This window comes from Furipterus horrens, unplaced genomic scaffold, assembly GCF_987537825.1.
Source record: "Furipterus horrens unplaced genomic scaffold, mFurHor1.1.pri manual_scaffold_5, whole genome shotgun sequence".
Classification (NCBI taxonomy): Eukaryota; Metazoa; Chordata; class Mammalia; order Chiroptera; family Furipteridae; genus Furipterus; species Furipterus horrens.
Window position 1 is genome coordinate 152667989 of NW_028327175.1, and position 72089 is coordinate 152740077.

The following is a 72089-nucleotide window of genomic DNA, read 5'->3' on the forward strand; positions in this document are numbered from 1 at the left end:
TCTTGTGCTTGTGAGTCTGCTGGGATATGAAGAACAATTCCTTTTGATAATGGTGAAATGTAACACACAATCAAAATACTCATTAAAAAGAAATTAATGGTCATGAGGATATAAAATACAACATAAGGAATATAGTCAGTGGTATTGTAATAACTATGTATGGTGTCAGATGGGTACTAGACTTACAGAGGTGATCACTTTGTAAGGTATATAAGTGTCTAATCACTATATTGTACATCTAAAACTAATATAATATTGGATGTCAACTGTAATACAAATAAAATTAAAAATGAGAAATGGATGGGAAAAAATTAAAAGTAAATGAGCTAGATATGTGTCAAAGTGGATTGAGATAAAACATAGTATTGAGTGAAAAAAGCAAGTTGTAGAACAATTTGTTAGCATAGCACCATTTCTATAAAAATCTTAAAAGCACACAAAATAAGATATTACCAGTTAGGATTTTGTTTGGCTGTATTTGAAGAACTGTAACAACAATGGCTTAACCAAGTAGGGCTTTATAATTTTGTTCTGAGTGCAACCGAAGGTGATCCAAATGAAAGTGTCTCCAAGATGCCATCTGTCAGGTCCCACAAAGGGAAGGAGTGGACATTCATTTATACCCTTGACCACGTCTGATGGTCAAGAAGGGCACAGGGGTACATAACATATGTAAATATGTTAATTAGTCTACATTTTCTGGGAGACCCCAAAATTTATTTTCAGTTGGGCTCAAATTGCAAACTAGGGTCCCCTCCCTCAAGGCTCATGGCTCATTCTATCTTCTTTTCTTTAGTCCTCAGGATTGTAAGACAACAGCGTGGGCATCACACATTGCATCCATGCTTCAGATCCAAAGAGAGGGACCATAAAAGATGAGTCTCAATATATCCCTTTTTACCAAGAAAACAATGGTTTTCCTAGCAGCCCCACCTTTTAAACTTCTGTTTATAGCTCCTTGACCAAAACTAGATCACATCCTTTCTACCCACCCCTGTACTCTTTAGCTGCAACAGAGCCTGGGGAGGGGGGAATGAATGGACTTCCTGGGCCTCTGCTTCCTCAAAAGGATCAGTGTTCAGACAGAATGCAAAAAGGGAATAACAGCAATTAGGTGGGCAATTAGAATTTTTTGCCTCAACTATGACATAATGTTTAAAGATACGTAGTAAGATAAAAACACTGGAAGAATATATCCCAAATTTATTAAAGTGTGTGCCTCTGGGAAGGAAAAAAGAGGAATACAATTGAGTAGGTGTGCAAAGAAGATTTTCATTTCATCCCTGTTTTATTCATATATTTAATATTAAAATATCTGAAGCAAATGGAATAAAATATTATAGTTTTTTGATCTGGGTGTTAAATGAATAAGCCTTATATTCTGTTCTTTTCTGTATAATTCTTAAAAATTAAGGACAATTTTATAACTTTTATTAACCTTCAACATGCTGGGGTAGTGGTAAATATTTTTTGCCTTGAGAGAAAGAGAGATGTGGAAGTATTTTCCGAAACAAAGAAAGGAGAGACTGAGATGAAAATTCCATGGAGCTGCCCTGGCTGGTATGGCTTAGTGGATTGAGTGCCGGCCTGCAGACCAAAAAGTTGAGGGTTCAATTCCCAATCAGGGCACATGTCTGGGTTGCAAGCCAGATCCCCATTTGGGAGTGCATGAGAGGCAACCACACATTGATGTTTCTCCCTCCCCTTCTCCCTCCTTTCCTCTCTCTCTAAAAATAAATAAATAAACTATTTTAAAAAAGAAAAGGAAAGAAAATTCCATGGAGCTACATTCCTGCTAGCCACTAAACTGGACAATTCTTGGAAGCTCCAACTTCCAAACTCATACTGCATATACTCTAGCCCAGGTGCCTCCTTTTGAAACAATTAAGCTAGGATTTAAACAGAACCATGGGGAAAAAAATTTTAAGTATTCATGATTCATCTTGTTCTCACTGAAAGTCAGCATGAAAGCTTGCACGTACAATGTTTCCAAATAGCGGACTGTCCTAACATTTTTTTTCACAAGAGATAGGTCATGCGGGATACTCATACAAGAGGTGCTTTTATGAAAGTCACTTTATCCACCCAACCACCAAAAAAAAAAAAAAAAGTAATGAATTATTTTCCAAAGCTGATGGTTTCAGAGCATTCATTTTCATGAAAGTCAAAGTCACCCCACTCAGTAATGAATTCCTTTTGGATGTGATTCAGACTTTCCAAGGTTACCAATTCAGGTTTTACAGAAAAAAATTTTATCAGTCTGACAAGAGCTATCCATGGGAATTTGAGGGACAAAAAGTTAAGGAAGCAGAAGCCAAGATTTGGTGACTGGGCATTTAACAAGCACTTGAAGAACTTATTTTCATGCCAAAAAAAAGAAGCCAGTTTAGAATAGGTTTTAATTTATGCAAATGAAGAAGTCAGAAAGAAGAGAAGGGAAGGCTTACTGTTTCAGTTTCACTTTCACTTGCTGCAGACTTGTCCCCAGTGACCTCAAGGGCTTGTATGAAAGAGGAGTAGATGGGAAGGGAAGGGAAAGGAGAAGTCTGTGTCAGGGAAACTCAAAATGTCTTCTGTAAGAGACCCCATGTTTTTCCTGTCACTGTGTCTTTCATTATCTTAATTGTCTTAGAAAATGTGGGTTTCAGTGTGGGAAGGACGAAAAATGAGTTTTATTTTTCCCAGCCCCATTGAATATAGAAAAAAAGAGAATCAAAAGAAAACACTCTGACATAATGAATCCCAGTACCGCAGAAACCAAAGCAACCGCATTCTTTGAACAGACACGCACAGTGCACATCTCTCTCTGGGAAGAGGCTTTCGGATGACTCTAATATTCCTTAAAGGTGGAAGCTGTTGGCAGCAAAGCAGTTCAGGCACAACAAAATAGAGTGGTAATTTAATTCCATCTCGATTATGCTGGTAGATGTTGTCATCTTATGAAAGTGGCTTTGGACCCACTTTCCCGGACAGCAGAACCATTTTGCCAGTCAAAGCTAAGTTGGGAAATTTTCTGACCAATGGAAAAGGGAGATGTCTTCAGATTTTTAAGTTGGTTTGTGCTCACTGCTGTTCGCTGATGGAACAGTCGTTTCATAATAAATTCCTGCTTGGGGATCTTAACCTTTGGTCTTGAACCTCTGTTTTGACCCAAAGGCATGAGTGTTCATTTCCTCATTGGACTGAAGAGAAAAAAATACTTGCCTTCAGAGCGGTTGTGAGGATGGAAACAAACAGCTGATGTGAAGTTGTATAAACTCTAAAATGTTGGGCAGGTAAAAATTATTTTAAAGATATTATAGATGTTATATGTCATTAGCAGAAAACCAAACATGTTTAACTTTTTTGTATTTTATGTTTTGTTTGTATTTTGCTCTTATAACAGGTCATTTTGGTCTCAAATTTGCCACTCACTGGAGTACAGCTAGGACAACCTGTCCCTTCTCTTCTCCCAGTTTTTATTCCTCAGCTTTCAAAGAGGTAAGATCTAACATCCCTACAAGCTTAGGTGTAACAAAGGTATGTGACTCAAAGTACAAATAAAGAACAGAATCTATCCTGAGTAAAACCCTGTGTGGGTAACATCTGAAAGGAAGTCAACAGCACGATACTAAGTGAAAGAGCATTTTTGAGGCACACAAAGCTAAAAAATAGAAATTATAATTGTTTATCCTGGCTTCTCCAAGAAGTTGGAAAAATGAGGTCTATATTCTTTGGAAGATTCTGATTGAAAAGAGGGTTTTTATTAAGTTTTAGGAAAGCCATAAGGCAAGGATGAACTCTGTGATAGCTTCTCAGATATTTCCTGAACATTATTCCTTTCAAGGGACTGGAGCTTTGATGAATGTGGCTGTCATCCCCAGAGATGCCATATTCTGTATAATAAATGGATCAGTGCCTGGATGTTTAGTCTTCTATGGAAGAACACAGAACACAAAGATTTGAGGGTAAGCTTATTTTACTTGGTGCCAAATTTACATCTGTGCAGGTAGGTGTGCAATTTAATTTTAAAGCACAAATCACCAGTGCTCAGTCTGCGAAGAAGCATGTATGTGCAGCAGAACCAGAGATGTCTGTGAGCTAAGTCAGCTCTGACTCAACAGTCTCTAAAGGAGAAGCAACGGCAGAGCCAGAAATACCAGCCATTGCCACTCATGCTGCTGACTCTCAAGCCAGCATAAACTGGGCTAGATGAATTTTTTTGTCACGACTGATTCAGCAGCGTGCAGTTTAATGGGCTGCTTCCCCAAAGCGAAGTGCTGGACATCTGCTCTCAAAAATGACTGGCATGGTCCCCAAACTAGCATTTTCTCTAAGACTTTTATGCCATGTATTGCTTGAATGCAATTTTAAACTTTTTGAAAAGCATTTGCAAAGAGTTAATGATAGAGATTATAATCTTCAAGTGTAGACAAAATATGTCTTTCTTCCAAGATGATTTTGCTCTCATCAAGATTTCTACAATGTGACAACACCAAGTATTCTTCCCTTCAGCCCAGTGAATCTGTAAAAATAAAGCTCAATGCCCCCTCACAAGTGACTACTGAGCCCCTTCTACCCTGGACATCTGCTAGGAATACACTTTCGATTATTCTGAAGGTCCATGCAGTGCTTTTAAGTCTTCCATGGCGCTTTCATATGAATAATGTCCCACCATGTTAAGCATAGAAGAATGGCTGGGTTCAGGCAGAAGCCTCTCCAGAATAGCTGCATCCTTTGAAAAGAAGGCAGCAGAGTATAGCCAAAATCATTACAGGTGCAAGATGAGCTCTTGCAATGTTTGAAGGATCTTACAGTGGCCAGCCCACAGTGATCAAGAGCCACCAACCTACAAAACATGTTTCAGAAAACAAACAACTTTCATTCCTTTCAAATCAGCCCTCTCAGATCTCCTTTCTTGTTTGCATCCCTCTCGTATTTCAAAGTTCACATTGGGAGCAAGGCTGGGGATACCAGGTTCTACACAAAACTCATAAAGAACCAAAACGAGCCCTTCACTGGCATGAAGATGGGTGGTGGGGACCAAAGTACATGAAGGTTATAGTAGCATTATTAAAAAAAAAAACAAAACATGGATATAAACTTTTTCAAAAACAAGGGCAATGTCTTATTCATCTGTGTAGACCTCCCATAGTTAGCATCGGCTTGTACCTAGAGGGCATTAAAAGAAATTTATTGGTGCCACTGATCACTCATAGAACAAAAAATAGTTCTACATGTTCCATGAGAGTCTCTATGGGACACAGAAAGATGAATAAAATAAGGCTGCAATTCCAGAGTTTATCACATCACCATTTGATCCAAACCTCAAGTTCACAAAAGGCCTAAAACACAAACATGTTTCATTTCTCTACATGAGGTTATACATATCTTCACAGAGGTTACACTGACAAGTTTGGGAGCTGAAGTTGTTCATTAAATAAATTTAAGCCAAATTTTTGTAACCCTTTTGTTGTTTTTATTCTTAAATATTTAATTAGTACATTATCCTATTTATGTGCATTATACTTATGTATCATCTATTGATCTATCATCTATTTTTCTATATGAAATGAAAGATTCATAAAAGAATGGCCTCCAACGTATCCAAAATTAACATTGTAGTAAGATGAACTTTAATGTGATTTTTACTTTCTTCATTTTACTGTCCTTTATGTTTGAAATCTTACACTGAACACATATGACATATGATCAAAGAAAAGCAACAAAATTATATTCATTATGCAAAACAAGAAATAGGATTCAGCAAACGTGTGAATGAGGAGAGTCAATCAAAATGCTTGAGCCAAATGACTGAAAGGGTGGTGGTTCTATTAATGGAACATACATTGAGGGTTCAGGAAAAGGAACTGAATTGGGAGAGGACATATTTCGAATCCAATTGTGGACATGTTGAACTGGACGTGCCAGAAGAGCATCTACTTGGAAATGTGGGAAGGCAGCTTGGGGAAAAGCTGGTATGGGGCCATTGATGAGAGTGAAATTGCAAAGGGAGAGACTAGTCCAAATGGACAAAATAAAACCTGTACAATCACAGAGTGAAGGAAGTAATCAGACCCCTAGCTACAGAAGGAATTTATTGCCATGTGAGTGGAGGAGGCCACAGAAGAAAGGCATTTTACGGCACCAAAGGCCAAGTATCAATGGGGTATGGCTGGGAAAGCCTGTGGCATTTGGTGATTAGGTCTTCTACATTCACACCAAGGAGTAGGTAGGCATTTTGTTCTCAAGAACAGCTAACATTAGGATAAGCTTAAGAAATAATAATAGATGAATGAAGCAGAATATATATGGTATGAATTTAGTTTTGTAAAAGAATTGTAGATATAAGTAAGCACAGAAAATATAATGCACTCAACAGTAGTTTTGAAGCAGCTAACCCCTGGGGACACAGATGAATAAGACAGATACCCTTGACTTCTATATTATAGGTAGGATAGATAGTATATACATAAGCAAACCTATAAAGAAAATGTTGACTAGTGATAAATGGTAGGAATAAAATAAAGACTGAGGTGAGGGAGATTATTGGGGCAGGGCAGGGGGGTGGTGGGACAGGAGTGGTGATCTCTCTGAGGACATTGCATTTAAGCTGGAACCCCTATGAATAGATTAATCCAGCTCTCAGAAAATGGGAGTTGAAGCTGGAGCTATCTCAGGAAGAAGCATCAGCAAGAACCAAGTCCTCAGGACAGAGAGAAGCTTGGTGAATTCTGGGAACAGACAAAATTTCAGTCTGTCTGGAGCTGTGTAGTTATTATAAGATATGGCTCATGCCCTCACACAGATCACAAGCTTGGCAGAGACAGGCACATGAACAAATTATTACATATATTATGATAAATCCTGAGACAGAGAGAAGTACAAAGTGTTATGAATACACAGTAAAGAAGAGTCAGTTCTGGAAGCAGGTAGATATGATCTTTGAGCGAAGCCTTCTGAAGCTTTTGTGGGCATTTTTGTCAATGTTGGTGACTGCCGAGTGGGAAATATTTCTAGAAGGGAGAGTCTTTGTAAGGATCAGGGGAAGGCATCATTAAGGTGATGTAAATAGAAACTGTTAGGTTAGTAAATATGGGAGAAACTGCTTAGTTCAGCTAGACCTGAGAAGAGGGGAAATCTCACGGGGACCCTTGACCTGTTGCTTATGCTGCAGACCCTAGTTCAAGACCATGGTATGTGACAGATTCCATAGTTCTATATCCTCATTGTCTTACCTGGTGTCCTTATCAGCATTGCTTCTTCGAAGGAGACCCTAGAAATCAGGGACCTAGGACCAGAGAATGTCTCTGCTCTCAGATGGTGTCCATGCTCACTCTGCTGGGGTTCCCATAGGGTACAGAACAATCTCCTCCTCCCCTAGCCATCAACTTTGGATGGGGAAACGGACCACCCATGAGAGGTGGGTGATAAATAAACAGGGAATCAGTAACAGAGTGGTGGCGATGGAGGCTATCACTGAAAAAAGAAATAGTAATGTGCACAAACACATAGCAATATGAAGAATACATAATGACAAGTTTAGGGGAGCATGAGTAGTATGTTATGTTGGCAGCTGTGTCTATGTATGTCCGTGCTGTGATTGGAAACAAAGTTGAAAAGCCAGGTTAGGGGCAGCTTGTGAAAGGTGCTAAAAGATTTCATTGCGACTTTATGCTTGATCTTGTTGGCACTAAAGCATCATCAATGTGTTTTAAATAAAAGAGGTCAATTGTGTGTTTCAGAGCAGCTCTGAATGCAGTTTGAAATAATACATGGTTGGGGGCAAATAAACAGGAATTATCTTCTGGAGGGCAAGTCCATTGTAGTTCAGGCTTCCCCCACTAGGGGAGTGTTCTAGGAACCCATCTGTATCAGTGTACCAGCTGGTGTTGTTGTGAGAGGCTGTGTTTGGCTTCAGTGAATTTTTTTGAAGACTCTTTCAATGTGTTTGCCAATTTCATGATGGGTGATTTACAAGTGCACCTGCCCACACTACATTGAGTGTTCAGCAGTTTATTTTATTTTTTTACCAAAAACAGTATGATGCCTGTGCCCCACCTTGTCTATTCACCTGATCTCACCCTGAGTAACTTTTTTTGTTTGTTCTCTGGATGAAAAAAAATCCTCAAAGGGAAATGTTTTCCCAATATGGAAGCGATGAAACAAAACAAAACAAAAAATGTCAGAGGCATTAAAAGGCATCAAAATTGATGAGTTCCAAAACTGTTTTGAGCAATGAAGAAAATATCTTAATAGGTGTATTGCATCAAATGGAGAGTACTTTGAAGGTGACTGAAGTTTAAACATGTATGAATAAATACACAATTTTTAATAACTAAATTATTGTTTTTGGGTCCCCTCTTATACTACAGAGTATTAAACAAGGAGGTTGGATGACCAGTTGGGAAAGGACAGCAGTCACTGAGGCAGGAAAGAATGAGACACTATATTAGGATAGTAGCAGTTGAATTTAAGTAGGACAGATAAGAAAGAAGAGCCAAGGGTCATTCTTAGCATGGGTGCCTGAGCGGCTGGAGATGCTGCTAAGCATTATATGGAGCACAGTGTGTGATAAGATATGTATTCTATGTATATTGAGTGTATGATGCTTGTAGAATATCCAGGAAGGGGGGGGGGTGCAAATTCAGGCATGGAGTCAAAGGAAGGTTGAAGTTAGATGCCAATAAAAACCACTAGTTATAGGAGTTTGTTCAAACCAAGAGAACTGATGAAATAATTACAGCTTTTGACCCAGCTGTTAGCTGTCACTCTGGTCATATGGGAACCTGTGAGTAATAAGAAGAACATTCTTTGCCAGAAGTAGAAACAACCCCCAAGATCCCAGAACCACCGCCATCTGAATTCTCCAGCTATGTGCTTGGCAGAAGCTGAACAACAGCATCCACAGAGAAAACATATTTTGTCTTGTAGATCCAATTTTCCGTGCCCAAAATTTTTAGTTTGGATATAAAAACTATATGGTATCTGACATATGGTTGATTTAGGAATTTTTGTTTTCCTCATTAATTTGATCAGATTTGTATATGATCCGTTTGATCACTTATCACAATCAATTTGCAAAGTTAGTAAATATTTAACCAAAATCTAAAAAGCTTACATCCACACAAGTTAGACATGTTATGAATATGAACTTGGAAACAGATGCACTGATTCTTTCTGAAGTTTTCTCTTTCAGGGTTACTTCCATTCTTCATCTCTCTGGGGGAAATCAGCTTGACCATAATTCAATGTGAAATTCTTCTATGTTTTGTTTTGGTGGCTCCACAAGTGTCAAAGAGGGTAAAAGGGTCAGTGGTCATTGTAAAGTAGCTCCATGGTACTCATCAATATCCAACGATGTGTTTGGGACAGTTGGTTTTTTCTGTTGTCTTAAAGATCTAGTCATTATTTCATTTCCTTAGGTTTGATGCTTTATAGGGCAAGCAGTATTTGACATGGGTTAAACCTTTGATTTATGTAATGCATTTAAAAATCATCCTTAGTTATAATGGCAAACTTTTTCTTTGGTGAAAGTGATTGAAGTGTTTTTGTTTTATTTGCAAAATGATATCAGAGTAACTGTACATGGTAGTAGGCTCTGTAAGTTGGTGACGTTTCTTTTTATTAATAATTGTTTTTAAAATTATAAAAATAACACATACTTAAATCTCTTAAACTATAGCCCCGACCCATGTGGCTCAGTTGGTTGGGAGTCATCCTGCAAAGCGAAAGGTTGCAGTTTCACTTCCCAGTCAGGGCACATGCCTGGGTTTTGGGTTTGGTTCCCAGTGGGGGAGGGTGCAAGAGGCAACCAGTCGATGTTTCTCTCTCACATTGATGTTTCTCTCCCTCTCTTTCTCTATCCTTTTCCCCTCTCTCTCAAAATAGGCAAAATCTTAAAAAAACAAACTTTTAATGTATAAAAAGCATAAAGGCAAGATGAAAAAAGAAAAGGTAGGAATGTTCCATGATCATTGGAAACTTGGGCATCACTTCATACACTTAATAGCCATTTGTAAAGGTATGGATAACATTTATAAAAAGAATGACATGCTAACCTCATGGTTTGTACTCTTTTACTTAAAAAAAAAAATCTGTGATTGTTCCTTGTTAGCACTTATGGCTCTACTTTATTATTTTTAAAAGCTACATGGTAATATGTAGTATGAATGTTTCAAAATTTAATAATGACACTATTGATGTTACTACAGAAAGTACTATTGGTGGATACCATACTGCTCTGAATTGACTTATGAATACATTTTTGCAGACTTTTATCTCTAGAATTCATTCTTAAAAGTTGAGTTGCTGGCTCCATGATAAATGAATTTTTAATTCTGATTGATATTGTCAAGTTGTCTTCCAAAGAAGTTGTAACAATTTGCATCCTCACCAGCAATGAATAAGAATGCCTGCTTCCTTTGAGCCCCTCTAATACATTATTCTAAAATATTTCTGTATCTTTACCAATCTGATGATTCAAATGTGGCTTAGTTTGCATTTGAGAAGTGGCATTTCATTGTGGTTTGATTTACTTTTCCATAACTATTTCTTTTTCAGTGAATCATATACTTATATATTTTTCTCATTATCCCAATTGGTGTTTTTATTTTTCAATTTATTTTCTAATTTTATCATTAAGAAAAGTAATATATTGTTACATTTGTTGCAAAAAAAAAAAAAAAAAACTACCCAATTTGTTTAATCTTTGACTTTACTTATGGTATTTTTATGATGTTATACATTTAATTTTACAGCTTGAAATTTATGACTTGCCTATGATCTCTAGTTTTGTATTTTGCTTAGAAAACATTCTCAACATTGCAAATATAAAAACAAAGCTTTCTATGTTTTTTAATTTTAATACTTAATTCTTTGATCCATATGAAAATGTTTTGGACATAAGGATTGTGGAAAGGGTCCAGATTGATATTTTAAAAACCTTAAACCACTTATAATACTCTATCACTCACTCGTGGTTTATCATGTATCAAAATCCTGATGCAATTTAGTCTATTTCTTGACCTTATTCTCCTCTATTTTTCTGCCTGACAAAATCAAATTGTCTTGGTTTGTAGTTCTATAATATATTTAAATATATAGAAAGCTCTCTCATTTTCCCCTCCATTTAGTATTTTCCAAGTATTCTTTCATGCTTCTTTTGTCATAAAATGTTTAAAATCAGCTTGAGTAGTAATTAAAAATTAAAATCATATTGGTATCATTATAGAAATTGTTTTAAATTTACACATCAATTCAGGAGAAACTGATACATTTAAAGATATTGTGTTTTTACCATGTCCCATCAGAATATATCTTTCCATTTGTTAAATTATTCACTGATGGTCCTCAAAATCATTTAAAAATTTTTTTCACATGGATCATGTATATTTATTGTTTATTTCTATGTATTTTTCAATCCTAGTTCATGTTATATAGAACTCTGTTCTTCAGATATGTATTCTGTGTGATGTTTGTTTACATATAGAAAAGCCATTGGTTTTTTTTTTTTCAGGATTTTAGATTATTTTTAATAGTTTCTTTGGTTTTTATGTACTTTCAAGACTCAATTTTTAACCAAAAAAAAATTGGTTCCTCCTTTCTAATTTCTATACCTCTTATTTCTCTTGCATGAGTGCACAGAAAATTTAAAAAATAAGTAATATATTCATGATACCTTTGACTATTCAGAAATTTTAATCCTTTAGATAGCAAAAGCCGTCAATCTCTGCTTTCACAGCTTCTGAGTTTCATGTCTTGCTTTGAAAGATCTCTCCCATTCCACAAATGCTAAAGACACATTCTATATTTTCTTCTAATATTTTATAGTTTTCAGTTTTACATTTATATCTTTAATCCATCTGGAATTTATTTCTATATATTGCATGAGATAAAAATCTAACTTTATATTTTCCAGATGGTTCGCAAAATTTCCCAACATCATTTATAAAATTGGTCAGTCTTTCCTCACTAGTTTGAAATGCCACTTTAGTCATACTCTAAATAGATCAGTATTTTTTAAACCAGAGCTGAAAACTAAATAAAATGAATTACAGTAGAGAACAAAGACAAGAAATTCGAGCAAAAAATAGACATAGAGATAAAGCTGTAAACCATTTAATGTATGTATAACAAAATACACAGGTCATTCATAGCAAAATATTATAAATATGGATAATTCAGAGAAAGCATTCTTATAAAATAGTCAGAGGCTGGACACCCATGAAATATAAGGCTATACCAGTTGATTATTCAAACATTGTTTAGAGTTACTTCCATCATATGGAAAGTTATTTGAAACGTCAGAGCTATAAACATCCTCCAGCTGTAGTTTAATTCCAAATCAGATGTTTCTGAGAGTGGATCAGAATGTCCACTAAATAAAAAAACAAAGTCTCTGACATTAGAAAAAGAGTAAAAATCTCTTCTTATAATTCGATTTTTTGGTTTTCCACTTACCTCTCCGAGACTGCAATATTTCAGTATCTCACTTTCCTGGCACTAGAATAGAGTGAATGTGGACAGAAACTTGGCCTTTTGCAAGTCTTTCTTTTAACAGGAGAGTTGATTAAGAGTTATTGAGATTAAATGCCAAACGTAGTAAAAGTCAGTGTTGAACTCTGAAACCTGGGTGGAAATCCTAGAGCATGCACACCTACAATGCATACTTTCCAGGGCTTTGAAAAATTGCTTTTAAGTTAGCAATTAATATTATAATAGTGAATCCTAGTATCTCTTAGCCTTTCTGCTCTTACAAGTCCTGATGTGCTGCTACATGTTAGTGGAACTGTAACAGAGCCAACTGATACATTTGCGTAGCAATCTTCATTTGGGAGAATTAAAAGAATGTTATTGCCAATGTGAATTTTTATTTTTATGTTATCTGTTTCAGCTTAAATAAAAATTAACAACATCACCAAAGACAGAGACAGTTTAGTAATCTTGCAATGTCAAGTCATGTTCTCTGAGACTAATCTAGGAAGGGTAAAGAAAACCCACAAAATGACACAGCATCATTAAACTGTGTACACTGTCTTTTTTCACAAGTGAACTATGTTTTGTGAGAGGACATTTGATTGAGCTTTAATCAAGCAATTAAAACACAACAGCAATAACAAATAAGCTACTTTCTTCGGTGGCAGGGAACTGGCATGTGTCTGTAGATGGAGGTACAGAGGTATGGCCCGCATTACATTATACAGATGATGTGAGTCACTTATCTTATTACAAATTAAGTGGACACAGTCCCAGGACATCAACATATGGAAGATAACTGCTCTTCTAGCCACATTAGAGCAAACATTTGGATGTTTTCAAACGTTACCATGTTTAGCATTCTCCAAAAAAAAAAAAAAAAAAGATAATAAATTTTTAACTTTTCATGACGGTGCTAGGGATACAAGGTGGACTTAAGTTTTATTTTTAAATAAACTAGATGAATAAATTTTCTTTCTATAATAAAAACAGTAATTTCAAAAAGGTTGGGTTAGGCAGTAGGTTAACAAATGATGCCCTTAGTAGATTTTCCTGGAAAATGGTGGCGCAGCATGTTTTTGTTCTTCTCACCGTTAACTGCTGAGATGGCCGTGGGTGCTGTCTGCCTTCTTGATGCTCTAAGCAAACCTAGGCTCTGGACTTTATATTTCCCAGGCCTTCTGAGGAGGGCTAATTACAAAATACTTCAGTTAAGCACGAGAAACTCATTCATAAAGCCAAGCCAAGTCTTATATTTGAAAGCATTTAAAAATACCCTTCCACAGACCATATTACTTTATACTGATCTATTTTTAGAGGACCACTGTTTGCTTTGGTGGAAAAAAAATTAAAACATGAAAAGTATGCCATGTGCAAATCTGCAATAATAAGTAGCATATACATGTTGTGGAGGAAAACATTCACCATAAAATAATCAACATAAAAACAGCCTCTCCTGAGGCATTTTTATAAATAGCAGTTATTATTTTGCTTTCAGTTGTGAAGCATTAAAAGTTGTCAAGTTTCTTCCTTTATATAGATATGATTTCCTGATCTTTCATAAAATTATTATGGAAAATTATAAATGTATCCCATTAGTTTCATGTGTAATTTTACAATCATATTGTTAAAATTAGAAACACGTGGAAGAAAAGAAAGGAAGAGAAACATATCAGGCACTGAAGAACCCATTAGTTGGAAATGATTAATTTCTTTCTATAAAAACAGAAATGGCCTATAAAACTTCTAATCAAATGTTTTGAACAGATATCATGTCACAAGGATTTATAGATAAAATTTTCCCGATTGTCACTAAGTCACACCTAATTTAAGGTTATCTCACACCTTATCTTTAATGTTTCTTTGAGTTCCTGAGCATAATAACAGGGGTAACTATGATTTGAGACCCAAAAGAATAGTTTTGGAACTGTTTGCCCCATACAATTACTCTGATATAGCCAGGTAAATTTTCACACTATATCTTTAAAAGCAAAAATGATAAGAGGAAAAAAAAAGGTTCTGAATCACCTCCATCTGGAAAGTACAGCAGCATTTAAAGAAAATGGGTGATTATCTTAATATTGGAAAAATGCACTCAGTGCAGAAAAGAAAGGCAAATTTCCTGATTTCCACAATGCTGTGCCATACAAATTTTGACCCCCCCCTCACTAATCAAGGGCCGTGTGTAGGGTTGATGCAAGCCTCCATCACCCTATCTTCCCGGAGACCAAAGGCCCTCCCCAGTAGGGGCAGCTCAGAGGGGCTGCAGTGGTAACACTTAAGGGCCTAGAACCCTGTTATTCACTGCTTCAGTGCTTCCTTGCATCAACCCACATAATTCGACTTGGCTATACAGAAAACGGTGAAGAGCAGTTCAGGGAAATACTAACAAATACCGCAAATCACACTCAGAGTGGAAACTGTGACTTTACTAGCATTACCAGTATTTCCTGCCTTGCAACGAGTAGATCTGTAACTAAAACGGCTTGCTGTGAATTTTGCGGTGCCCAAGCCAAAAGCAATAAAATTTCTGTAAGAGCATATGCGCCATGACAGAATACCACATCAGCCCAGAAAAATGATTTTCTAGGGAGGTCTGTGCAGCAATGAAGAGGACTCTCAATGCTATGGAAGCTGGGCAGAGATTTTCACTGTTGCTAGCCCACACAGAGGTAATTTTAAAGGCACATTTCCCTTTATTCTGCATTCACTGAATGTACTTTTTTATTTTTTTAATGTCAGAGGGACATTGCAGAAAAGATCAAATGAGATAGTCTGACAATGGAGCCAAAGTTCAAAGCTTCTCTTTTTTCAGGTAACAGCTGGGACAGTTTGCACAAAATCTCTTGGGGGCATGTCATTGTAACCCTGTCCATAGCTTTTCAAACAGTTCAGGACAAACAAATTACTTAGTCATTGAAAAACTATAACATCTGATACCATCACACAAGTTGTAGCCATAACCACTAATCAAAGTTCTTTCATTCAGTTAAAAAAATTAAACGAAAACTTCTCAGCTTTGGTTGGATAACCTAAAAATAAAAGGCCTTTCAACGCGAAAGGCAACAAACATTTCTTTGAGATCCATAAAAATAGCTACTCAGAACGCACTGATTCCGGTGGAAGCCCAAACAGTGCTCTGATGAGGCGACGAAGGCAAAGGGTATTTATGAGAAAGGGAAGGGGAACAGTTACATCGACAGAAGGAAGGCATGTCTATAGGTGCAGATAATATAACGTATTGATGCTGATTCTAGACAATGGTTTTAATTTTTGGTTGGGCAGCCATCAGCCCGGTCGGTCGTCGGAACACCTACTTTCTTGTTATCCTTGCAGACAGTTGCTTCAGGCCCAGTCCAAAGGTTGTTTTGTTTTGTGGTTTTAACATTCCAGAGTGTGAGGCACAGGACACGCCAGGCAGCTCCTCTGGGGTGGCAGCTCCGGCTCCATTTTAAGGTGGCTCCATTGATACTATTTTGACACGTTTAAGATCACTTTTTATGTCGTTCTTTGGAAAATGTTTATAAGCAAGGTTTTTTTAAAAAAAGAAGAGGGAGATTCCGTCTGTAAGAACTGGAAAGTCAAATATTTCCGTCGCACGCCACTGTCAATAAATAACTACGGAGTGGAGTAAGAGTCGTCCGAGGTGACTGGCGAGGCCCGCAAAGGCATAGCCACGCCCTCCTTGGGACCTCTCTCCCAGTCCCCAGCTGTGACCCGACTCTCCGCAGGTTCAACCGAGCCACTGGGCTCTCCTCGCAGGACTTGCGGCTGGCCTCGCAAGGAGGCACGGACATCCAAGGCCAACACAACCAAGCGGTAGAGGTGTAACATCACCACAAGGGAATTCTTCACAGCGAAGAACACCAGCATCTGGTTGATCACTTTGAAATAGGACATCAGTATGAGACGCACGATAAGGAAGGGACCGTCTTGTATGAAGAGAGTGATTCCAATGTTCCACAGATCGGCGCTGTGTTGGCAAAATAACATGCTGGGGAACCCCCTCGCTCTCAAAGAGGAGGGGCTCACGCCATGCTGTACTGAAAACACAAGACAGACCCATTAATGTCTGTCTCTGAGATGTCAAGAAGTAAGAATGAAATGGGAAGAAGCCTTCAACAGTCCGGAGGCAGCACAGCAGGGTGCTCCAGGTCATAAGTCTGGGTGCCTGCCTGCCTCTCCTTGGCTTCCTCCTTCTCTAGCAGGAAGATGCTGGGCAAGTTACTTAATCTGCCTGGGCCTCAGTTTCCTTCTTTGAAAAATGAGAAACAATGGTGTGTGAGGAGAGGGGCCCCTATTCACTGATTAATTTGTTTCTATTAGAATAACACCCTTGGCTCCTTTCTCCTTTCTCACATTATCTTCCCCCTGGGATAATGAATGACTTTCCTGACTGCCAAGTTTGGAAAAGAAACAGAGTACTGTATACAGGACCCAGATCCTTCTGGATCCTCTCTTTGAGATTTACCTATTTACTGGTTGACTCACTTGATCTTATGTGTACATCATGTTGCGAAAATCCAAGCACTTTTATTCAAGTTCAAACTTAATTCACATTAAACGTATTTTTCTGATGGTGGTAAAAAAAAAAGAAACCCAAATAAATGTCATTGCTATTTTATTTTGTCTAATTCCTAATGGTTTTGTTTCACAGCTTACAAGAAAAACTGGATATAATTACTGATTTTCCAGTTGAACAAAAGGAGGTCCAATCAACACATGAACCTTTTTATTTTAATTTCTAAAATGTGTATTTAATTTGGGGTCAAGGGCAGAAAATAATCCTTTCATAATAATGACGCCTTCCATTTGGAGTTTTCAAACAAAGAATGCCTTGTCTACTAAAGCCAGCAAATATTATGAAGCTGCTTTGATATGAACATAATGCACTTCGCCGGAAAATACAATAGTAATTTAGTCAGAAGTAACATTTGGTCTTTGTTTTTCAAACAGCTGCATAACATTATCACCCCTGAAAGTTTACACAATTTCTTTCTTAAATAAAAATTTTCTCAGCAAGGCTATAAACCACAAGATTTGGGAGGGTGATGACCAACAGAATAAATGACAAAAGGAGAACCAACATAAGATCAATAGCCTTTCCAAATAAGTTGGGGTCAGGAAAAGGCTTCTAGGGACCTCCTAAGAGTGTTGTCCCACAGCTACAGTGTTGGTGCCTAATAATCTGTCAGAAGACACCAGCTGATCAATAGGTATAGCATATCTTCCAGGGCACATTATGAAAAATCTCTCTCTCTCCTCTCTCTCTCTCTCTCTGTGTTACTGGTATACATTTGTCTGTAATTATTAACTAGTAATCAGGTTCTTTTCATCTATTCTGGTGACAATTTTGTTTCAGAAAAGTAGATGCTAAAGTCTAAAATGGCCCCTGAAACTTCTGGGCCTATCAAAGTGAGCCAAAAAAATATACAAACAAACAAATAAATAAATATCCATGACCTAAGGTAATTTTAATCCTGAGGCTATCAGGTAAGGCACCATACAAAATAAGACAGACTTAAGGGAAATGTAACTATTAAATCCTAGAATTTCTTCAAAGTAAAGTGGGGTCCAGAGAAATTCCCAAATCAATATTTCAGTGTTCCTAAAGTTATGGGAAAACGCCAGATCAATGCTATCCAATAGAACGTGCAAGGTAAAACTGTTCTGTATCTGCGCTAATACAGTAGCCATATGTGACAATTGAGTACTTGAAATGTGGCTAGTGTGATTGAGGAATTGTACTTTTAATTTTATTTAATTTTAATTAAGTTTAATTTTTAAATAGCCACACTTGACTAGTGGATACCATTAGGCAATGTAGCTCTTGATCATCACTAGTATGAAATACCTGGAAAACAATTTACTTCTTGCAAAGTCTTAGGGGTTTGTATCTTTATTAAAAGAAGACCAATGGGATTTCTAGATCCACTACTGAGGAAAATTTTAATTTTCCACATGGCCCTGAAACTGCTTTTACTCCCTATGATATTTCAATGCATAGGTCTGACAAAGGCATGAAAATGATCCCCTAAAAATATCAAGAGATAACATTTGTATCCCAGCCACTGCGCTAAGCCCTTTATAAACCATATCTTCCTCAGTCATCACTAGAACCCTCGATCCTAGGTCCTGTGGTTATCATTTCCATTTCATGGATGGGGAACGGACACACAGATGTGTTAACTAATTTGCAGGAGGTTTTACAAACCTTAAGTGATGGGACCGCTCTGTAAAGTGAAGGTCAAGCTGTGCTCTCAGGCTCTCAGGCTCTCAGACTTGCCACGGGCCAGAGTGAATCTCAGATAGCTTTCCTAAATGTTAACATACTTTGTGTCTAAACTGAACTGGAACTACCACTGAGATAACAAAATATAAAAATGATAATTCTCTCAAATGCCTCCTTAGCTGTATTATCATTTACAATCAAGAGCTGTAATTTTCTGTTTCTTTGGGAAAATATCAAAAGACTTACCTGCCAGGTCAAGTGGAAACTGCAGCAGGCCCCAGGTCCATATAGAAAGGATGGCACAGACTAGGACAGGGTTATTCCTAGAATGCAGACAGAACTTTAAATGAACAATAAAAAATATGGTCTGATGCAGAAAAGTCTGTTCTCTTTCTTCTCATATTTGTGTAAGCCCTAAAAAACCTCTTGAGGTTTATTATATCATATATCTTATTTTATAAAATAGACATATTTTTCTTATAGCTTGGTGATTTAAGAAATCTATGCATAATTATAATGAAATCATTTTTTAAAAAGGGACAACCCCCCAAAAAAAATGAAAAAATCAGAGAGGTTGGGTTCAACCACCACATATGCCAACATCTGTGTGAATTATGGCAAAGCTTCTTAGGTCCATATTGCTGTTCTTAGCTTTGCAAAATTATGCCAACATTAGAGGAGACAATGATAGGGAAAATGTCAGATATTGACCTGGAAATTCAGAGGACTGATTTCAAGAAATTTTGAGGATAAAAGTGAAAGTTGTCCTAAGATCCCAAGACTCTAACTTAAAAATACATTTCAAAAGAGCTAGGTGATGTCCAACAATTAAAAAGTTCAGCACACAGATGAAAGCTATCCTCAGTTGGAAAACAAGTGGGAAGATAAATCCAATAATCAGAGATTGATGCCAGACTTTAGGATGTAAGTTAAGGAAAGTGACTCTTTTATTCAACTCTGCCTCCTCAGTGCCTAGAACAGTGCCTGGCCAATAATAGACTCTCACCAAATATCTGTGGAAGGAATTTTGAATGTACAAAAGAAGGGCCCATACATAGCAAATATACAAATGTCCTAGACATCAAAGAATGGTCTTGAAGACTAAATTCATAAAGAACAGAGGTTACAGAAAATGCAAAACATATTTCAGAGGTATCAAAGTCACATTTTTTCCACAAAAATACAAATGAAGTTATCAATTTCAGGTTAGTGGTATAATAACAGATTTTGTTGCCAACTTCCCTGTCAAGAGGGATTTTCAGATTGGAGAGGGATAAAAAAGCATCAGGGAAGAGTAATTGAAACCAAACTAAATGAGGTGATTATAAGGAATACCTTGAAATACTTCAGGTATTGAGGCTCCCAAAAATTTGATTTCAAAACTCTGAAAGAGCTTGTAAATGAGATTTCTAAGCTGTCATTATCTGTCTTGGCAGTTTAAAGTAGAGACAAAGTTGGTGACCAAAAAAATAAATAAATAAAGTCCTAACTTTCAAAATGAAACAGAAGTATATCTTAAACTAAAAAAAGGCACATTTAGTATTAATTCCTAGCTAGATTATATGTGATTATTTAAAAGATTCTGGGAGCTCTTAGAGGTGCCAGTAATAACTAGGAATCAGCACAGGTTCCCTGAGAACAATTGCACTCAACTATGATTATTCTCTCTCTCTCCCTCTCTCTCTGTTTCTGTCTCTCTCTCCTGTTCTCTCTCTCTCTCTCCACTTCTTAATCTCTCTCTCTCTGGTTATCTTTCTCTCCCCATCTCTCTCTCTCTCAGAATTATGATTAGAAGGCAGATAATGATATAAAAATTAATAATAGACATTGTGATTTTAACTAGGCTTATGAAAAAGCCTCTCATGGTGTTCTTATTAACAAAATTCAGAAATGTTCTGAGTGTGAGTAGAGTTAGGTGGATTCTTAACTGCGTCAGTGACTTATCAAAGCAAAGGTAGCTCGCTAATGGATTGCTGCAGTCTCTGCCTTTGATGCTGTTCTACTGCCTACTTTATCAATGACTTGGTTGCTGACATTGATGGAAGGTTTCTCACAGGCACATATGACACAGAGGTTGGATGGGAAAACAAAATCCTGGAAGATACAATCAGGATCCCAAAAGACCTTGACAGGGTATAACTGGATGATCTAGAATAGAATAGATGTAGCATTTCACAGCAGCAACCATAAAAAGGTTCAGAGATTTTTCCTTACTATTATTTAATTATGAGTCTACATTGTGATATGATTTCTGATTTTCCAAAATGAAATGCAATTGTAAGTCACTTCACAAGAAGTATGAAGTCTCAAATTTTAAGTGGAAATGCCTAGGGAACAGTCTATAACTTTTCCCTCTTTGCAATGTCAATGTCTATCTATAGTAGACCTTCAACAAGTGCCAGAACTTTTATATAATTTTACTTAGTGTGTCTGAACCATGTCTGGCCCATTTTCCATGTGTTTAATTCTATGATCACACTTCATCCTCATACCAACTCTACAAAGTACATACATTTATTATCCTTACTTGACTGGTGGGGAAACTGAGACATAGAGAACTGAAGAAACTCATTCAGGTGGTTATAAGTGTTGGGAGCAAAAATCAAAACTAAATAGCTGATTTCAGCATCCACCCTTTTAACCATTGCACTATACTATTTCCATGAAGGAAATGGAAAGCTTTAGCTCTGCTCTATTCTATAATGTTCAGATTATATCTGAAATATTATGTGTTGTGTTTTGTTTTAGGAGGAACATCTAAAAAGTTTTTAGTGCAAAGGAAAGAGACTAGGGTGGTGAGAGAACTCAGAGCCATATTATATGTGGTGTAGTTCAAAAAACTGGAAACTAAAGAAGATTGTTTTAAAATCTTATTTTATACTTATTTAAAAAGCTATCATGTGGGAAATGAATTAAACTTATTTCTTGTGACTTCAGGGGCCAATTTAGGTTCAAAGGATTTTATTTGCACCTATAAGAATCATAATTTTATCACAACAGAGGAAAGTACTTTCTAATAATATTAACTTAAAATAACATGTCCCTGGGGTTAGTATATTCTCTATTAGTGAAAAATTTCTAAGAAAACTTGACAAAAATTTGTTGAGAAAATTTTGGAGAGGATGTTGCAATAGATGTAAAATAGATTTTTTAATAGGTGGTCACTTTTGAAGTCCTTCTAATTCAAAACTTCAATAATTCTACCAAAAACTCATGTATAATTTGTCTTCAAGGCAGCAGAAAGTGGTGATAAAGTATAAGCTTTGGTACTAAGTTGCTCAAGTTTCAATACTAGCTCTAATCCTCACCAGAGAAATGTGGGCCTTCAATCCCAGACTGATCATTAACCAGCTATGTGAATACGAACAACTAATTTAATATCTATATGCTTTAGTGTACCCATCTCCCATGTGAGGATAACAATATAATAGATATCATATTTTATATGGTAATTTTCTTAAGTATGTTGTTTAAATATAGTTAAATATGTAAAGCTCCTAGAACAGCACTCCATACGACTAAGTATGGTAGATCACTACAAGTTGGTTTTTACTTTTATTTCCATTTGAGCTTGAGTCTTTCTCAACTTCTCTTGCCTGTCACTGTTCGGTTTATAAAATGATGGTAATGGTAATATTTACCTCATAGTGTTATTATAAAGACTAAATTTATCATGGCTAAAACCCTTAAAACAGCGCTTAGAACACACCAAGTGATAAATAACTATTATCTAGCCATAGTAGTTGTACTATTTTTATTATAATGTGAATATACTTCTTAAACTCTTTTGTGTTTAAATTTCATCATTATACAATATAGAAATAAATAATACACTAACCTTAACCCTAAGTAAGCCAAATTCTAACCCTGTGATAATGAATGTCTTTTGCATATGCAAGTATTATCTGAGCACACACAAAATACAGAAGTGTGTGTGTTGAGAAACTTATTAGTCAAGTTGTCAAAAATAACTTTGGAAAGGATGGCCAGAAAAATTTTGAAGCAAATTTGTATTATTAAGTCATACAGTAAATGTTACTCAGGAAGGTTAAAGGTTGGCATGTAAATAAATTACAGAATTTAAATGGCAAACATTCAAAAAAACTGTGAAGGAATTTTGGAGTGAATTTGTCCAATGTTGTCTGCATTGTGTAACTGTCTCCCTCAATTGTCTTGCCCCATTTTCTCATGTGTAATCTGTCTCCATAAATGTCAACTGAGGAGCATGTAAGCAGACAATGAACTCTATTCATAAAGAGAATCACTTCTATACTTGGAAAACTGAGAGGATAAAAGACCGGAATTTGGTAGATCAGTACACCAAAGCTACTGAGTGAAAAATAAAAATAAAGTCATACATTGGTAATTGCTTACCTATTTTTTAGAAGTGTAAATATTCCTGTAGATAAGAGATAATCCGTGAATAGAATTCATCTATTTTTTTTTTTTTTTAAAGCATCAAACAAGCCTCTTTAGAGGGGAGGGGGAAGGGAATAAAGGAGAGAGAGAGAAAAGAAAGAAAATAAAATATTAATTTAGCCTGGAAAAGTGGTTCACCAAGAAAAAAGAACTAAATAAAAAGAAAACAGCATAAACTGAAGAAAATCCTCCTTTGTGTGGTCAAATAAAGCAACAGTAATGCTAATGGGAAACAATTTTTTTCTTTTTAATAAATGATCTGTGTTCAAAAAAGACTGCATGGAGTGAGCTCCAAATGTGTAAATAACCACTTAACTCCTCCTGGCAATGATAGAGAAATTCAGACTTGTTAAAATGTTGGAGGATGGCTGTAGCAGAATGAAAAAGTCAGCAAATCCTCTCCCCAGCAAACATACATAAAATTGGACAAATCATATATATATATATATATAAAAGCAATCAAACAAACAGACAAAATACTTCATGTCTCCAGAAACCAACCAAAGCAAATAACCTGAGTAACATTTATACATGAAAATCTGGTGGGACTTCAGTTAATACCAGTGGGCATCTGAGGCACTCTTGCCCATGAGATGTTCCCATGTCCCTCCAGCTTGGCTATGTCAAGGACAAATTGCACCAGACAAAGGTAATTAGGCGGAGAAGATTTTATTCAAGACTGTAGCAATAGTGGAGAGAGACTGAATTCATCCCTACTGAAACAAAACACAGCAGAGATTTTAAGCACTTGGTGAGCCAGTGGAAAAATACTAGAGGAAATTAGAGAGGGAAAAGTGGTGTAAGACCTGTACATTAAAAATTACAAAGCACTGCTGAGATAAATTAAGGAATATTTGAATAAAATATGAGATAGTTCATGTTCACAGATTGAAAGACAATATTAAGATGTCATTTCTTCACAAATTGATGCTGAGATTTAATACAATTCTTATCAAAACTCACACAAGATTTTTCTGTAGAAAATGACAAGCTGATTATAAAACTTGTATGGAAATACAAAGGACCTAGAATAGCCAAAACAGTTTGTAAAAAAACAATGTTAGAGGACTTATAATATTCAGTTTCAAAAATCAACATAAAACTCCAGTAATCACAATAATGTGGTACTGCCATGAAAATAGACATACAGAGCAATGGAACCCAAAAGAATGTCCAGAAAACAAAAACCCTCTTACATATGTGGTCAATTGATTTTTGACAGAGATGACAAGGCAATTTAATAGGGAATGGATAGTCTTTTAAACAAATGGTGCCAAGACAATTGGTCCCAGCTGAGATAAAAAATAGTACTGGAACAATGCCCAAAACAAAACAAGACAAAACATTAACTTAGACTCTTACCTCATACTACACACAAAAAATTAAGTCAAAATATCACAGCAGAGAATATTTCTAATTTTAGGTGAGGAAAATATTTATTAGATATGACACTTAAAGTACTACATAAAATAAAAAATTGATATATGGGACTATATCAAAAAATTTTATAAATTGTCATTCAAATGACAGTAAAGAATAAAAAACAATCTGTATACTGGGGGAAAACATTTAAATTCATATATGTTATAAAAGATTTATATCCAGACTATAAAAAGAATTCCTACAACTCAATAATAAATAATCAATCCAATGAAAAGTGGGCAAAAATTTGAACAGCCACTTCACCAAGAAAGAGATATAGTTAACGAGTGTATGGAATGATGCTCAACAGCAGTAGTCATCAGGAAAATGCAAATTAAAACCACAGTATGATACTACTATGAACCCATTAGAATGATGAGCATCAAAGACTGAAAGAAAAGTGTTGGTGAGGATGTTGGAAAAATGGAACTCTCATTGTTGCTGGGAATATAAAAAGGTACAGACACTTTGGAAAAGATCGGCATTTTCTTAAAAATTAATCATGTACTCAAATAAAACCGAGTCATTCTATTTCTACTTATCTACCCAATAGAAATGAAAACAGCTCTATCCAGAGGCTTGTAAGTAGATGTTCAAAGCAATATCTTTCTTAACAGCAAAAACATAACAATACACATGTATATCAACTATGAAGTTGGTAAGCAAAATGTGGTATATGCATGGAATACTATTCAGGAATTTCAAAGAAGCTAACTACTGACAGATGCAACAGTGTCAATGAACCCCAAAACATTATGCTGTGAGAAAGCTAGACACAAAAGACTATGTATTTCATGATTCCATTTACATGAAATTTCTAGAAAAAGACAGAAAGCATATTGATGGTTGCCTACGATTGGTAGTGGGAGTGAGAATTCACTGCAAACAGCCATAAGGAATTTGGATTCTGGTGATGGTTATACAAATCTATAAATTTACTAAATATCATTGAATGATAGAATTACAATAGATGGATTTTATGGTGTGTAAAGTCAAGCTGTTAAGAAAAATTTGCAATATGTAAATTTATAAGAATAAGGCAGATTAACTTCATGTGGGCATAGTGAAGGAATTTGATTTTGGTTAAAAAAAAAATGGGTTTGTGCTTTAAGCGAGAATGCAGGAAAGAGGTAGATATTTTTGGAATGTACACATCACTGCAGGCTTTTTTCTAATCAGCCTGATTTATGAAATAAAATAAAAAGAAAAGAAATTGTTGTGATAATATAGGTAACGCTAACTAGGCTATAATGAAGTAACCCCCTTTGTATTACATGTAAGCATCCTTCCCGTGTATATTAAATTTATTCTGTGTGATTGCGTTTTTGAGACCTAAGGGGAAAGATACACTATGGTGGGAGAGGGTTCAATCTCTCGTTTGAAGAAAGGGACACCTGCAGTCTCAATCTGTGCTATATAGATGGACCCTGAGTGGAAAACAGAATTTGGGAGGTAAGTTTTAGGAGAGCAAAAATACTCTAGGCTCTTTCTGGGCCTTGATTTTGGAGTCTCTGAGCAGTAATGGAAACATGCAGGAATGGAGTGGGAATACAGAAGGTCACGGACACAGTGCAGTTACAGTAAAAGTATAATGCCTTCAATCTGAGGCCATGAAACCTAAAAAGAAATTTAAAAACAAAAACCATGGCATAATTTATTTGAGCCCATTCTCAGCCTATGAAACAAGCTTAAAATGAGAAAAAGATTTACAAAATATTGAGATGAATTTGTAGGTGGTAGAAGAATTTGCTGAACTGAAATTGCCAGGGTTGGGTTAGGACTGTGAGCCCTTCCGCTCATCACTTGCTCACCGTTCGCTCCCCAACCTTTGACCAATACGTTGCCTGGTACATACTAAATAATCAATAGTGGGTGGATAAATGAATCTCATGACATTTGTATCCCTCCCGAACACCCCATTTCCTACCAAATGCCCTTCCCATACCCTATGATATTTAGCATGTATGTGTTTATTTCTATATAGATGTAGTTAATTGTCTTTATATTCTCATGTCTCTGTCACTGTGCCTGCAGTTATTTACTGTTTTTGTGTGCTTGGTAAGGACTTCTTTATGTTTTTCTTGGAATTGCTTTGCAGTGTGAGGGTCCTAAAGTATCTGAAAATTTGTCATATGTAAATCACTGATCAAATGGAAGGTATTAAAGCTACACAACTAATACCAACATTTTGAGGATAATGGATCAACTTAGATTGGATTCTTTTTAAAATTCTATGTCCACTTAATGAGATATAAGAAAAATAACTATAAGTGAGACAGAGAATGATCATGTAAAGGTAACTTATAGATATACTTTGTGCTATGATTGGGATATTAAGTTTACTCAGTAAGTTAGTATATTTTGCTCAGCTTTATGGTTTTTTGTTTGAGAAACACAGCACAAAGTAAACTGTAGCATTAAAAGCCAGCCTCATTGCAATTTATTTTTATAGCATAGTGCAAAACAACCCAAGCTGAAAGTACATTCAGGCACTGAGATTTAAATCCCTAATGGTAAGAAATAAGTTCCATGAACAGATGTGATCATAGATTCTGAGTGTATTTGCTTGTGGCAAAAATAAAAGTACCAACTCAATAAGTTTTAATTTATAGGCATCTACTCCAGAAAGCCTTGGGCACTTGGAACAAAACTGACTAAAAATAAAATTTAGTAAAATAAAACCTAATATTCCCCATTCACCATTTGCACCAGGGAATATAAATTTTCCAACTGGGTAGGGGAGAGATTTTGCCAAGTTTCTTCTAGATGCTTTCTTGGAATTGTAGCTGTGTTATGCTCAGGAAGAGAATCTTATGACTGACTGCATTCCTGGACACTTCAGAGTGTGAAAGAGGAGCCAGTGATGGTCATCCACCTCCAGAAGACTTTTTGGTAACAATGGCCAAACCTAACCTGGGGTCCTGCAGACATGCAGAGCTTTTCTGGTTTTGCTCATAGGAAACAGGACTTGACCCTTTTCTCTAGCAGAAACCTTCTTTTAAAAAAAAAAAAATTTTTTTTTGTTTATTTATGTATGTATGTATTTATTTATTTAGAGAGGGGACAGCAGAAGGAGAGGGAGAGGAACATCATTGTGTGGTTGCCTCTTGCCCCCAACTGGGGACCTGACGTGCAACCTGGTCATGTGCCCTGCCTGGGAATCGAACAAGCGACACTTGGTTTGCAGGCCAATGCTCAATCCACTGAGTCACAGCAGCCAGGGCCTAGCAGAAACCTTCTTTTTGTATTTAAATCTGTATCTATGTATCTATACCCATATCTCTATATATCTATATCTATATCTATATCTATATCTATATCTGTATCTACATCTATATCCATATCTATATCTGTCTATCTCTACTGGGCTGGTACTCAATATATATCTGAACAGCAACAAATTCGATGATTCTACAATTGGGCATATAATATACAAGAAATCCTTATTCATGCAGTATATAAATGATGAACAAAGAGACAGGTGTGTAGCTCTGACCTTGAAAAGAGGTATTTTCATTTCAAGGCCTTTCATTGCTTACCTGACATTTTTTTCTTTCAATGTCTCACTTGTGAATTCCAGTATGTCAGCAGCTGTCCCCACAAACAAAAGCAGAAGTTCAGAGAGTTGATCCCGAGTGATTGTGCCTCCAATAGGTAGAAGCCATCTTCCAATTATTAGCATTACCAAAAGTGTCTGATGGAGTGCCAAAGTCCACTCTTTCTCACATATTTCAGATAAGTTATGTATAAAAACTGTGGCCTGTTTAACAGAAATATCATACAGACAAAATAGATTATGAATTACCAACTTGGAGAAAGATACCTTCTTCACCATGGCTTTCAATCAGGAGTTAGCTTTTGTGGAAGGTTATTTTCAGAGGATGATTCTTCACTTACTAAAGAAAGCAAAACTCCTTTCAACTGAATGCTGAAAAACTAAAAACTGTGGTCCTTAAAATGATCAGCCTTTTAACTAGAAGTAAGTTAAACTTTACACTTGCTAGTGGGATTCTTCTGTATGATATCTAAAAAGCCAGTGTTATGACATTTTAAAGATCATTTTTTCATTTTATTATTCTCTGAAACAAAGTATAACACATAAAAAATTGTTAAATCCCCTGTTAAAATTTAGAAAAAAATTCCTATATCTTTTTTCAGTGATTTTAAGTCTGAATTTACAAATCTGGGAATATCTTAGCATGGTACAAATCTTTTCTCTTATTGCTTTAAAATATGACTGTATCAAATGAGAAAATATATTATGTTTATTCATTACCTAAATGTAAATAAAGAGAATAACTATAAAGTATTATTTTTATTCTGAATATTTAACATATTATTCAAACATTCATAAGCCAGCAACCATATTTCATTCTGCCCTTATTCTTGACTCTAAGAAAAATTTACATCCCATCATATATCCTGGATAAACTCTCTTGCCCTCTGAACTTCTAAATAAGTTTTGAGGTATATCATTGACCCTATAGGTTATGATCTAGAGGAGATAATTCTCAAATGAATTGCATAGTGATTACAACTGATTTATGCAAGTAATTTAAATTGGTTTGGGCAAATCTATTTATCCCTTTAGATCACTTGCTGATGTCAAATGCAAAGGTAGAGAGAGGATAAAAGACAAGTCAGGATGCTAACCTGATTGGAACCATGATGACGATCAATAATATTTCATTTACATACTTCTTTATATTTCCTTCATGGGATTTCACATACATCTTATTTAATTTTTATGAGGAGCATGCTAGCAGGGGATATATTACTATTTTCGATTATCAAATAAAAAACTGATACAGACACATTAAGTGATTTGTTCAAAATGATATTGGTAAGCTGTGATTGGAACTTAAATCAGAACTCAATGCTAGTTTTGTTATACCTTATAGAATCAGTAACCTATCTTATTGTTGAAAATATGATTCAGTGGTAGGGGCCTTGGCCTTGAGTCTTTCCCATATTTATTTCCTAGTAGGCCATGGTTAGTTTGCCAAATATTAGGCATGTGAAGAACAAAAAAGTGATTTGATTTTGGCTAGGAACCTTTCTTATTTTATTAATACGAACACCTAAAATACATATAGGGCAGATCCCAATCTTATCATGATATCATTCCTTAACAAATTCATGTATTTCTCTTTATACATACATTGTCTGACCTAAGTATTAAAGGTTCCTTAATGCTGCAAATTAAATATAATATTGAAATATATCTATATATGCCTATTATGCATATTAACTCTGTTTAATAAATATAAGGATACAATTATTTTGCAAATTCCTGAGTCAAACAACTGACACATTTCCTCAGGAAAGAATAAGCTGAAAGGTGTAGAGTGTAGAGCACATTATCCTTATCAAGTGAAAAGATTTGCTGGATCCTTTAACATACTGTGGGCAAAGTTCTCACCATCTCAATGAGATTATCCTCTCCATGGGTCTGTTCGCTTGACATCAGAGTTTGATTGACATCTTCTTTGCTGCTGGTATTACGTGACATTCCTTCAGACAGGCTACTGCAAGACTAAGAATTTTGTTAAAAAGCAATTTGTCAAAAAAAAAAAAAAAAAAAAACCCACAATACATAGAATTTAAAGTGGCTTCAATGTATCTAAGAAATTATGAATAGATATGTAGAGTTTAAGCAGTATGCATAAACATCTCCAAAACTCAGATTATAAGCTTGCAATAGAAAACCAATTTTCAATTAATTTGGAGAGAGTCAATTATACATGTCTTATTTTCCACCTGCCTATGAAGATGTAGACTCTGACTTCATTGTGGAGAGCTGTAGAATTTATAGACTGATGATTGGGATTCCGTTTTCGAACACGGAAACAATTGTAAAAGAAGCCAACAACCAGGGACAGCATGGAAACCTGTATGATCCTGATCAAAGCAGTCGCTCTGAGAGTGTGTTTCTTGTCCAGAAGCCTCTTTATCTAAAATACCATTTTGCTTAAGTAGATGATCCAATTATTTTCAATCTTGCCTGTTAAGTACTGTAACAACCAAAGAATTAACACATTCACCCACCAAAATACATATTTAGTGCCAGTTTAGGTTTATAGAAAATTTGATAATAGACCTAAAATAAATGACATTTTCCCCTTCTTGTTCCTTCATTTTGCATGTAAATTTCTGCAAGTGAACTGTGCATCAGTTTTATCCAGCCAGATGTTGAGGCAGACTACAAAAAAGTAAATAAGAGAGGAACAGGGTGGCACTTGAAGATGTAGCTGTACTAATGATTAATTCTCAAACAAGTAAAAAACTAATAATAACAAGGTTGAAGATGTCTTTATACATCTGCAGGGCTAACATGCTTTTGAGTCACACACCGCTACCCATCCATGATCACACATGGATTTTAAGAACTATTTTTTAGAAAATGCCAAAGCTGTAATAAGTGTATTTTTCTTAGTTATTCTGGTTACTTTGTCGATCATTCTATGAGCTATTTTAAAAGTAGAAAAGAAAGTCTGTCAAGAAGCTATTTTTTTCTACCCTCCATCAGAAGTGTGTTAGGGGTGAAATGACAAGAATAATTAAGAAAACTGGCCATGTGCCATAACTCTAAAAGCAAAAAGCAGTTGTTTGCACACTTTTTTTTTGCTGGCGGGGGGCTCTAAGGAAAAGATAATAAAATAAATAAATAAATATCTGAACTAAGTAATACATTTTCATTGCGGAGTAACTTTGTGACTATAGCCAGGAACTAAATGGTCAATAGGAAACAAACTTTGACCATTTCATTTGTAGGCATGAAAGCAGATTATATATTAAAAGTGTGATCTTGATATGTTTTTTATATTCTTATCACTAAAAATCCAAAGGCAACTTCTTATTTTAAATAAAAATAATCTGTACTGCAGTATAAGATAACTTGGTAGCAAATAGCTCTGTCATCCATACTATGTTGTGATAACCTGAGTCCTTCTTCACTCTTGAAATTCTATTTATAATACATTGATGAGACTTCCTTTAAGTGGCAGCTGCAGCTGCCTTAGGACTGCAAAGAGCAATTGGTTTGATCCTTAAACCTAATCTGACTTTATTGTTTTTATGGTAATATGGTTTACATTCAGCATCCTGTAGGTGAGTTCATGTAGATAACCTGGTTGCCAACAAGCCACTTTTTTATGGGCTATGTCTTTAAAATTCTTATGAACTTCAAAAACATTCCTTTGAGTCAAACTAGACTGACACCATCAAGTTTCCATTTCTTTAACTGTACCACTTCATAAATAAACCTAGGAGTTAAGGTCACAATTGTTGTCATAATCATTTTCCTTCTATTCGTGCAGACTGTGCCAGACTCAGGAATGAAGGTACATAATTGATCATCTAGGAGAAATGTTGGCATAAAATAGGTCAGCATGTTTTCCTAATGCCAAGTCATAGGTTAGACCATTTAGGATTTAGAGTATATGGAAAAGTGAAAGGAAATTAAATTACTCTTTCCCATCATGAAAAATTTAGATGATTTTGACGCTAATCCTCTAAAACATAGAACACATAATTGAGAAAGGCAGTGCGGCTAACAGAGTAGGGGCAAGATGTAGGTTCTAAGTCCCTGGAAGCTGTTGGTTAGCTGTGTGGCCTTGAGAAAATAACTTAATCTTTTTGAGTCTTGGAGTCCTATTCTATAAAATAGAAATGTATATACCCTGCCTAACTCATGTAGTTGCTGGGTTTATAAATGAGAAAACATACCTGAAAATACTTTGAAATAAAGAGGAAAAGTGATTATTATTAAAACCAAAATTTCCTTTATGAATGGACAGAGAATTCTTTAATTCTGTCATTTATTTAAGTGCAACTCTAATACCTTTTTGTTTTGTTTGCTCTCACCTTTATTGTATTTCCCTCTCTGCCCAGCCTGCCCAATTCAATCTTTGGGCATTTATTTTAATTCTTTGTGTCAAAACAAGTCAAATCCATTACTACTAAAGGTCCAATTTCTTTTGTACTATAAAAATTAGGCACTGCCTGTGGTTCAAAAATCTTTTTTTTTTTTTTTTTTTAATTAAAAAGAGAGCTTTTGGTTGCAGGTTATTTGTAGTAATGGGATTTGACCTATATATCAATTAACTGTGCCACACACTTATATTATAAAAGCATTTGGGGAAATGAATTGTTATTGTGGATGATAGCCATGTCATAGAATTGGATGTGAAGGGAAAAAATGATTCAAATCACTAGAGCTTATTTCCATACCCCTGAAAGTAGTTAGCAGTAAGGAAATTGAAATAGTCCCTTAACTCCCTATGGTACAGTTTTTACAAGTCATGATAACTTGAACCAACCAATCTACTGTTACAAAAATACTTTTGCTACAGAGATGGAGATATGCTATCACTTTAATATTTTTTAAACAGGAGATTTAAGGCAGATAAATGTTTTCTTCATGCCTGTACATGCTCATGGAATTGTTCAAATAGTTCACACAGCTAAATTTCCCTCTGTGAGCCAAAAATTTGGATCAAGTATTTTCTAGATAGGTTTGAATATCTAAAACATATATAGGAGGCTTAACTTTGATATAAAATGACCAACTGTAGCAAAGAAATCTGTTTAGGGGCAAATTCTCACAGATTTTATCCAACCTATTTTATCAATGAATGTAATAAAATAATATTATATCATAACTACGGTTTATCTGTAAAACATAGTCTTATAACCCAAACCATGAAGATGTGAAGTCCAGGCTGGTGTCTGATGGACTTGACTAACTAACCTCCCTGGTGTTGTACAGAGGCATTAAAAACAAGAAATGGCTGAATCCAGCCTACAGCTCACTACCTAGGTTTGCCCAAGTAAAAAGCAACTCACTTAAAAATCAGAACCTCTCTCTCTATATAGATTAGGGTCTCTTATTGAAAGCCATCGTTTATTTTCTAGATTAATGTGGTTCTAAAATGTATAGCCCACAATCCCTGATGGTGGTTTCATGACTCTTTTCTTGTACACTGATTTTGGGGCTCTAAAGTAAAATTTCTATTTCTTTAAAACAGTTCAGACTTCCGGGCAAGATGGAGGCCTAAACACACATGCTGGGTCTCCCTCCACAACTAAGAGGAATACAACTACCTCAAAACTAGAGATAACCAGAAGTTCCAGAAAATCAAGCAGCATGGAAGTCCAACAAACAAAGATATAAAGAAGAAATACTCATCCAGACAGGTAGGAGGGGTGGAGCCCAGGTGGAAAGGATGTGGTGTGGTGGCGGTGGCAGTGGCAGGCCAGCGGAAAGCACAGTCACACATTTTAAAAAGTGGGAGGGACACCTGGGGAGCATTCCCAGCTCCTGACCAAACCGCACAGCTCTGGGTCCCAGCGTCAGGGAAAATCAAGCCTCATTGCCTATGACTGTGCAAACCAGGGGATTGGGGCGGAGGAAGAAACTGGCAGTCTCTCAGCCGAGTCCACTTGTTTAAAGGGCCCCCACGGTCCTAGAACGTCTGCAGACCCACCCACTCTGGGAACGACTGCCAGGGTAACAGCTAGAAATGCACCAGTCCCATACAAAAGTGGAATAAGTGCCTGGAAAAGGGGCAAGTACTGAGCAAGCAACATTGTTCCCTCTCTGAGCCCTCCCCCACAGACAGCACCACAATGTGGTGAAACGGGTCGCCCAGTACTGACGAATACCTAAGGCTCCGCCCCTTAAAATGTAACAAGTGCGACAGCTCTACCTAGGACACAGAGGCAAACAAACACAGGAGCCTGTCAAGATGAGGAGATAGAGAAGTATGGCCCAAAAGGGGGAACGAATCAAGGTTCCTGTGGGAGAACTAAGTGACAAGGAGATAGCCAACCTGACAGATGCAGAATTCAAAACACTGGTGATAAAGATGCTCACAGGCTTGACAGATATGCTTTAATATGGCAAACGCATCAGGGAAGAAGCGAAGTTTATGCTAAATGAAACGAAGGAAAATGCACACAAAACCAATGGTGAAGGGAAAGAAACAGGGGTTCAAATCAACGATTTGGAATATAAGGAAGAAAAAAACAGTCAACCAGTACAGAATGAGGAAACAAGAATTGAAAAAAATGAGGAGAGGTTTAGGAACCTCTTTAAACCTCAACTTTAAACGTGCCAACATCTGAATCATATGGGTGCCAGAAGCAAAAGAGAAAGATCAAGAAATTGAAAGCTTATGTGAAAAAATAATGAAGGAAAACTTCCCATATTTGATGAAGGAAATAGACATACAAGTCCAGGGAACACAGAGTTCCAAACAAGCTAGCCCCAAGGAGGACCACACCAAGACACGTCATAATTAAAAGGCCAAAGGTGAAAGATAAAGAGAGAATCTTAAAAGCAGCAAGAGAAAAGCAGAGAGTTACCTACAAAGGGGTGCCTATAAGACTATCAACTGATTTCTCAAAAGACACTTTGCAGGCAAGGAGGGACTGGCAAGAAATATTCCATGTGATGAAAAGCAAGGACCTACAACCAAGATTACTCTATCCAGCAAAGCTATCATTTAGAATGGAAGGGCAGATGAAGTGCTTCCCAGACAAGGTAAAGCTAAAAGAGTTTATCATCATCACCAAGCCATTATTATATGAAACGTTAAAGGGACATATTTAAGAAAAAGAAGATCAAAACTATGAACACTAAAACAACAAACTCACAACTATCAACATCTGAATCTAAAAAATAAAAACAAAATCCAACTAAGCAAACCAGAATAGGAACAGAATCATAGGTATAGGGATCATTTAGAGGGTTATCAGCTGGGAGGGGGAGGGGGAGAAATGGGGAAGTGGTGCAGGGATTAAGAAGCATAATTGGTTGGTATAAAATAGACAGGGGGTAGTTAAGAATAATATAGGAAAGAGTGAAGCCAAAGAACTTATATGCATGACCCATGGACATGAACTAAGGGGGATGGGATTGCTGGGGGAAGGGAGGTACTGGGCACAGGGGAGCAAAAGGGAAAAAATTGGAACTATTGTAACAACATAATCAATAAAATATACTTTAAGAAAAACACAGTTCATGGGGTCCTCAAAAGTGAATCTCTTGTAATTTACAAAGCCTGTATTTTAAGACAGAGTATCTCAAATAGCCCCTCCAAGTTTGATTGCATTTATATTGCAGAGTACAGATGATGGGTACTTTTTGGTTTGTTTGCTATTGTTGTTCTTAAAAATGTCACTTTGTAGGACACTAGATAATCAAGCCCTGCCCATTCTTAGCCCCATATACAAACTCACTGATGTTGCAAGGGTTAAAAAAAAATTTACAATTCCATGTAAACTCTAGCATGGGAGTGCGGGGAGGACGTGGTCTTATGAACAAAACATCTAACACAAATTGTTAATTACTTATATAATCTTAAGTTTTAAATGAATGTAATATTTTTATTGGTTTTGACAGATCATGAATTCACTTCCTTTTGCCGATAAACTCTTACATATTCAATTGCTGATAACTCCAGTTTCTTAGAAAAACTGTATTTCTGACACAAATTAGATTAGAATATGAAAGGAGTTTATTGCTGAATATTCCACTTTCCTACTTTCCAAAAGGATGTACCTGGGTCCCATGGTGCACTTCAAGAATCCATAATGATGGAACGATGTTAATTAGATATACAAATATGGCTGGTGAAAACCTGTGAAAGAGAGGGGGGGAAGATAGTTCAGCTTTTAAAAATTAAAAAGAAACAAAAAATAAATGCACATACCCTGACCACAGTGAGTCAAACCTTTTTATCTCAAGTGCTTATTTCAATGGAGAAAAAAAGCATTATGTGATTTCTGCCATATGGATTATAGAGAAACAAAGTAACTGTAAAAGGCACTAGCAGCTGTCATTCTCACTGATTTTCTAATACAATTAATAGAGGTTAATTTTAACATGGTTTAATGAGGCATTGCCAATTAATTTCAGGCACAAAACTGGAATTTTTTTTAAATTTAATATATTTTACAAAATGCAAATACAGCAATAGCAAATCTTCTTGGATTTTTCAACATCTCAATTTCAGTAAGACTGGCTATATTTTTCAACATTAACCTGGAATTCTGAGAGCTCAAATAGTAACATCCTGCTAGAACACAAAAATCAGATAATAATGAATAGGCTTTAATCAACTGGATTTATTTGTAGCTGCTAAACCTACTAACAATACATACAAACAGCAACAGAGGTAAGGTATGTATTTTTCTAAAAACTATCTACCCTGGCTGGTGTGGCTCAGTGGATTGAGCACTAGCCTGTGAACCAAAGGGTTGCTGGTTCGAGTCCCAGTTAGGGTACATGACTGGATTGTGGGCCAGGTCCCCAGTTGGGGGTGGGTGAGAAGCAACCAATCTTTCACACAGTGATGTTTCTCTGTCTCCCTCCCTTCCCCTCTCTCTAAAAATAAATAAGTAAAATCCTCAAAAAAATAAAATAAAAATAAAGAAGACTACTTATATTCATTATTTTCTGGCTCAAAATTCAGAGGGCTATCCAAAGAGTAGGATTGCAGTCAGACATACTTAGGTTCAAATGCTAATTTTGCTACTGGCCTCTCAGTTTGCATCCTAAACCACAAAATGAAGGCAGTCATTCTGTTAGTCAGCTTAGGCTGCCATAACACAATACCATAGACTGGTTAGCTTGGACAACAGAAATTCACTTTCTCCCAGTTTGGGATGTTGGAACTCCAAGATCAGGGTTCCAGTATGATTGAGATTTGGTAGGGGCTCTCTTCCTAATTTGTAGATAGCCACCAAATTGCATTTTATTTTAGATTGGACTCTAATAGACCATGTCAAAGTTGTAAGTAAATGTAATTTTATTAAAACACCTGTAGTACACACATGTGATGGTTTAAAATGACCTGAAAAGTAGAAATATTAATTGTTCCACAAATAGCATTATTTGAAATTTAATGCTGCTAAAACCAAACTATTATAATCTAGGAGAGAAAAGTGAACAAATCTAAATGGAAGAAAACATTTAGAATGGACTTTTTAAAGGCTTTCAACCCTTTCACTAAAATCTCCTTTCAACTTCTGGGGAGAGGAAGGGAGAAAAGGTAAGAGAAAGAGGGCTTTTTTTAAAAAATCAATATTTAATATAGATACTCTTCCACCTTTGATTTCTCACAAAAAGCAATTTTGAAACAAAAGGTTATGGGTCACATTATTAAAATCTGACTTGGAAGATGACTGGGCTGCAGAGAGATATCAAAAGCCCCCAATGTAACATGCTCTTGAAGAGAAAAGACACAATTAATTTTTTGACCTTACATATCAAGGGAAACATCAGGAGAGAATATTTCCTTTGTGAGACTGGGAAAAGAAATGAATTCTAGTTGGAGGGACAGTTGGAACATGTCAATGTTTGTTTGGATACCTCTCATGCTGGCTGGACTGCAATTCTGTTGACTCTCTTGGGATTGATTTTGTGATTATCTCTCCTAACAATACCATCCCAATAATAATCTAGGGAAACCATAGACTGAAAATATAATAGCTCTTGAAAGAGGTTAAAAATAAAACAAGCAATCCCCTACAACATTTTTTTTGTGCATGAGATTAATTTCTATATTTAGAAGAAATGCTATCCTGTTTCAACTTATTTCCTCTAACTAGGAACCTATCATATAGTTATGTACAAAAAATAAAAATAAAAAAGATAAGAAAGAAAGAAAAAAGAAAGAAAGAAAGTCAAGAGCCAAGGTTTTCTGTGTTGCCTACTGCAGAAAATTGAATTTCACAAACTGGTATTTCAAGCTTCTATTGTCTAGTTTCATCTCCACTTCTCCTTCCTCTTCCCTTATCACACCCTATGGAGCTAAGCTACTTGAAACCATCTGTGTAGTTCCAACCTGCTGTGTATTTAAAACAAAACAAAACAGAACCAAATCAAATGTTTTGGAAAGTTCCCTTCACATCAATCCCTCTTCATTAAACTTATTTGACATAAGTGAAAAGGGGGTAGAAAGAAGGAATCACATTGACAGCCCAAGAATTAATCTTACTCAAGTCATAAGAATCTGAGTCCATAGTCTTTCTCACCACATTTCCCACCCTCTTAATCCAACACCCTACAGGAGTTTCTGGAATTTCAAAAGACTTCTGGGTAGATTTACTAATGAAATACATAGTACTATACAGTGATCGATAGCAAATCAGATTCAGGAGCTTCCTTCTCTCCTTCTTCTCTCTAATTCCCCAGTAACAGGCTGTAGCAGTGGTACAACTCAAATTCTCAAAAAACTTATGGAGAAAATAAAAGTGTTATTTAGAGAAGTATTAAAATATTTCATTTTGGCTATGATGACTAAAATTGCAGCCATGTGCTTTGCTGGACCATGAGTCCCCATTAAGAATGAAGTACTCTATGTGCCTTCAGCTTGGTAAATCTGAGAAGAGTTTCTGAAATGGTTATAGCAAATATCCCTCCAAATTATAATTATCTGCTTTGGAATGCCCTCTCTTTACATCTCTACCCATCAACATCATACCTGTATTTCAAAGGCATACTGGGAATTAATCTCAACTTGTATTTCTCCTGTGACCCAACATATTCTCCACTGTTTTATGTGTATATGAGACTTAGTTTTCCTAAGTTCCTTGAAAGCAGATCCTGAATCTTCCATGTTTATGTCCCTTCCCTCTTCCCTTTCCTTCATCTTTTTTTCTTCTCAGTGGTAGCAGGTGTCTTACTAAGTCTGATTAATGCTTATTAATAAATACTTACTTGCTGAAATCCCTGTGTTTATGAATAAGGGAGGACTGAACAAATAAAGTGGATGGCGGCCACTGGCATTTACAGGGATATTTTATTTGCATTTCAGGAGGTCCAGTACCAAGTGTGCTCCTTGAGTTGTGTCCCTTGAGGAATTGTTACACTGCAGTAGAAGTTTCACAAACTTTAAGAAGCCCAAATTTGAATTTGCCTCTTCCATTCATTCACCTTCGGAAAATCACTGACTTCTCTGAGACTCTTATATACCCTTGTCTATAAAATGGGGATGGTAATATCCACCTCACAGGGTGGTTGTGAAGATTAAATGAGACAGTGTGTGTTATTATGTACATGAGTTGGTGCTTTATAGAGACTTAGCTCTGCAAATATACTCATGGCTGAAAGAGGACCCGGAGGATACCCACTTAGAAGACTGTCTTTAAATGACTTATAATCAATCCTGTTTTTAAACTATGATTCTCAAAACTAAATCTATTTAAGGCTCCTGGAATCAAGGAAAGTTGTTTGTACTGCTGAGGACATCATTATGTCCTAACTTCATATTCACTGTTAAAGCAATTACTGTCCATCATGCAACTGTGGTTCACACAGGCCATTTGCCCCTCGTGACCTACAAGATGCTGCACAATAAGGCTCTGCCTACCTCTTAGGCTCTGTTGCTTGCCAGTCTTCCTCACTGTGCTCCGCTAACAGTGCTTTTCTCTCAGTTCTGGAGGAAAGCTAAGTGCCTTCCTAACTCAGGACTTCACTTATACGTGTATATTCCTTTCCCTTGAAATACCTCTCTCTCACCTTTCACCTGATTATTTTCTTCTCATAGTGCATGTCAGTTATATGGGACTCTACAGAAAAACTTTCCTCGCCCCTGCAATCTAATTTAGGTCTCCTTCTTATGCTTGTCCCTGGGCACTCTACTTTTAACCCATATTTTTTTCAAAACTTATAATTGTATATGCACATATGTATATGTACATGTGCATATGTACATGTGCATGTGCATTGCTGTCACCCCAAGATTCTAAGTAATACAAGCCCAAGAGCTGCATCTGCCTGCTCCTATCATACCCTCATCTCCTTCCACTTGCCATGGCATGTGGTGGGCTCCCCACAAATATGTAGTGATTTGATAAGGCCCTGATTAGTTTATGGTTCCTACTTTCTTACCATTTTGCTGCTGGTTTGACTAGAAATCTCTTCTTGAAATATCATCATGAATTGATTTTATCAGAAGATTTACTAAAGAAAAGTAATTATTCTGTTCTTGTATGAATTTAATATTGTTTTGCTGCTATGAAAAATTTAATATTTCAAGGTGACATTTTAGCTGTTATGTATTATTTTGAAGGTTTGCCATATTTCTGATAATCCACTGTTAGTGCAATTCATTCTTGGAACCAAAGAGAAATGTAAGTTCTAAAATTGAAAGCTAGTCTTCATCCTAACGTGTTCTGTGTAACTAATAAAATTGGATGCCCTTTCTCAGCAGCTACCAAATCATTATATTCAATCTTCATGTCTTAATGGCATCAGAAGTAAATAGATGCTGCCATGACCAGTGTGGCTCAGTTGGTTGGGCATTGGCTACAAAGCTCAAGGTTGCTTGATTCCGGACAAGGGACCTGCCTGGGTTGTGGGCCAGGTCCCCAGTGGGGCCATGCAAGGGGCCGACAATGGACATTCCTCTCACACATCAATGTTTCCCTCTTTCTCCCTCCCTTCCCCAATCTCTAAAATAAAATAAATAAATAAAAAAGAAGTAGATGTCAAGTACTATAGACAAGTCCAGCCAACTCAAAAATAACTTAAATTAGGTTTCTGGATACTAGTTTATAAAACTAAGATATATTATTCATAAACTAAGAAAAACTGATAAATGTGTGAGTAAATGTATAAGACACCTCTAAGTGGAAAATATTAAGAAATTAGGAGTACCCTATTATTATAAGCTATCTGCCCTTAGAAACTCATTGATTATGATACCAATTACTACTATCTTATCTGAATACAGAAGGTGCCGAACATTAATACTTTAACGCCAAATTACTTTGCCTTTGCTCAGAAATTTTTTTCTAAATTAAAAGCTTCCTATTCTTTCTCCCCACAGAAATTTTTGTTTGTTTTTATTTCACAGCCCATAACCACATACCAATTCTTTCTGAAGTACCCAGCAGGAGCACCATCTTAAAAGATTTTTTCTTTATTTGTTTATGGACTAATGTACTAATCAAATATGTTTATAGGTCTTGCTGCATGCTAGATACTGCTCTGAGCTCTTAAAGAGCTATACTCATTATATTTCTTTTCAGTTCATTTCATCCAAAATAAAATATTATTTATCATAAAAAGTTGTCATTTCAACAAATTATAATGTTTTTCACAAAATGATTATGTCATGACATTTAGCAATTTAGCCCTGCTATGAAATTATATTTACTTCAACCCACCATTACTATAGAATTAGGATTCCATTTTCATCCTTCTAAAAATGACACTTATGTTGTTAGATTATTGAAAAAGCAACATTTGTTCATTTTAGAAACATATAATAATATAAAGAAGCAAATAGGGGAAAAATTAGCCATGATATCACAAACTAGCCTGTTTAACTTTCTCTGCAAACAGTGAGGATTCTAGTCTCCTAATCATACGCATAAACCTGAAAATAGATCAGATTTAAGTGAAGCAAAAATAGTGCTCCAAAAATTATTTTGATGTGAATTGCGATTTTAATTTCTCAGTATTTCCTACTCTACAAAGGGGAGTGGACTTGTAAGAATATCGTAAGTTTCAAAATCTCATATTACACTGCCTTGAGTGTCCTCAATAAAATTTCTGGAGCACTTCATAATAATAGACCTACTTTCATGGAAATCAAAAAAGTAGGTCAATTTACCCTTTCACGGGCCCCTTAACCCTGCCTGACAATTTAAGAATTGTCTGTCCTCCTTACAGGTACTGAAAATGCTTTCTTTAAGTGGACTCAATCTCCACGATTTCCACCTGGGCTGCTTGGCAAGGGCTTCCTATGACCACAGGAGGAGAGCAGCCAGTATAGCAGCCCCACATGTCATCTGTTTACCTTCAGCCCCTCACATGCACCCCATGCTCTTGAAGAACACACAGGCCTTGAACAAATGCAAAGTCACAGATCTGACTCCAGCCACCACCCACTTGTCTTCTTCCTTAGAATGCCCCTCACAGTGACCACGCTCCAGGACCCCTCTGTCTGTGTCTGCCCACTAACGGAGGGAGGCCACAACTAGATGGCCATAAGCTCATGAGAACTACCGGCAAATGGAGAATTAAGTATGGTGTGAGTATGTTTTAATAGGCACGAGCATCAGATGACAGGAATCTTTGTCCTGATTTTATGGGGGAGCAGACGAAGAACCAAAGCAGAAAAGACAGGGAGGAATTTCAAATGGGTTGGGAATATTCACTGCAATGAAATCATTCTTTATACTTCCAGACCCCTTGAAGAACGCCCACACTTAAGTTTGTTAAAGGGAAGACTACTTCTGAAGGTGAATATTAAGGCTGTTAATTATAATTTTCATTCTTGTTGCCCATTTTCAAAATAAAGTCATAATCCCAAATTATGCTATAAACTGGTTGTAGTAGTACTATATACTTCACTTAACTTAAATTTTCCAAGAGGAGATCTAAAACAAGAACAAGCTTTATTAAAGTTGAAGTTGCCCACATTCAAACCTCAGTAGTATATTCCAGTGTGACTAAACTAGTTCCAGAAACAAAACATGTATTAGGATCTATGTACAGTTTTCCTCATAAAATTTTTGAGGCAAAGCAAAGGCTGACATCTTCCTAAATGAATTGGTTCCAGCTGAAACCCTAAGCACTGCCATCATGATATCCCCTCAACCGGAAAAGCCCTTCTCCCTTCTCTCCACTCTTGTACAACCTCCAGCTACTTCAAAGGCCAGTAAATAAATCACTTACAAGAAATTGTCCTTGCCTAACAAGTCTACCACACTGATTGTATCTTTATTCTGCAGCCTTTCTGCACCCCTGAACTTCATTCACGGAAAATTATTTGGTTCTCAGAGTGCTGTTCTTACATAGCTGCATATATTTTATATTCCTTCAAGACACCATCACAGCACCTAGTACAATAAATGATTGTTTAATGAATATGTGAACATAAGCATTAATGACTACAGGAATTTTAATGGTCTCTGCAGGATAAAATGTATTATGGGTGTTATTTATGTAAGGCTTTATTATATTTCATCTATAAAAGACAATGGTATTTAGTTCTGTTCTGTAGAAGAGATTGCTTTTTCACTTTAGGATCAAAAATAAAGACAATTTAGAATCCCCCCCACTTCTGTTTTCTTTTACATTCCTCTTTGATTTAAAAGGGTGTCTGCTTATGAAAGAGTGTCTTTGCACCATGTCCCTGTGTAGTTTGAAGTTTCCTACATTTTGTTCAGAGCAAAATTATCCCAGTGCTCATTAGCAGGTTGCCTGGTATTTACCTACCTAATTTTGAAAAAGAAAAAAAAAAAAAAAATACTGCAACTCATTCTCTACTATAGGGAATTCTTGGCACTAAAAATGTATGTAGTTGTACTGTCCACAGGCAAAATCCAATTTGTTTATTGACAGCAGAGCAGTTAATAATTTAATTTAATCCTGGGGTGGGGAATCCTTCTCTAAGCCTCGGCTTTTTCATTTACCAGTAAAAGCAAGAATAGTACCACCAGGGCTATTGTGGGGGATGAATGAGGAAATATGCTTGCAATGCCAATGCCTAGCTCAAAGGTACGAGTGCTCACTGGAAGCTAGGCATTGTTTTTGTGATTTGTTATTACTAGTTGTGGCCTTAGATAAACAATCTAACCTTGCTGTGCAGTAAGGTCTTCACCATAAAATGGTGCTAAAGATGTAAACTAACTCATAGGGTCGTTGTGAGGATTGCATGAGAAAATGAATGTAGAGCAGGCTGGGAGTATTGTCAGTACTCAATATTTGATACCTGTTACCACCTCTATTATCACCATCACCTTCATCATTGTTATCATTCTCATATCTGTTATTAACAGGCTGTCAGGAAATGGCACAGCCAATTTATTAAGAGGCTGTTTCAGGTTGATCAAACAGGTGCGTGGGACAGGAGGCTCAATCAGGGAAATAAAAAAGCAAAGGAATACTGCAAAACTCGACCAGGGCTGAAGGCAGCACCAATGGTAGAGAGGACTTTTTCTTTTTTCCTAAGTATTATAATGTTTATTCTAATAAGTGAACAACATTAAATCAGTTGTGTACCAGCTACCCCTTTGAGGTCAGTCAGACAAATGGAAGATAAAATATAACCCACCCTCCTTTCCTAAACAATTATGAAAAGTAGGCTTATATTCAGAAAAAAGAAACAAAATTTGTTTCCACCCTGGCATTTTATATTAACAAGCTGTCCTTAATATTATATCAATGTGAGTTTCAAAAAGTTTTATTTTGATACCTGTATATTTTTAAAAAGCTGTTTTAAAGAAGCCCTGGTTTTTCTTAACAAAATGACTTACACATCCCAGGTTTAACTCTCCTAATACTAGTACTTTCTGAGTAACGAGGGACATGCACAGGGGGAGAATAATGCTTGATGTAAAGATGAATTTTCCATTGTGGGAAAAGAAGTTAAACTAGACAGATTTGTCCTGATTCTTTAGGCATAATAATGCCACTGCCATGAGAAGGAGAAATGCATGAAATTTAGCAGTAGGGATAGATTGATACTGGCTCATGGGAGCTGCCCACGCTAATTTGCACTTTTTTTTTCTCCCAGTCAGGTAAAGAAGTTAGAAAATATTATAACCCTAATTTTCAGTTTTAAATGTCTCAGTTGAACGTACTCATGGAGAAAGCAAAGACATCATTCAAAGGTTCAATTTCCTTGGGGTCCCATTATGCAGACATAATTACTGTTTTGATCCCAAGTCCATTGTGAAATCTAAAAACATGACTTTTTCTTGGGAGTGAAGCATAGTACCCATTCAAGTTAGCATAAGACTGTTCTTCCTAAAATTATGACTCAGATCACTAAAAACAAAGTCGGTTGTTGGTAACATTCAACATGTGCTTCCCAAAAGGATACAAATTTAAGTCACTCTTTTGCAACGAGTTCAATGCTCAGGAAATCAAATGCTCACACATGTGAAGATAATGAATATTGTAAAACTCTGGATATACTAGTAGGTGGCGTGGATAAATCCAAAGCACAGTGGAAAGTGTTACTGGAATAGCTGAAATGCTAAGGAGAGACTTCAAGAAGTATGGACAGCTGGTGTGAATAGGGAGAAAAATAGTCTGTCTGCTTGTAGAATTTCCAGTGCCCACATAGGCCAAATGGAAATCACAGGGTCTTCTTCCTAATCCCTCCATTTCATCCTTTCTGATATTCAAAAATCAGGAAAAAGAGTACTTTTACTTCCCAATTTCCTTTCTGATATTTTTGTACTGTGGTGGAGGAAGACACATAGTTTCAAATACACCTTACAGAGTTCTTCTATATTACTCAAAACTTATTCAAAATCAGACTTCATATGTTTTCTAAGTCTAGGTTTTTCATTCTGCTGTTGAACCATCTAAATACAACTGAGTGATCCAAACAGATTTCACTGTTTGTTTGTTTTTTAACAAAATTGGTTTAACTTTGAAATCAATTTAGGATAGAATCTCTTCTGATTCCTAATTTATCTTTTTTATTTTCAGTTGGGAGACACCCAGACATTTTCTAACACAAGACGTTTCATATGAGATACAGTAAAGATATAAAATTTAGAAGAACTTTTTTTTTTTTTTTTTTTACTTGGAGGCAGGATACATGGGGAGGAGAAGATAGGGAAGAATAGAAAAGAACATCAGTGTTTATCTATTTCCTGGGAGGATATCAAAGATGTCCCAAAGCACATTTAACTCTTCCCTCTCTCGATTTTTCATCTCCTTGGTTCTTCCCATGTCTAGCTCCTTCTCTTTTTGAACAGACTCAGCTCAAATACGTTCTCCCCAGAGAAGCCTCTCTGACCGCCATCGGAACCTTTCCCGGGTACTCCACCCCTCTGTAAGCCATACCACTTAAGGTTCCATAGTTCTGATAATTCGTTTGTTTACTTGCTTACTGTTACTCATTCGCTCACTTGTTTGTTTGTTTATTTATTTATTGAGTCCCCTGATTAAAATGAGTTCTTTCAGGGCAGACTTTTACCTGTGTTATTCACCTGTGTATTCTTGGCGCTCAAACAATGTCTAACACATAGTAGATGTCCCAGATGTTTTTGCTGAATGAAGAATGATAAGGCTCTGTACTTGCTCCAGAGAAATCTGTTCAAGTCTCCCCACACTCACCCACCTCAAGGATATCCTTTACATACACAGCCTTTGCTCTCCTGTCCCTTTTCCACTTTTCCTGCTACAGATCAATGCTGTGAAGTCCCCTCTTGCTCTGCTCCCCACTACAGTACTCCTCACCACATCTTTTCTCCTCAATATTGTCAGAGTCTTACTATTCCTCCTTTCCCGATTACCAACTGATCCTAAGTAAAATGATTAAACAGCTCCACGCCTGTTTTCTCATCTAAAACTGGGTGAAAACAGAGAAACAAAATAATTGTAGCTTCCTATCAGTATCAAATGGGATATTCTGCATAAAGCATTGAAAGAGACTAAACATTAATAAATGCTAAATATTCATAATTATTCCCACACATTTGAGACTTAATAAAAATGCTATCTTTTATTTTAATATCTCGAGAGCGTTTGTTTTCTCTGTTTCTTCTGCCTGCTCATGCAGTGGCTAGCAGAGCATCATGCTTACAAATTAGGAAACTCAATAACTAGTTGTCTGACTGACTTAATAAAGGAAGACAAAAGAGAGATAATGAAGGAAGGTGACCAAGTAGGTGAAGTATTTTATTAACTCAATTATATTTACCTCATATTCTTCAAATTTTGATGAAGGAAGCTCAGTGCTTAAAATTCTGTATACTTTTTCCAATAAATCCAACTTAGACTTCTACTTAATCTCAGATACTGTCTACTTTCAAGTGAACAGGATTCAAATGTGTCCCAATCTTGAGGAATATTTTATCATTATTGGTTAGAAAGCAACTGAAATACTGTCTTCTGTTTGATTTTACCTAAACGGTAATTCGCAGGTCCAATGGACTGTTGCCCAGATAATAGAAAATAAAGCAAAGCGATACGAATTTATCTTTTATGGAAATATAAGTAAATCGGCAGGTGAAATTAATAAACAGTCGGTGAAATGGAACAAATTCCACTAGCACACTCTTATTGCACTGAGCAAGGGGTGTGTCATTGGCTTGCCCTCTCCATCCTATAGAATTCCAACAAGTTAAACTTCTCCAACTGGCAAGTTTTCAGTGTTGATGTAATGTTGCCTGTCCCTGGACAGCTGAGCTCAGCAGGTCTAGTTCCATTTTCCTTTCCAAAGGATAGCTAAAGAAACATTCTTTGGACAAGTGTAATATGTTTCCCACATTTCAAAAAATTTTGTTCACATTTTCCTCTATAGCTCTGTTTATTGTTCCATGATTTCTGTAGATTTCATTTACTTGGGGCTAGGTGCCAAATATAGTAAAAAGAACAATGTTCAAACTAGCCCAGGATAATCAATCTAAAAGAGGTTCATGGATCTGACGTTCCAGAAAAGAAATTTTTACCTCATGTATGTACAGAGCTTAGTGCACCATTCAGGTATTACTTGATTGATATTCAGTATGGGAGGGTTTCTCCTTCTTCTTCTTGACTTGTAAATAGACAATGTATCCAAATGATACATATGGTAGTTCTTTGACAAGTCCTCTTTTTTCTTGCTTTATTGTATTTTTTCCATTACAATTTATCCCCCACCATACCCTCTTCCACCTCTCCCATCTCACAGCCACCACATCACTGCACTGTTGTCGAGTCCATGAGTTCTTTCTCCTTTTTTGTCTTTTTTATTCAATCTGTCCACCCGCCCAACCCACCCCACCCTCCCCCAGAGCTGTCATACATAATTCCATAAGTTTATTTTCCTGACAATATACCATGGACATCCCTCTAGGTCAATAGCTAAAATCTAGCTCATTATTTTTAACAGAATATATTAGAAATTTTTCAACAGTGAAAAAATTCAAGCAAAATTTACATCATTTTAAGAGACAACATATTCACCCGCTGTACTGTCATGAAATGCATTCTTTTGTAGTTTGATATGTAGAACTGTGGAGAAGGGTTTTTTTGTTTGTTTGTTTGTTTTTGTTTTTTCCTTCTCTTAATATGGTGGCTAACTATAATTCCCTGCTGTAATTCTTGAACTAGCTAATACTACTTTTTTCTTTCTCATAGAATTAAGTAGTTTTAAAAGGATTGACATGTATGAAAACATAGCCTCACTGTTTTTAAAAATTAATACAGGAAGAGGCCTATCTTTGAGAAGTTTCGGGGTGAAATCTATTGGGAGTGGAGGGATGGAGGTGGAGACTCTTTGTAAATGGCAAGAGAATCTTTTTCTCATTTCTTCTATTGCCATTCAAGTCTTTGGGGGAGGAAATAAAGCATCGCGCTCAGCCTGTAATTCTTGCACGTTGAGGTTAGTCTGAACTACCCTCTGCTCGCCCCTCCACCAGGGTGGCAACCCATCTGAAACAAGATGGGCTGACCATTCACCAAGTTCCGAGGCATCCAACCCCAGACACCTGAAGCTGGTGCCATGTCGGGGCTCCAGGGGCTGGAAGGAAGAGAAGCTACCGAAAGCCCAGACTGCTCTTCTGGCGGGGTCTCTTCGCCCTTCTTGGCTGCCCCATGCACACAATCTCTTGCCAAAGCCCCTGATGCCCAGCGAAGGGCATTTCCATTCTTGCATGCACGCAGAGTAACCCGTGCACACCCACACACCCCAAATTCAGAAAGCAGGGCACATGACACCCTCTTGCCCCAAGACTCCCCCATCTGGAGCACTTTCTGCGGAGCAGACAAGCGCCTTCCCCCACCTCCTCATTTTCCAAGTTGCCAAACCTGGGACCGGGTGACGCGTGGCTGTGACTCGAGCCTTCCTAGTGTTGCCCTGGGACCCTGAGGCACTCCCGCGTGCCCAATAGACGCGCAAGCATCTCGCGCTCCTTGTAAGCTCCAAGCGAGGACAAAGGAGGTCCAAATTGAGTAAAGGGTCGGTGGGCTTCGGGGAGAAGGTGTCGTTGGCTGCCTGCGAGCACCGTAGTGGACAGTACCCGGGGACTCCGCGCCCTCCCTTTCCCGGGTTGCGCTCACCATTTGTAGCCTCCGCCGCGCTTGAACTTGAGGGTGAGCACAGTCTCCAGAAGGAGCAAGAGGGTGAGCAGGGCGAGCAGCCAGTACCTCGGCTCCTCATATACCTTGGTCACTCGCCAGACCCCAATCAGCGAGTGCAGGAAGAACAGCAACCGGGTGACCAGCGCGTTGAACAGGACCAGTCCTCCCATGCCGGCCAGCGCGCCCTGCCTCGCCCCTCACCTGCGCCCCGCAAACCCCGCCAGGAGCACCCGACCCCGCCCGCGGGCAGGAACGTGACAGCTCCGAGACCTGCTGCCACTGCTGTTTCTCCTCACCCTCCGCGCGCGCGCTTAAACAGGAGAGAGCGACTCGCCCCTCCCCCAAACTTCCTGAGAACTCTTCAAAGAGCTGGAGACTCAAAGCCCAGCTTTTCTAGACTGCTGGGCTTTCCCGGGAGTCAGAGGCGCGCAGACCCAGCTCCTGGGCGTTATTCTCCAGGGCTGCCCATCCCCTTCCCAATTCCCGGAGCTAGTCTTCATCCCTGGCCTCTACCCAGCCCCACTACCAACCCCCTCTCCGTCGCCCCCGCCCCCCGCCTCCTTGGAGTCCCCAAGGACTTCTTTACTCCCAGAGACTGGAAAGAGGAGGGAGGTGGACTGAAGGTCAAGGTGCTGCATAGCCAAAAACGGGGAGAAGGACGTATCTGGGTCATCTTCTCCTTGCTTTTCCACTGAAGTACTTGAACTCACACTTCTTGCGGGGAACAAGCTCTCATGGTGACTCTAAGCTGGGACAGAGAAGAGCCAAGGAATCTGCTGGCCAAGCAGTTTTAGAAACGCGGTTCCTGCCTAGTTTAAAGAACTAAAACTTCCAAGGACTGGAGGAAATCAGACTTACTGGGCTTTCTGAGAACTCCCTGCACCTCATAACTGGGTAACCCGGGCCACTTCTGCTCCTTGGACACAGCGTTAAAAAAGAAGAAAGTCTTCATTATGTCATCTGCCACCCCACCCCCCACAGATATTTTTCTGAAAGCATATAGTAGTAGCAAGACAAAAGGCAAAGCGGAAATTGAGGGAGGAGGCAGAAGGTAGAGCTAGGAGTTAGAGGAGGAGAAACTCCTGGAGCAGAAAATTGCACTGTAAGGTCGATGGCCAGTTAATTAAACTCTGGTCTTTCCAGCATCCAGCGCAAAGAGGAAACTGAAGTCAGGGTTTTCCAAAATACCTTCATGAATTTGTTTCCCTGTTTGATCGCCTACCACCTGTACCACTATTTACTCAACATTTTTCTTTAAATAAACTCAAATTTTTACTGAAGTAATTTTTAAAGGAAACTTTATACCACTTGTAAATGGAAAATCAGTACAGTAGGTTATAGATGGAAGGTAATTACAAAAATAGATTATATGAAACTAAGTTACTGCAATTTCCCTAGATATTATTGCTTTCCAAGGCCCTGTGCCTCAGTATTTCTCTTTCTGGAAAGATAAAGAAATGCTACTCGAATTACCATCATGCCAGAATGCTTTTTTGACCACATTAGTAAAGTTGAAAGAAAAAGGAAAACCTATCTGGGTTAGGTTTATTCAACTTAAAGTGATACCATACCTTTCTTAAAATTAGGTTGAAAATTCTGCATTAGATGATTAATGTCTTCTTAGGTTAAAAAAATATATAGCTGCTTAGAAGAAGGTCATTTATTTCTGGCACTGTGAGTAGGAAGAAATTTTTCTTTTTCCTGTGGGTCTGCATTCTTTCCTATATTACAGGAAACCCAGCAGTGATTTTCTCAGGCTGCTTACTATGGTGCCCTCCACTGTGGGCTGCTGGCAGAATGGCCTGTGACCCCATACTGTTCTGTGGGGACAGGAGGCAGCATGGTGTGGACTTTGGAGCCATAGCATGCAGCCAGCTGGCTGCCTTGGATTCCTGGCCTAGCCACTTTGTAGTGTTGTAATCTTTGTGCCTCAGTTTCCTCATCTGTAAGGATGCTAAGACTGTGGACTGATAGGGCTATTGTTGGGATCAAATGAGTTAATCCATATAAAGCATCTGGCAAGTAGTGAGTGCTTGGTAAATGCTGGTGATTATTTCTTGGACCAATCAAAGCTGCTCTTTGATTCCCAGAGACAATAATAGGAGTGGAGCAGAGAAATAAGACATTCCTCAGGTCTGTCAAAACTCTCCAACTGAACACTACCAGGAACACAGCTGTTGCTGAACAAGTTGGGTTATTACTCTTCTAGAGAGAAGAACCACTCCATGGGAAACCATGGGCCATTGTGGTTTTAATTTGCATCTCTCTGATGGCTAGTGATGTTGAACATTCTTTCATATGCCTGTGGGCCCTCTGTGTGTCCTCCTTGGAGAAGTGTGTATACAGGTCCTTTGCCCATTTTTAAATTGGATTGTTTGTCTTCCTGGTGTTGAGTCATATAAGTTCTTTATGCATTTTAGAGGTCAAACACCGGTCCGAGGTATCATTAGCAAATATATTTTCCCATATGGTTGGTTCCCTTTTCATTTTTGCTGGTGTTTTCTTTAGCTGAGTGGAAACTTTTTAGTTTAATGTAGTCCCATTTGTTTATTCTTTCCTTTATTTCCCCTGCCCTAGGAGATGTATCAGTGAAAATATTGCTGCCTGGGATATCTGAAATTTTCCTGCCTATGTTTTCCTCTGGGACTTTTATTGTGTGACAGCTTACATTTAAGTCTTTTATTCACAATGATATACCACCTCACACCAGTCAGAATGACCATCATTAACAAATCAACAAACAAGTGCTGACAAGGATGGAGAAAAGGGAACGCTAAGGTACTGTTGATTGGAATGAAGACTGGTGCAGCCAGTATGTAATTTCCTCAAAAAACTAAAAATGGGACTGCCTTTTGATCCAGTGATTCCACTGCTGGAACTATACCTAAAGAATCTTGAAACACCAATTCAAAAGAACCTATGCACCCCTATGTTCATAGCAGTGCTATTTACAATAGCCAAATGCTGGAAATAGCCTAAGTGCCCATCAGTAGGTGAGTGGATCAAAAAACTGTGGTACATTTACACAATGGAGTACTATGTAGCAGAAAGAAAGAAGAAACTCCTACCTTTCAAGGCAGCATAGATAGAACTGGAAAGTATCATGCTTAGGAAATAAGCCAGGCAGCAAAAGACAAATACCATATGATCTCACCTATAACAGGAACCTAAAGAACAAAACAAACAAATGAGCAAAATAGAACCAGAGGCATGGAAACAAGGAGCAGGCTGACAATTACCAGAGGGGAGAGAGGAGGGGTATAAGGGGGGATGGGCAGAAAGGGAAGGGTCTAGTCAAGGAACTAGTATAACAGGGCAGTGACTGACTGTGAGAGCAGGGAGGGAGAGCACTGGAGCACAAGGCGGGGGTGGGTGGGAAAATTGGGACAACTGTAAAAGAACAGCAATAAAAAAAGAAATTTAAAAAAGGGGGGGCCATCTCAGTAGGAAGGTGTTAGAGAGCTTAGGAAGGACTTATTAAGAAAGGATCTGGGCTTAAGAAAGTGGGACTTTGCTCCAACTGGATGATATCAGAAAGTGGGGTTAATTCTATGACCGAGTGTCTTAAAAAAGCTCATTAGGTAGAGGAATGTTTGTTCGTGTTTGTTGCTTAGGTGATAGTCTTGTTTTGTCTGTGTTTAGACATGATTGCAGACTGGTCCTCTTTTTGTCTGGACCCATCAAACTATGAGTGGCCTTGCTTGATGTTGCTGTTCTGTGAAATTTTTGTGTTCAACAGAAGGGTACCAAGGCCTGCTGTTAGGGGCAGCTTTTCTTTTACCCAGCCCCCTAGGAGAGCTCTCCAGGAAAAGGGTTAAATAAAAGAGGGAGGTCAGTCTGACATCTTCCATACATCTTTGTTGTGCCCTATTTTGAATGTGTAGATTCAGTGTAGGGTCTGTGGTCTCTGGATCTGAAAAATAAAACTGTCATGAAAGAGAACATTTAAGGCTATTCATTTTTAAATTTCTCCTAAGCCCTTTTTAGAAGACTGAAGGCTTTGAGAACTATCCTGGAACCTCCAATACAATACCCCAATAATCTTTAAAAAAGAAAAGAATAGAAAAGAAGCAATTTTTAAAAATCTACTCTTTTTTTTTCCTTAAAAAAATGAGTAAATTATTTTTACTTAAGAAAAGAAAGAAGAAGAAAAAAACCACATCAGCCTCATGCACCTGGCTCCTGTGGTATAGACTGGGATAGCACTAAGGTAGAACCAGCTCCTATCAGTGTCTGAGAGGACAATTCCCAGGCCCCTCTTCCTTTCTGAATGCAAAGTGAACACAGTTTTCAGGATTCTCATCAATCAGAGTGATTTTGGTTGCTCGAAAAAGTCTTTCTCAAGCTAACTCAAGTAAAGAGAGTAGTCACTAAATGGGTACATGTGGCTCAACAGGGGAGATAAAATCCTGTGGAAATGAGCACAGGAGGTGTAATAAGGCAGGGCCATGCACACCTGGAGCAAGAGGACAGCTGTGTACTTGAGCGGCTCCAGCATCACATGGTTGTAGTTTGTGGACTTTTCATAGCGACTCTCAGACACTGTCAGTTTTCAGCCAAATCTTTCCATAACCTGAGTTCAAATTCCTGAGAAAACATGTTCAATTAAATCTCTTCAACTCTAGGTATCAAGTCACATTGTGTATCACTGACAGCAACCGGTCACCTGCCATTCCCATATAAAGACCAATTTAGTGCTTTCTTCATTCTTCCACATGGGGTTCTGGGCAGGGTAGTTTGAGTGGGGGGAGAAAGGGACAGCAGGCACATGGACTGACACATCTAGTGCCCTGGTGTGACAGGCACATATCCTATACATATAATGCCAGAGATGTCCCTGCCCTAAACATTGTGCATACCATTATGGGCTGACCTATGGCTCCCAAGAGTGATGCAATCCAAAGTCATGTCTGCATCTGGAGGCCGCTAAAGCTGCAAGTTGGTCTCAAAAATCACAGCCTCTTAGTAAAGTTTATTTCTACCTTAGCTCCATTTTGATTCTATTCAGACATCACTCTTATACATACACATATACATATGTATATATATAGTATAATTTATTGGAAAAAATTCATACACTGTAGGAGAGTACATTCTATTCCCCAGAGGAATTATTCACAATTAATACCTTCCGTTTTTTTTTTCCTGGTACTTACAACTATATCTTTAAAAAAACTATGTATCTCCCAAGAATTGGTTTACTGTACCAACTTACAAAAATGTCGAATTCTCAATTTGATAGTTGGAGTATCCAATACTCCTACAGTAACTTCTTTCTTCCTCATTCCACCTCTATTACCCAAGTTTTATCAGTAACAACGTTCTGTTTTTTAGCTGTCATTACATTCACTGTCTTGTCAATTGGTTAATCCTAAAAATTGAAAACCAATTCAATGTATTTTTCAGATATAATTTATGTTTCCCCTAAACTTGGAGAACAATCATTCTTTTCTAAAACCCTGTATTACTGATAAGAAGTCTGATGTTCATCGCATTGTCTTTTCTTTGTGGATAAGTATTTTTTAATCTCTGCAATTTTTACAGATTTTTGTTATTGCTTATCATTTCAATGTTTCTAGATATCAGGCTGTTTTATATACTCCGCTGGGTGCAGTGCTGTTTTTATTTAGGTGAGTCAAACCTCCTGTTATTTCTTTGATAATTTCTTTGTTTCTGTTTGCTTCTTCTGAAATGCCTTATATTTCCTATTTTTGTCATTTTTATTTAGGTTCCAGTAGAGCTTCTTAAAGTTATCTTCCAGGTGTGTAACTTAACCTTCAGATGATTCTATTTTGTTGTTCAGCTCTATCAATGATTGATTTAGTCACCTTTTTTTGCAAAAACCCTTTCTAGTTCATCGAACCCTGTTTTTTCCCCCCACAGTATCGTGTTCTTGTTTTATGGATACAATATGTTTTTAAATTATTTAGAAATATTACTCATAAATTTGTAATGATTTTGTCTTGAATTATTTCTGTTTACATTTGTTGGTTGCTCAGTTTATTCAGTTCCTTCTTTCAATTTCAGAATTTCATAATCTGGTGATCCTCCAATGATCTAACGATCCTTTGTTCTTTTGTATTTGCAAATAAGGAACTGGGCTGGCTGAAAGGCATAGCTGGTAAAGTGTTCTTTTTTTTTATTGTTGTTCTATTACAGTTGTCCCATTTTTTCTCCTGTTGCTCTCCCCTGCCCACGCCCTACACACACACAGTCAATCCCCACCCTGTTGTCCATGTCCATGGATCATTTATACTGGTTCCTTGATTAGACCCTTCCCCTTCTTTCCTCCCTTTTCCCCTCACCCCCGCTCCCCTCTGGTCACTATTACATGGAAGAGCTGACTGTGGTCCTAGTAGTTGGGCAACATACACTTGTCAGTCAGCTTCTCTGTGGAGCGCAGTGAGAAGCAGCGAGTGTTGTCAATGTAAGGAGGGTTCTTCTGAAAGCTGATGCTTAGTACATCTCATTCAGTCCTTGGTGTAACAGCCTTGATTTCTCTCTTCTACCTCATCCCCCAGCATTGGCTGCTTCATAACTCAAATCTACCTCCCAAATCCTTTTAATAGGGGTCCCAGCCACCATCTTTCTTTAAAGAACAGTTCTCAGGTTTTAGCTTGAAATCATTGATGACTCAAAGAAAGGAAGCAGAGATTATCTCCAACCATTTCTACTCTTCTGAAAATAATTATTAGACAAACACTTTGAGCAGAACTGCTCTTTGCATTTACTGGTATGATTTCAGCTTCTTGGGGGCTCTCACAGGAAGACCCGTGCTCACTTCTGCTGTCTTAGGTTTTTTTCTCCTGCCTGTTTTCTCCATTGGCCTCATCCTCTCTGTATTCTATCTTCCTGGAATTCCTCAAAATTCCTGCTCCACTCCTTCATGCTTTCTAGCACATGCTTTGCTTCCTTTTTGGTTTTAAAAATCATTTCTATCATTTCAGAACTGAAGACTTGATTCCCAGTTCACAAATTTTAACAGAAATGTCAAAGTGTTTTTTAACTTTTTATTTTTATTGTTGACACTATTAAAGATGTCCCCATTTCTCCCCCTTTGCCTACCTCCACCCAGCCCCCACCCCATCCCCTTTCCTATGGCCAAACGCTCACAAATTTCTTTACCATTATGAAACATGTGGATTAAGTAGAAACAGTCGTCGTCGTCGAGTCGGCAGCTGTCCGTCTCGAGAGACGATGGTGTAGCTTCTTAAGAGTCTATCTGCACCGCCGAGAATGGCTGTGCAGTCCGACTCGGGAGTGACACGGTATCTGTCTCCTCCCGTGTTGAATCGACATCTTGCGATGACGCTACACCATCGTCTCTCGAGACGGACGGGCATGGGCAACAGCAGACCCTCCATATCACCCTGCCCAGGCTCTGTAGCTTCAGCTTTACTGGAGAAGTAGAAACAGTACTGCAACTATATCACATCATATATAATAATGGAGGAAAAACAGCTTTAAGTTAGCAATAATTGTATAATTACTCTTCCTAAAAATCAAAGTAAATGTCAGCAGTAATTACCAATCTTCAGATACTTCACTAGCTAACAGGGAAGAGAAATCTGAAGTGTAACTGAAGGATCTAGAGCAAGGCTGCCTTCTTCAAGTTGCCTTCTTCAAGCCTTGGCTCTACCTCTTAAGTGATGTGACTACTGGCAAATTCCTTAATCTCATTGAGTCTTGATTTCTTGTCTATAAAAGAATAATGATAGCACCTTCATGTTTACTATAAGGATTAAATTGATTGGTATTTCAAAAGTGCTTAGAAAAAAAATGCCTGGAATATAGCAGGCACTCAGTAAATATTTGTTGAATAAATAAACGAAGATAGGAGTGAGTGTTGAGTAAACAACACTCCAAAACAGAATGTGTTATTCCCCAGTTGGTACCATAGCTAAGTCTTCTTCTGAGGCTAGCTGCTTGTAAATGATGGGGTAAATAATAAAGCTAGTAAATGTCCTTGGTATAAACTTGTTGCCTCATTGTATCACATGAAGAGAGATCACAGATCAGTGGAAACACTGCATGACAGACACCAGGTATGCACATGAGCACAGAGGGAAAGCAGGTGAGAACACAGCTAGAAGGCAGCCATCTGCAAGCCCAGGAGAGGGGCCTCAGAAGGAACCAAACCTGCCAGTGCTCTGATCTTGGACTTCTTGTGATCTAGGACTGTGAAAATATAAACGTCTTCTTTTTAAGGCCACCAAGTCTGTGGTATTTTGTTATGGCCATACTACAAACTAAATGCTTCAAGTGTATTATCTGTGTAAACTTGGGCAAGTTTCTTTATCTTTTTGAGCCTCATTTTCAGAAAGAAAACGAGTTTCCTCATTTTAGAAAGAGGATATTAGTAGGACTTACAAATTTTGAGGATGAGATGAGATTATCATTATCACAGAGGCTGCCTCAGAGTAAGAGCTAAATATGTTAACTATAGTCATTATTGCTGTAATTATAATAATTATCAGTATTATTGTTGGTATTAGTGTCTCCACAGGGACAGTTATCAGGCCCCTTCACTATCTGATTGAAAAGTGAGTAACATTGTTACATACCTAAAATGTTGTATCTTTTTGTAGTCTCAAGACTTTTACAGATAAGGAAACTTTCTTTTAAGTGATTTTTGGGGTCTGGTAAGCAGGCTTGAATATTTAAGAAAATAAACTATGACTATGAAATATCAAATAATTACATGGTTTTAAAAACAGTTTATTTCAAACATGAATTTAAACCATAGTGTTTAGTTTATGTATTTTGTTGGTTGTTCTTTGATTACTTGATTGGACATTAAAGATCCATACTAAATTTGTTCAAACAAGCTTAGGGTTACAGTTATAGATGAAGATACCATTTATCATTTAGTCATGACCATTTTTAACCACAACAGCAATAAAATGAATTATACTGCAAAACATTGTGAGATGTTGCTCCTTATAAATGCTTCTTCAGCTAAGATTTAGAACAGCTGGCCAGGGTTCTAGGAAGAGATTGATGGGGTGGTAGTCACAATGCCTTACTTAGTTTCAGCCCCTGCCTCAGGGTATACTTTCATAAAATGGAGCTGGCAATGCCAGCCTTGTATATCATGGTTCATAAGAGAACCACATGAGGTAACAAAAATGAAAATGCCCTGTAAAATTATATGGAGATCAAGGTTAACACTTGAGTGATTAATCATGTCGACAGTATGTAACTTTGATATACATGATGAGAATGGCACTTCATCTCTGTGGTCTTCCTCCCCAAGACCCATTACCACAAGTTAACCTGGGAAAAATATCAGATAAACCCCAACTGAGGAAGATTTTGGATAATACTCTAGCAGTACTTCTCAAAACTGTCAGTCATGAAAAACAAGCAAAGACTGAGAAACTCTCACAACCCAGAGGAAATTAAGGAGACATGATGACTAAATGGCATGAATGGGATCCTGGAACATACAAAGGGCATTAGTGGAAAAACTAATGAAATCCAAATAAGAGCAATGTTTGGTTGACAGTACTATACCAACGTTGGTTGTATAGTTGTGACAAATGTAACATAAGATGTTAATAAGTGGGAAACTGAATGAGGGCTATACAAGATCTTTCTGCATTATCTTTGCAAATTTTATGTAAATCTAAAACTATTATAAAATTTAAAAAATTATTTTAAAATAAAGTTGATGTGAAAATATAAGATTTTATTTGGTTATTTTATTATATCTGAGAACAGCTCATAAGTTTTAAAACTCACCTTAAAAATGCCAAATGAAGGAATATTATGTGATATTTTGAGAATACTTTTAGAATAGTAGAATCAATTATGTTTTTGCTGTATCTCATAAACGGAGTTTATTATTATTGTCATCAATAAAATTGTCTCAGTGCCGAAGGGTCCACAGAGCTTACCCAGTCTGACCTCCTCACTTTAAGAACTGAGGCCCAGAATGGACAGGTGACTTATCCAAAGTGACAACTTATTTGGTTTTTGGTTGTGGTAAGAATGTGAAACATCTCTTATTTTTTATTGCACATAAAGTACTAGACAAAATATGATATTTGTGTGTGTTATAAATATATACGTACACATATATAGAATATACTATATATATATAAAATCTTTTTAATAAAAATAATATGTAAAAGCATACAACAGTATCTTTAGTTAGTCTGGTGGAATTTGTGTATAGTGTTAAGAAAACACATTCAGCTCAGTTTAAGGTAGGCAGTTGTTTGGGTTTGTTTTTTTTTTTTTTTTTTTTTTTTTGGTTGGTTGGTTCTTGTGTGTGTGTGTGTGTGTGTGTGTATGGTTTTTCAGCTTCCTGTGGCCTGATTTTCCAGGAAGTAGTAACTTCTCCTTCCACATAATCCTTGCTTCTCTCTGCCATATGCCCAACCCAACTGGCTCACAGAGAGAGGAACTATCTCTCATCTGCCCAGAATACTTTCTCCTGGCCCTAACTGATAATGGTTCCCCCAAAACCTCTCTCTTTATTCCAGATCTTCTGTTTCTGTTGGTTGCACTGAACCTCTCTTGTTTCACCCATGGCTGAAGCAAGACCTGTGATCATCCCAAACAAGCTAATACTTTGCCACTCACTCAAGCCTACAGTCTTTATTAAAAATATTTTTTATTCCTATTCTCACACTTACCTCCCCTTTGGCAACTATTAACTTGTTCTCTGTATCTCTGGGACTGTTTCTGCTTTGTATTGTTTATTTATTTGTTCTTTTAGATTCCTCATATAAGTGAAAGCATATAATATTTATCTTTCGCTGTCTTCTTTCACTTAGCAAAATTCCTTCTAGGCCATCATGTTGTTGCAGATGGCAAGATTTCATTCTTTTTCTTTTTTAAATATTCTCCTGAGGACATCTTTTTCATTGCTTATAGAGAAAGGAAGGGAGAGGGAGAAAAATCAATGTGAGAAAGAACCATTGACTGGTTGCCTCTTGTATGTGCCTGGACTGGGGATCAAACCCACAACCTTGGTATGTGCCATGACCAAGAATTGAACCTCCAGCCTTTCAGTATTAGGGCGATGCTCCAACCAACTGAGCCACACTGACCAGGGAAAGATTTCATTCTTTATATTACTGAATAATATTCCATTGTGTGAGTGTGTATGTGTGTGTCTACACACACACAAACACACAGGAGGTCTGTCCAGAGAGTATCCAGCCATGTAAAATGAAAAATAGAGACATTTATTGAACAAGCTACAAGGTACAAGAAACATTGTACACAGGACAACGATTCCTCAGTCTCCTTCAAAGTAGGCACCTTGGGACCTCACACAGTTCCCTCAATCGCCATCAGCTGCCCTGTCATATTTTCCTGAATCTCATCAGCAGTCTGAAATCTCTTCCCTTTCAAAGGTGATTTCAGTTTTGGGAAAAGCCAGAAATCACAGGGTGCCAAATCTGGGCTGTAAGGGGGCTGAGTCACCTGGGTGATTTGATGTTTTGCCAAAAAACTGCATGAGACATGATGCATGAATGGATGTGTTGTTGCGATGAAGCTGCCAGTCACCAGTTGCCCATAGCTGCAGCCTTCTGAATCATTCGAATAGTTTCTACAGAGGAATGTTCAAGTTTAATGCAAAATTTGATGCAGATTCATTGCTTGACTCACTCAGTCATTTTGAATGTGATGGCCACACCGTACACATGCTCACTCAATGGCATCTACCACCTGCACTGACTAGTACAGTGAAGTTGTCATTGTTCACACATGCACATTCCAGTCCACTCTCCTTGGCTGCCAGGCTACATCAATGTCGTGCAAACCATTCTTGTTATATTAACAATGGTTGGACTTTTTCCAGACAGACCTCATGTGTGTGTGTGTGTGTGTGTGTGTGTGTGTGTGTGTGTGTTGATGGACATCTAGATTGTTTCTATATCTTGACTATTATTAGTAATGCTGCAATGAACAAAGGCTGGGTATATCATTTCAAAATAGTGTTTTTGTTTTCTTCAGATAAATACCCACAAGTGGAATTGCTGAATTATCTGGCAGCTCTATTTTTAATTTTTTGAGCAATCTCCATGTGGCTGCACTATTTAACAAGCTCACCAACAATGTCCAAGGGTTCACTTTTCTTCAAATTCTTGTAGGTATTTGTCATTTGTGGATTTATTGATGATAGGCATTCTGACAACGGTAAGGTGATAGCTCAGTGTGTTTTTAATCGACATTTCCCTGATTTTTAATGATGTTGAACATCTTTTCATATCTTTGTTAGACATCTGAATGTCTGCTTGGGAGAAATGTCTGTTCAGGTCTTCTGCCCATTTTTCAATTAGATTGTTTGGCTTTTTGATGTTAAGCTGTTTGCATTCCTTATATATTTTGGATATTAACTCCTTATCAGATCTATCATCTGCAAATATATTCTCCCATTTGTAGGTTGTCTATTTGCTTTGTTGATGGCTCCCTTTGTAGTGCAAAAGCCTTTTAGTTTGATGTAGTCGTATTCATTTTTTTCCTTAGTTTCTCTTGCCCTAGGAGACATATCCAAAAAGATATTGTTAAAAGTGATGTCAAAGAGTTTACTGTTTTCTTCTAGGAGTCTTATGGTTTTAGGATTTAGATTTAAGCCTTTAAATCATTTTGAGTTTGTTTTTGTACATCATGTAAGAAGTTGTCTAATTTCATTTTTTGCATGTATCTGTCAGTTTTTCTAACACTATTTATTAAACAGACTGTGTTTACCCCATTATATATTCTTGCTTCCTTTATCAGAGATTAATTGACTATATAAGGGAGAATTTATTTCTGGGCTCTCTATTCTTTTTCATTGATCTCTATGTCTGTTTTTATGCCAGTACCATACTATGTTGATTATCATAGCTTTGTAATATAGCTTGATGTCAGAGAATGAGCTACCTCCCATTATGTTCTTTCTCAAAATTTGTTTTTCTATTTGGGCTTTTTTTTGTGGTTCCATATAAATTTTAATATTAGTTCTAATTCTTAGAAGAATGCTATTGTTATTTTAATATGGATTACATTTAATCTGCATATATCAAGGAAATTTTAATAATATTAGTCATTCCAATTCATGAGCAAGGTATATCCTTCTATTTAATTGTTTCTTTTAAAATTTTCTTTGTTGTCTTATAGTTTTTAGAATACAGGTCTTTTGCCTCTTTGATTAAGTTTATTTCTAGGTGTTTTATGCTTTTAGACTCAATTATAGATGGGACTATTTTCTTAATTTCTGCTTCTGATCATTCATTACTAGTATACAGAATTGGAACATATTCCTGTATATTAATTCTATTCTTTAACTTTACTGAATTAATTTATTAGTTCTGGTAGGTATTTTTGGTGGAGTATTTGGGGTTTTCTATATATAGTATCATGTCATTAACAAATAATGAGAGTTTTACTTCTTTCTTTCAGATTTGGATGCCTTTATTATTTTTTTATTATCTAATTTCTGTGGCTTGGACTTTCAATAGTGAGTTGAATAGAAGTGCTGTTGCGGACAACCTTGTTTTGTTTCTTACTTTAGAGGAAAGGCCTTTAGCTTTTCACCAATGGCTAGGACATTAGCTGTGGTTTATCATATATAGCTTTTATAATGTTGAGACATTTTTGTATAGCCACTTTTCAGAGCTTTTATCATAAAAGAATGTTGTATTTTATCAAATGCCTTTTTACATGTGTTGTATATATTTTTATTTTTAAATTGCAGTTCACATACAATGTTATATCAGTTTCAGGTGTACAACCTAGTGATTAGACATTATGTGACTTACTAAGTGATCACCATGGTAAATTTATTACCCATGTGACACCATAGATAGTTATAACAATATCATCATAATTACAATATCATATTCCCTCTGCTGTACTTTACATCCCCATGACTATCCCATAACTATCAATTTGTGCTTTTTAATCCTTTCACCTTTTTTCACCCATTCCCTCAAACTGCCTGCTATCTGGCAACCATCAAAATGTTCTCTGTATTTATGAGTCTGTTTCTGTTCTGCTTGTTTATTCATTTTGATTTCAGACTCCACATATAAGTTAAATTATATGGCATTTGTCTTCCACAGCTTGACTTATTGTATTCCACACAACACCTTCTAGGTTCACCCATGTTGTTGCAGATGGCAAGATTTCATTTTGTTAATGGCTGAGTTATATTCCACTGTATATATATATACCACTTCTTTTTTATCCATTCATTTATTGATGACACTTAGATTGCTTCTATGTTTTGGTTATCATAAATAATGCAAATGTAAGGGTCTTGTTTTGTTATCCATTCAACCATCATGTGTCTTTTAATTGGAGCATTTAATCCATTTGCATTTAAAGAAATTGTTTATATAATAAACTGTATTTACTGACATTTTATTATTTATATTTTTACCTTTTTTTTTCTTCTTAAAGAAGACCCTTTAAAATTTCATATAATGCTGGTTTGGTGGTAATGAACTCCTTTAGTTATTTTATTGTCTGGGAAGCTCTTAATCTGTCCTATTCTAAATGATAGTTGGTTACAGGTCCTTGCTTGAATATTTTGTGCCAATCCCTTCTGGTCAATAAAGCTTCTGTTGAGAAATTAGCTAATAGTCTTATGGAAGTTCCCTTATAGGTGATTAATTGCTTTTCTCTTCCTCCTTTTAAGAATCTCTTTTTGTCTTTAACCTTTGGCATTTCAATTATGATGTGTCCTGGTGTGGACCTCTGTGAGTTGATCTCATTTGGGACTCAGCAGTTCCTGGACTTGTATGTCTATATCCTTCACCAGGTTAGGGAAATTTTCTGTCATTATTTTTTCACATACGTTTTCAATTTCTTACTCTCTCTTTCCCCTTCCTCCACCCCTGTAATGCAAATGTTCATATACTTGTTCCAGAGGCTCCTTATACTATCCTTACTTTTTAAGATTTTTTTTTTCTTTATTGCTATTCTGATTGGGTGTTTTCTGCTTCCTTATCTTTCAAACTTGTGATTTGATCCTCTGCTTCATATATTCCATGGTTGATTCCATGTACTGTATTCTTCATTTCATTTAGTGTATTTTTCATTTTTTAGTTTATTTTTTACTGCAGATTTTGTGTTTCCTATCTCTTACTTTTTTTTTTTTTAAATTTTGGTTTTTCAATTACAGTTGTCCCCTTTTCCCCTAATTTCTCTCCCCCACCCAACCCACCCCCTCTCCTGCAATCATATCCCTCCCCGTTGTCCATGAGTCTTTTATACAGGTTCTTTGACTAAACCCTTCCCTTACTTTCCTATCTTTTTGTTGAAGTTCTAAGTTCATCCACTCTTCCCCTAGGTTGACTGAGCATCCTTAAAACCAGTGTTTTGAACTCTGCATCTAGTAGATTAGTTATTTCAGTTTTGTTTAGTTCTTTTTCTGGAGGTTTGTTCTGTCTTTCATTTGAGCCATGTTTCTTTGTCTCCCCACTTCTGTTGCCTCCCTGTATTATTTTCTATGTATTAGGTATAGCTCCAGACCCTCCATATTACCCTGCCCAGGCTCTGTAGCTTCAGCGTCATCGCAAGATGTCGATTCAACACGGGAGGAGACAGATACTACCATGTCACTCCCGAGTCGGACTGCACAGCCATTCTCGGCGGTGCAGATAGACTCTTAAGAAGCTACACCATCGTCTCTCGAGACGGACGGCTGCCGACGAGGTATAGCTGCTGTGCCTCTCAGGCTTGGTAGAGTGGCTTTTTGTAGTAGGTCTTATAGGGTCCAGAGGCACAGCCTCCCTGATTTTCCAAGCTGGCCACTGTAGGTACACTCCTCATATTGGCTGTGTATACCCTCCTATTGTAGTAGAGGCTTGATTGTTGTTGGCACCTTAATGGGAGGGATTTACTCCCAGACCAATAGACTGCGAGGATCAGCTGTGCAGGGGTTGGCCCCATGGAATAGAACTTACATCAGCAGGATTCTTGTGCTTACTGAATATACCCCTTGAATGTGCCTTATGGAGGAGCCTGGTCATACACTGGCTCTGGGGCCTCCTGGGAAGTGTAGGACAAAGCCAGCTGCCATCTGTGCCCTTCTTGGCACGAACTAAAAGCAATCTGTAGATGTCTGCTACTTGTGCTGGGTTTGGAGGTGCCCAGGAGAGGCTAAACTGTGAGTCAACACCAGCTGCTGCTAATGTGGGGCCTGGGGACACTTACCAAGACGTATGGGGTACACAGAGGCCAGATGCTGCTTATTTGAGAAATTTTAGGAAAGACAGAAGTACAAGAGCCAAGAAAGACTATTTGAAAGAAAAAGCCATTTGGAAGGGCTTGGGTTTAGTCAGCAAGTTGGTGAGGTGAGATCTCAGGGAATCACCAGGGTGGAGTGCAGTGAAAAGTATTAGCCAGGTTGTTGGAGATTGATGGAGACTCAGATATGGCTCCCACCTGCCAGCTCTTTGTGGTTAAGGCCCAGTAAAGGAACAATGGTCTCTGTCAGCACCTCTGTCCAGGAGAAAGCTGCCCCTCCTGCTCTCACCCTGATGCCAGACTACTCAGTTCCTCTCTGTATGTCTCCAGTGTCCCAGTGCTGAAACTTAGAGTGAGTGAGCCTAAGTCCCTGAGTGGGCCCTTTAAGAGGAACACCTCGGACTTCAGGATCCCTCTGTCTCAGTTTGTTAATCCGAGTTGGTGTTTAAGTTCAGAAGTTAAAGGGATTTCTCTTTCTAGCACTATAATCACAGGCTGGGGGACCTTGTTTGGAGCTAGGGTCCCTCGCTAGAGGATATTTACATCTGAGATATCCCTTTTGATTTTTATCTTACACACCTGGGTGTGGGACCAGCCCTTTCCCTATTTCTGCCCCTCCTAACAATCTCCATGTGTGCTTAGTTGTAGAGCTTCTGTTCAGCCAAATTTCAGGCGATTCTGGATGATGTGGTTATTTTGTAGTTCAGTTGTAATATTAATGTGGTTGTGGGAGGATTCAAGGGCCTTATTTACCCATGCTACCTAGCTGACCAGAACCCTCTGTTCTTTGTTGATGTAATGTATCACATTGATTGATTTTTGGATGTTGAAACACCCTTGCCAGGGGGGGGGGGGGGAGTAAAATGTAGTCTTTACAGAATATATTCTAACTGAAATGCCCATAAGCTTAAAATATACTGCTATAGAATGATACAAATAAACCTATGGTAACCACGAACAAAAAACCTACAAAAGATACACAGAGGACAAAGAGAAAAAAACCCAAAGAAAACACTGAAGAAAACAAGCAAACTGCAAAAGAAAAGAGTAAGAGAAGAAAGGAACAGACTATTAAAAAAAAAAAAAACTAATAAAATGGCAATAAGTACATATTTTTCAATAATTACTTTAACTATAAATGGATTAAATGCTCCAATTAAATGACACAGGATGGCTGAGTGGATTAAAAAACATGAGCAGCTGCCTAAGGCATCCAGGACCCTGGCCTACCAGAGAGGCCCTGGTGAGGAGGCCAGGTACATGGAGTAATACCCTATTGATCGTGTTTGCTCCCTTTGTTCAGGGCGGAAGTGAATTCAGTTGATGTATCCAGAACACTGTATAGTGGTGACCTAAGAGATAGGCCAGAGCACCTGGATAGAGCCCCTGCCTAACCTATGGAGGTGGAAGGGATGTAAACAATGGCACTCACCAGCTCTTCTCACCCCCACCCCCACAGTTCCTGAAGAACTATCTGAGCTCCACAGCCTTCCCTAGTAAGTGTCTCTCATCTTTGTTGTAGCAAAAGTGGCCCTCTGTAGAAGTGACCTCTGTGTAGGCTTTGAGAAGCCAACTACACAAAACAAGAGCTTATCGCACTCAAGTCAATGGCCTTCAGTGCTGGAGACTCTCCCAAAAGGGGAGCCAAGTACTTTAGATGACACCCTGCTTACTCCCTTTGCTCTGAGGCAAATGGCTCCAGGCAATGTAGCCAGGAACATGCTGTGGTGATTTTGCAGTTAGGCCACAGCACCAGAATAGAGCTCCTGCTTCCCTAGGGAAGTCCAGGGGATCCTAAACAACAGCACTCACTGGCTCCTCTGTACTGGACAGTTCCTGCAGCTGCCAGAGGGCTCTGTGGCTTCCTAGCCCTCTTACATGGTCTTTCTTTTGTTTGTGGTCCAGAGCTGTTCATTTAGCATTTAGTACTCAGTTGTTTCATAGGAGTAATTGCTCTCTATATACATATAGTTTGCTCATGGTGGGGGGGGGGGGTGAGTTCAGCATCTCCCAGCGCTGTCGCAACCTTGTACCTTTTTCAAGGTAGGACAAAAACACATAACTAAAACTGTGTCCCTTCTATGTGACAGACCTGCACTAGGTATTGAGGATTTAAAGTGAGCAGGATCTTGTCCCTGACCTGGAGGACCTCACAGCATGGTCTAGGAAGCAGATACCTAGGCTGCTTTGCAATAAAATACCAAAGTAGGCACAAGGTTAAGCTTGTGTGTGGTTAGGGAAGCCCCGATAAGAATCACCTTACCCAACTATGGTGCCAGCTTTAAAGAACCCTTGTTGAAATAGTGACTACTGAGATACCTTAAAAGATGAGTGAGGAGAAGGCCAAACAGAGAAGAAAGGGGAACGGGATTCCAGGCAGGAGAAGAGACTTCTTATTCACTGAGATTGCAAGGAAGGCAGGAAGTGTGTGGGTGTAGATAAGGCAAGGGCTGAAGGGAGACAGGAAGTCAACAGAAACCAGGCCTGACGACCTCAGTGGTCACAATGAAGTTGGATATGAGGCCATATGCTGATAGTGAGGGGTGGGCATTATGGGGGGGGGCAGGAATTTAAGGACAGTGGTCAAGGTTTGGACCTGTATATGAGAAAAAAGAGAATAAAATCTAAGCAAAGGGAAATAAGTGGTTAATGAACAATTATGAGCTGAAATGAACACAAACATATAGGAATATGCAATTTCTCCTGGCAGCCATCAGCTGTCCAAATGTTGAAAAAATATGGGGCTTATAGAGTTCATCTCAAGTTCAGTTTTCCCAGGCAGGGTCAGCTGAGTATGGAGACCTGAGGGAACCAAGGATAACTGATAAGTCCAGGACGGGCAGGGAAAAAAGGAAATGGAGGAAGTCAACTGTCTAGAATTTTTTTTAAAAAAAGGGGCAGCATGAAATTTGAGGTCTCTGCAAGGATAAGGGAAAGTAAAAATCTCTTAAAACTAAATGTGAGAGAAAAACAGAGTGACCCATGTGTCAAACTTCCGAGTAAATAAAAGGAGATGCCCAGAGGTTAAAGAAGCAGAGCACTAACGCAGATGACATTGATTTCAATGGAGGATGACACTCACAAGAGGGTAGAAACTCAGTGGGGTGTCAGGGAATGCATCCTAGAATGTTGGAGTTGTCAGGGTGTAGAATTGCAAAACAGTAAGGGATGGAGACACACTCAGGAGAGGAGATGGGTAGAGATGACTTTTGTGTGGTGACTACAGAGTGCAGAAATGAAGAGAATGGTTAGAATAGATTGCCTCTAATATGACTGGGAGAGAAGCAGTTCACAGTGAAGGCATGGGCTTTGATATCAGACCAAACTAACTATGTAACTGCAGGCAAGTACATTAAACTCTCTAAGCCTCTCTTTCCTCATTCATGAGAATACTGCTCTTGTAGGCTGCTGTGGCACTAAAGAAGATAATGCACCTTTACCATTGTAAGTGAGAGCCAGAGTTTTTTTCTCAATTCTGACTGTGGTTAGGAGTCCTAGGTGGTTCTGGCCTATCTATGCACACAATTGACAGAGAGGTGGTGGTGCCTTGGTGCCAGGCAGGTAGAGTAGCAGTGGAGTCTGATAGGACTAAGGGCTTCCATTTGAAAACCAGTAGCAGGAGTTGAATATTGACATTTACTTAGAGATACAAAAAATGATGGATGGAGGTCAACATCCCAAATCACTCTTGCTAATACATGTCCTAAAATCAATTCCCTTTTTGGTTTTGATTGCTCCCCTAAGGGCTAATCTATTGTCTATAGGTATGGAAGAGGCATATACTTGGCAGAAAATAAAGAGAGGAAAAGGAGTTGAATAAGGAACAAGAAGAAAGAGTTGAGGAAAATCAGCACAGAGGCGACATTGTCAAAGTAATGCAATTGAATTCGATGGTGCTAGGCTTAGGTTGTGTTTATGAGGTAAGGGGCCATTCATGAAATCCATAGGGTCTTTAATTCTCATTATATCTAACATGCTGGTTATATTTTTTAAAATAGACTCATAACTACATCTGGAACCTTTACACATAAATTAAAGTTGACGTATGTGCCAAATTGATTTATATTCCCTGATAAGATGGTCAAGTAAAGATTTATTCTACTTTGTACTCTTACAGCTTGGATTATTATTCATACTTCATTTTGCAAATTGGTGCAGCCAAATCAAGAGTTCACATGCCAAGTTTTGGTCTGAAAAAGTTTTTGCATTCAATATATACTTGGCCACAAAAATAAGGAGATCAAATAATAGAAGAGAAAATAAAGTGTTTTACGTACTCTGGAGGTCAAAAACAGATGTGAGTAGTGTTTTCATGGAGTGTGACTAGCTAACATCTGGAAATCCCTAATGCATCTCACTGTCCATTTGTAAGTTTCCCCCAATGGTTAATGTCAACAGTTTTTCAGGAACATAGTGACTTGCACAAAGAATAAAATTTATAGGTATCAAAGACAAAGTCAGAAAATCATTCTGTTCTTGGCATCCATCCTTCCTGGGCAAGGACTTCATATTTTCTTTCTGTTGATGCTATATGTTTAATAAAACTATGTGATCGGTTAGATCTTGATTGATCTGAACTGAACATGTTTTGTTTTATTTCTTTGCTATGACTTAGTGACAAAAGAAACATAAAACCTCTTGTTTACTTTAATCAGAGAGTTCTGGTTTCTTCTATGTAATCCAAAGAAGAATTGGGAAAATTTCCTCAGAAGGACCAGTTGTGCCTATAATAGGGGAAGAAGACAAGAAAAGAGTGGTGAAGAATGTGGATAATTTAACCTATTTTAGTCTCTTGGTATAGTCTGTCTGAATTCTTGTTCCCTTTCAAACAACTTCCCTCTCCGAAGATAATTCAGACAAGTGGCAGAAAATCTGCAGAGGAGAGCAGGCATGTCTGTATTTCTGACCACAAAGGTTTAATATACTGAGGGACATGCTGCAAAGCTGATGAAAAAGAAGCTGTGATTTCCACTGCAAAATGCAGCAGTTAAAATAGACATATGTTCCCCACCCCATTCAGATTCATGTTGCGTTATATCAATTCACTGTAATTTAGATATTCTTGGGTAGGACAGGCTGGCTCTCGGAATTGATTGATTAGTCACTAATTCAAAGATGACAGGAAGATATTAACTTGTGTGCCTACTCAGATCCACTGGTAGTGGTTGCTAAGAATAGGAGGCATTAGGAGAGCTCTAAAATTCTTCATAAGCTCAGTGCGAAAGTACCTCCTTGGTAGATTCAGAAGGTCTGCCAGGGCTGTGGTCAGGGATGGCAGTCGCCCTTGAACTACTTAGTTATCATTCCTGATTTAACCAAAGGTGTGTCATGAAAAAACTGCTTCCTAAGGTTTGGGAATTTTTAACTTAAGATAAACCTGTAGTAAGAAATGCATATGTATATTATGCATTAATAGTAATAAAACAAACATTTGATGCTGCTCTATATTGCTAGAATAGCTTTTACATGTGTCATCTCATGAGATTCTAAAGTGATCTCATGAGGGGCTGTATATTTTTCCCTATTTCCAAAGGAGAAACTGGGTTTCAGAGTAGATAAGGGATTCATTCGAAGTTATGCAGCTAAGAAGTTAGAGAATTTGGGAAATATATTTTGTTGTCATTCAAATATTTTGTAATCACTCAAATTAGGAGTCAGAAAACTGTAAAAACTATGGCTGGGATTTTTTGATACTTAAATTTTGCAGCAATAAAATATAAACATGACTATACAGAAAACATTTACAATACGTAACAAGTGGGAAATAGCTGACCTTTGATGTGCATGAGAAATTGTATTACTAAGAATTTATATATATATATATGTGTATATATATATATATATATATATATAAATTTATTATAAAGAATTGGTTTATGTGATCATGGATGCTGGCAAATCCTAAATATGCACAATCCATGTTTCAGTTAAAGTCTGAAGAAAGACAGGCTTCTGTAGAACTAGGAAGAGCAGATTTCCCATCTGAAGGCCATCAGGAAGGAAGACTCTCTTACTCAAGGGAGGCTTAGTCTTTTATTCTAGTCAGGCCTTCAACTGATTGGATGAGACAGACCCACGTTATGGAGGGCAATCTGCTTTATTCAAACAATTAATTTAAATATAAATCTCATTCAAAAATACCCTTACAGAAAAACTCACAATAATGACTGACCAAATACCTGGGCAACCCATGGCTCAATAATATTGACACATAAAATTAATCATCACAAGTCTAACCATTGTCAACTTGTCACCCGTACACTTCTCCTTAAGCCACACTTAATTTCAAAATAAGGCAAATAGCTAGGTTACTCTTCT

At 37.5% G+C, this 72089-nt stretch overlaps 1 protein-coding gene across 1 annotated transcript; it reads right to left on the bottom strand.

Moving 5' to 3' along the window:
• Positions 1 to 15760: 15760 nt before the first annotated feature.
• Positions 15761 to 49766, bottom strand: TMEM26 (transmembrane protein 26). Its single transcript, XM_090279297.1, has 6 exons — positions 49557 to 49766; positions 36096 to 36174; positions 29952 to 30065; positions 28069 to 28289; positions 18935 to 19011; positions 15761 to 16499 (listed from the first exon to the last, which is right to left on the bottom strand). The coding sequence occupies exons 1-6, from the start codon at positions 49745 to 49747 to the stop codon at positions 16075 to 16077; spliced, it is 1107 nt and encodes a 368-aa protein (XP_090135423.1). The 5' UTR covers positions 49748 to 49766; the 3' UTR covers positions 15761 to 16074.
• Between the last annotated feature and the right edge of the window lie 22323 nt (positions 49767 to 72089).

Coding starts and splice junctions, on each gene's coding strand:
- TMEM26 (XM_090279297.1), bottom strand. CDS start 49,747: ATGGGAGGACTGGTCCTGTTCAACGCGCTGGTCACCCGGTTGCTGTTC. Junction 28,290..29,951: donor AGGATAATCTCATTGAGATG/GTGAGAACTTTG, acceptor TCTGTTAAACAG/GCCACAGTTTTTATACATAA. Junction 16,500..18,934: donor GTTTCCACTTGACCTGGCAG/GTAAGTCTTTTG, acceptor TTGTGTTTTCAG/TACAGCATGGCGTGAGCCCC.